At 37.9% G+C, this 72,089-nt stretch overlaps 2 pseudogenes; one reads left to right on the forward strand and one right to left on the reverse strand.

The window, feature by feature from the left end:
* The first annotated feature begins 1,724 nt into the window (after positions 1-1,724).
* LOC122334851 lies at positions 1,725-28,402 on the forward strand (annotated as a pseudogene).
* Positions 28,403-41,981: 13,579 nt separating this feature from the next.
* On the reverse strand, positions 41,982-70,560 carry LOC122334854 (annotated as a pseudogene).
* Positions 70,561-72,089: the final 1,529 nt, after the last annotated feature.

Raw genomic sequence — 72,089 nt, forward strand, 5'->3', positions numbered from 1 at the left:
CTACTACTAGCAATAATAATATTAATAAAAATAATTGTTTAATTAATTACAATAAAATCAAATAATATAATATTTTTATTATACATGTATTATTATTATTATTATTATTTGTTGTTATACATGTTTTAAAATGTTCAACGTGTAAAGAGGAGCACAGTAATGTAATAATGTAAAACGACAAAGTAGTATTAGTGTTATTTTTTCGAAAATAAATCAAGCAAATAAATGTTGATAATGACTTTCTATAACGCTAACTTCTTTCTGATGAAAAAAATGCCGTGTTTATTTCAATGGATGATTTGTCAGCGATGTTGATAGATAAATAGACATGTTAAGTGACGCCTTCGCATTCACAGCCAGCTTTATTATTTTCGGTCTGTCCCATCGCTTGTGACAGAAATTGGCATGTATTCTCACAAACTCATTGCGTGCATCACCTCGAGAATCATTCTCTACTTCCGAATATAACTGAGTGACGATATTATTTAAACTTTGTAAAATGCGTGCATTATTCTTTTCATGCGCGAAGGTTATTTGCATATGAGAACGGCGTGATCTCGACTTTGCTGTTTTTTCTTCTGTGTTATGTGAGCGACCGAAGTTTTTCCATCCTTCATTTTGCAGCGTTAACTGCGCCGTGGTCGCGACTTGTTGTTGCCAGTGTTTCTCTGAGCCTCTGTCCATTTGCTCGTCGATCGAGAAGATGCTTGAGTCGACTGACTGCTCGGCGGCACTCTGCTCAGGGCGGCGGTATCCGTCATCTGACTTAACGTCGCATTTAACGAGCTTAGTGTCTGAAAATGTTCTGTTCGAGCAACCATAAAAATATGCCTTGTTACTGGCTGCTTCTTTCGTGAGGCAGAATATTGAGGATACGAGTTGTCAAACTATCGTTGCTTTCACCGTCACTATTACTGTTTAAACAACATTGATCAGAAAACTTTTGAAACAGCACGACCATCCTTTGAACTCTTTCAAATAGGTTTTGGCATCATATATTTATATCTGTTTTTTTGCTTCATTGCGTCCGCTGTTTCACGATGATGCCGGTGAAACGCTGCTGATCCGGTGAATCTGTCAACGAACGTAGGCTGAACAGCTGAAACGAGTAGCCTGCGAATGCTTTCGCCGCTGATCTTTAATGCGGCGCATTAGGCGAAGACTATTTTTTCTTTTTCTTTTTTGAGTGCGTGTCGCTTTCGGTTCAAAAATATCATTTTGTTTGCTCTTTATTGAAACGTAATCAAATGTAAGCGCTGGAAATTCCCCATTATAAAGCAGTGATTGAGGCAATGTTCGTTTCAACTAATCTGTTTGCAAAAAGCGTGCAAACAACTGTATTTTCTGGCTGCCCAACCATGTAACACAAGCTTCCGAAAAACTGCTCTTCTGGCATCGTTCAGTGTGCTTGTTTTTGCTCGGCTTACTCACAACGAAGGCGTGCTCGGTGAAACGCGAAATGATAATTTAGCACTATATGCGGCGTTATGTTCTTGATTATGCTTTTAACGTGTTCTGTTTTGAACATGCATGATTTGCGAAGATATGAATTGAAGGCGAGCAGTGCATGTAAACCTACGTTGTGTATGAAATACCGCTTATTTTAAGGACATAACTGTCGATATTTACAAGATTTTTAGCTCAATCCTTGCAGAAACCGCTGTCATGCAAACTCGCAATCGAGATGATATTGATAAACATTTAGCGACGCTTTAGATGCAGTAATGACCAACTTCGTGACGGTGTTTAAGCGCGGGGCCAAGATTGCTGCTTTTTGTCAGGCATTCGAACAACGGTATCGGCGCTATCCCCATCGTGTCTTCATCATCCGTCTCGATTTTGGCCTGACGGTGATGTAACGCTTTCGAACACTGCTGTGATTCAACTAAAGGGCCAGAAGTGAGGTTCGGAGTGTTTACACGTTCCTCACCTGGCAAACTTCTTACGCAGAACACGAACACCAGGTGCGTTGTGAATGAATCAAGTTCTTTGTCGACCCTGGGCATTGTGTTGGCAATCGGAAATTTGACGATCGGTTATGTATTTGTGAAGTTTACGTCGGTGTTGGTGTGTCAGAAGACTATGGGTTGTTTATGCTATGGTATGCTCACAGATACGAATAAATTAAACGTGTTGAACCAGATTTTTAAAACATTTATTTGTGACTTTTCCCTAGAAAAATCATGATTTAACAAGCGCGAAATTTAATCTAAGTGACTAATGGCTGAAATCTTAATTCATGACTCTGTATTTAGCGTGTTGTGAAAATGAGCTGTGTTAAACGTGAGCACAATAACATGATCTATGAATATGGTGGTACAGCGGAGGCACAGGCGTAAATAGATCAGCAAACAAATGCAAACTATCATTCTTCTGTTTATGCTCGTTGGAAATTGTTGTCGTAATAGTCATTATACTGCAATGTTTGAATGAGTGAGCTAACGTGTTTACGTAGCACCTCGTGTTTTCTGAAGCGGTCACTTCAACTATCTAAACTCACCTGTGTTAATAAAAGCACAAGAAATAATGCTTGCTTAAAAACCATAAAGCTTACGAACAAAGAATGAATATCTTACTACTATGTTGAAGTTATTTTCATTTTTGCATATTCACACGGTGATACAACAACAAGAAAGCGTGCAATCCATCTGCGGGTGACCAATTATGTGCTTTGATCTTCAGTCATACACCGGGAAGTATCATGAGCATGAAAACACAAGCTGTGTTAACAACAAGTAAATAGTCTTTGACTCGTGTGAAACCATGCCGAAACTACAATGACACTTTTGCAATCCCTTCTGGGCTTTTAGGCTGTTGGCTTGTGAGGTAGAACAAGCTGATCTAACGGATAACTTTAATGTAATCACAACATGCTATTATTGCAAAATAAATACATGACCAAGCAACAAAAAAAATAATAATAATAATAATAATACACAACTGATAACGAAAATAACAAGCTGCTATTACTGTTAAAGCTTTTGACTGTGGCGTGCGGCTATGCCTGTCGTGCTATTCTGCAGCGCCACAATGATTCGATAAACACTAATCACTTCAGCAATTGTAAAAAGTAATGAAAAACGGTTTAACTGACAATCTTGTGTTTTAATATCATTCTGAAATAATGTGTTTTGTTTAACAAGCGACGGTGTAACTTATCAACATTTCTTAATTATCATCTGAACTTTATAATACTTCTGAACATCTTATAAATTATTAACGATTATAAACACTTTGCCGAAATTATAAATAAATAAAAAAATATATATAATAAATTCTAAAATCCAAACAGTTGTCATTAAACTTTCATCGCGCTCTATTTGAATGTTTGCTCTGTTTGAACTCAAATAACCATCAACTATATTTCGCGTTCTCCAAATGAAATTCTGCTGTGCACATGCTGAAGTATCATATTTAATATTTATGAAAGCTACAGTGAGTGCGATAACAAGAGATTCGCTGCAGCTGCATGTGCTGGCGCATAGTCAGCTGTTATGAAATGCTGGATGTTGTTTCTACTTTATTGAGCTTCAAGATAACGATGGCGATCTTTCTGCCTGAAAAAGCTCTTCTGGAGTCTCGCGACAAAGTGATATGTCGTGTGCCGATTCAACACATTTTAAGTAAAGTTCCAATGAACAAATACTCGGTTCCGCTTACAAGCGCCCAATTTGAACGGTAATTTGAAATGTTGAGATGAATGAGTTATTGACTCAAACATTTTTGACGATATATGTTAGCTTGCTGTACAAATATTGATAATATTAGAGCAATGCTAACAACTGCAAATAAAAAGTATTGCGCTAATTGACAGATTTTACTGGTACTAATTCTGCCCTTTGGGGTACCGTCCGACAAAAGTAGTTGGTATGACTTCAACTAACTAAATAACGCCCATTTATTAATAAACCGTAAATTCGCTAATAATGGCCTGCAATTTCACTGTGATCTATCGGCACGCTAAAGCCGCAGTCTGCGTAATGACCTTAGTCTTTCGAGAAAGAAGAAGAAACGGCATTAATAATAATTCGCTGATAGTGTTTTCTCACTATACAACAGACGAATATCGCTCTCACGTCAGGCGATGCGTTCTCATGTTGATGAAAATGTTTATTGATTTTATTTAAATATTTAAACAATGTTGTGTGAATATGTTTGTATGTCTGTGAACAAACAACAATTTTAGTATTTGTCATATTGATTTATTTTACAAGCTTGGGTTACACTGTTAAAAGAATGTTGCTTTCTAAACCATTAGCGGCGTTCGATTAGTGTGAGTTTGTTGAATTTGATAACTGTTACTTTGATATTTTGACTACTTTCAGTTTTTGTGCCAGTCAAAAAACAGACGTCAACTGCTTCACTACGGAATTTCATCACTTATCAGCGTTGGTATTCTCTCCCAGATGATAAAGAACTTCGGTTGGCTGACTGTAACGCTCATTTTCTGTGTTGTGATCTCAGTAGTTTGTTGTTATGCTCACATTCTTAACGAAGACTATTGCAGACAATTTGTCTGCCGACTGTTCTTCGCACGAATGACTTTATTTGTTAATGTGATGATTAGTAATATGCGTCCTTCATTATGAACATTGCTTTGTTTCATTCCTGCTGCGACTAAAAAGGTCGTCATCGAACCCTGCGCGCTGTAAATGAATACCGCAGGCACAGGAGTAATAAATACTGAGGTGTGGGCTCAGTTGATATCAAGCTGCGTGAACAGAAGCGACCGCAGCGGTATTGTTATCTGTGATCCCCGGTAATTTCGTTTGTCGAAGGCTCTGCATTTATGTGATCTTGAAGATGAAGCTGCTCGACACGGCACCTGCTGGCTCTTGGAAAATGTGTGGCTTTATCAAAACCTTTCGATTTTTCACTGCGATGCGAAGCTTTCAAAATGAATGTCGTATGGACTCTCGACCTACATGATAACCTGAACACGGAGATATGAGCCGTATGGCGAGCGCGTGCTAAAACCGCAGCAATGAGCGAAGAATTAAACACGATTCTCACTGTCGCTAAGCTTCATGTCAAGGGCGACGCATTCGTTTGACCGCTCGCCTGTCTGATTTCAACTCGGTACTGCCTGTTTTACATTGACCAGATAGACTGAAAAACTAAGAAGTCCTTTTCTTTGATTGGCACTGTGTAATACATTTAAAAAATGGCGTTGAACTGTGCTGCAATGGCGTCGGCTTTGTTGGCGGAGAAAACTGATGAACATGCTGTTAAACATTAGTGTGCCGAAGTCGCTGCCCATTCCCATTCGGTATTCAGTTTTAGCCTGCACTGTGTCTGTATTCTAAAACCAAAGTTGCACTAGGTATCAAAATGTCGTTGATTATTTATAGAAGTTACAATATATATTGCAAAGTAAATAAACATTATTATATAGCATAAATGTAAAATAATAATAATAATAACAAATAAAGTTATAATAACAATTACAACTCATGCTATTTTGTTCTCTAACTTTAGAATTAAATTTAACAAACAAATTAGTGGAAATATATATATATATATATATATATATGTATGTATATATATATAACATATATATGTATATATGTATATATATATTTATATATTTATATATTTATTTATTTTTAGTATATACCAATCTAAAAATAAATTATTTAAATAGAAATAAACTTGAGCTTATGTAACCTCTCTCATTTGAAGTGTTTTTTTAGGATTAATGTTATAATTGCATTAATTACATTACATGTTAACAAGCTGCTTTGGAACATACATACAGTGGCATATTTCAGGCGCTTAAAAGAAAATAGTAATGACTCATTAACACTTATTTTTAATAAAATGACAACTAGAGCTTTAACCAGAGTAGTGTGGCCAGAGTAAAAATCATTTTTCTTTTTAACGGCAGCAGTTTATGTATAATGATTAAATAACTGCATTTGAATTGCTATTTTTGTGAACTACAAAAAAGACAGTTTTATGTCAGCAATCAGTAGTAAACTCTCTCTAGCAGCCTGCAGCATTTTGTAATAGGAGGTTCTTTTTGATTAAAGAATGTGCCTATTAACATCTGCTACACCAAGCCACCCTCGAAGTAAATAATAATTTCTGCAATTGTTTTTAATAATAATAATCCAAATGATGAAAATAGACAGGCTGATATCTTTTCCTACAGTCCCTAGTTTAATATAATTTCTAGATTTTTTTTTTTTGATTTCTTGAATCACAAAATAATAAAAAAAAAAAAAGGTGAGCCATCCTAATTGAGATTCTAATTAAAACGATCATGAAAATACAGTTTAAAAAAATAAATAAATACAAAATAAAATATTTCTCCTTTATTGGCTTTTAGTATAGTGAGACACTTGTTAGATGCTGGTAGTGAATCCAGATAATTTTTTTTTTTTTTTTTTTATATATTTGCTTAGCTGCAGCTTAACTACTTTACATTACAAGTAGCTTGTTGGCTGAGGTTTCCTTAAAAGCTGACCTGGTAAGGGAAATCCATCCTGAAATTCATCATTCTCCTCTATCTTTTGGTGATTTTGTTATGCCTTGTACTGTGGCTCAGCAACTTACTAGAACACTCTTAGTTTATTTAAGGTTACTCCACCCCAAGATTGTGTCATTAATCACCATAAAGATTCAGAAAAGTATGAAAGACATCTGCCATCAGTGGCTCAACAGTAATTTATGCATTAACAATTGGGTACAGTAGTTGCCAGCTTTCATTTTGGATAGCGTAAACTTCTTTGTGTCAGCTGAAATTCAAATACATAGAGTCTTTTGTACAAATCAAACATAAATATGCATACAAAGACATACTTTTCTGTCAGTGGGGCATCATAAGCCTCCTGGTTTTTCATCAAGAATATCTTAAATTGTGTTAAATTTTGGAACGGACACAGAAAGGTGAATAATACCTTTTTGTGTGTGATAGAGTAACTCTTTAACATTTTGCTATTTCATTTAGGATGTTTTTATGTATATATTTATGTACGTTTTTAGACATGTTTTCACTGAACTTTTTAACAAGCGTACTACTTCTCTTATCTTTTAAGAATGATAGGGCCCAGTGTCCTGCTGATGTTGTTCCAGAGCCTCAGAATATGCCTCTTGAAATAGCTGATGTGCCTTCTGTCCAGGCTAAAGAGCTGCACACTGCTGCAGGAGTCCTCCCCAGACCGGCGCTCTTCTCCACGCTTCTGCCGGGCGACCTCTGGGTCTCCCTTTCAGATAAAGCTGCGTGCTTCAGCTTTCAAGTGTATGGGACTTAGCATTGGAGACAAAGTTATCATAGCGGTCAAAAGGTACTGCATAGGTTTAATGAGCAAGCATATTTTATTTATATTTTTATTTGTATTGCGATACAACTGTAGCTTGCCTTATCTAAACCTAATCGCCATTCTTTTCTACCAATTGGTCTCAATGCAATTTTTTTATGAAAACAATAATAATATTAACATCATTTTAACATGCATGTCAGTGTATTAAGTTTGTTGAGCTTAAGCGATTTTAACAGGGGTGTACTTATTTTAATATACACTTCTGAATAAATCTTAAGACCACGGGAAACTTTACAAGATTTTATGTTTCAGCTGGTGGATTGTAATTCAGTTTGTAACAATGCTTAAAATTGCCAAAAGAAGAAACAGGACCAAGAGACAAAAAAATAAAAAACTTAATTTAAACTCAAATAGGCTGTTCCATAAGCTGATCAAAAGTTTAAGTTTTTTTTATGTCATTGTTCTTCAGGCAGTAACGATGTCATGATTTCCCTGATGGCAAAAACAAAAAGTAGTCTTTTAGTGTGGCAGGATTGTTGAGCCCCACTCACAACATCCGATCACTGCCAAATAAGATTCTGAGAGTTATGGGACCTAAAAATCACCTGCTCTGCGCGGAGAATCTGACAGACTGTCCGGAAGACACAGGCTGATCCTCAACCCAAATTAAGGCTCCTTACAGATGCTGACTGCGGCTCAATAACAAGTAAGACGGTATCTGTGAAACAAGGATTCCTCTCTCCTACTAGTGACGCAAACCTGCCCGCTTGTAATTTGTAAGATAGCACCAAACATGAGACATTAAAAGGTGGAAGAAAATGTTATTCTCTAATGAGAAACATTTAGCAGTCCTAATGCCTTCCAACGTTACTGGCATGTTAAAGAGATCCCATTGAAGATGTTTTCTACATTGCACAGTGGAGGAGACTCCATCATGATCTGGTGTGCTTTTTTCCTTCAGTGGGATAATGGATCTTCATGTTGTGCAGGGCGTCAAACAGTGGGTGAAGTATGTGGACATATTGCAGGTGCATCCCTCTAGACTGAGGACCTTGTCTGAGCCGGTAATGACTGGGTCTTTCAACAGGACGACAGGATGACAGTGCAGCATTGCCTGAAGAAAATGACATGAAAGCCACATTTTTGTGCAGATTTGAACTTTTAAGTTATGCTCTTGAATCTATGCTCTTGAACTTTTGATCAGCTGATGAACAGCCTGTTTGAGTTTAAATACAGTTTTTAATAAATTGCCTATTTACTATTTTTTGTCTCTTGGCCCTGCTTCTTCTTTGGCATTTTGAAGCAGTACCATAACCTGGATTACGATCCACCAGCATGAAATATAAATACTTGTAATGTTTCCTCTGGTCATAAGATTTTGTTCAGTAGTTTGTAATCTTATATTTTTATTATATAATGCTTTTTCTGTAGCATATGTGTCTTAATATTTTGAGGGACCCCTTGTGTGTGTGTGTCTAGCAATGAAAAGTCATTGTGGGGCCATTTTATGTGTGTGGGCAATAATTTATTTACATGTCTTAAAACCATGATCAGCAAGGTATTTGATTTGCTTTAAATGCAGTGATTATGCAAATGTGTTAGGTCAGTGCAAACTAAATTTAAAGATTCACATTGGCAGCAAATTTGTATAAAATGTATATCTGCTTTGAAAATCAAAGGACATGTGTGTGCTTGTTGGTCCTCACCTCAAATATAAAGATGGCTTACAGATGCTGGGAGTTCCAAGCGTAACAGGTTTGCTGTGATTGATATTGATTGAGCAATTGAGAAATCAAATTTCATAGAAACAGGTGCACCCCCACACAATGTTCTGCAAAAATGAGAGTTGTCGGAAAGAAATGACTTCATGCACTGCTCCCAGCCAAGAACTAAAATGTCATTGAATGGTATCCTGAAGCTGCTACGCAATCAAATCTGTCCACCATTCTGTATAACCGCTCTGCGATTCACTACAGCTAAAAGGCAGCCGCATTGCAAGCTGCAGTCCATTGTGACATCATCAGTAATGGACAGAGAGATTTAGCCGGGCTCTCAAATCCATTTGCAGAGGGTACAGAAAATAGTAGGTCAGAAAACTGAAAGAAGAGTAAAGAGACTAAAGGGCTTGCTCATCTGTATTGTCATCACTGAGAACGAATTCTTTTACATTTTTCTTTTTTCTTTCTTTTTTTGGCTGACTCGCCCGCTCTACCTACACACCAAATTATCCATTAATGAAATCCCTCCGCCACATTGGGACTAAAGTGAGCAGAGTGCCTAGAATCTGCAGATTGGCTAATCAAAACCCCATTATCTTCAGGGATCCTTGGCGCCCCTGGCTTTCTTTGATCCCCATTTTACATTTAACGTTATTTTTATCCAAGCTCATTTGCCTGTTTATGAATGTCGTAGCGCATAAGAAAACAAGGTCGGCTCTCCGGCGATCGGTCGAACGGGCCTAAATACGCGCCGCTGTGTGCGAATCGTGCTTGTTTGTTTCTGGAATAAAGAAGTAATCACTTTTCATTGCCCTCCAGATACGGAGCAAGATAAAGAGAGCGTGAAACAGGTCTATTGAACATGTATTATCGCCTCGCAGCCCACGCGGCCAGAAAACTATTCTCACACTGTCCCCACAGAGCCTCCCCTCCGTTTGTTAAAGTGTTTCAGCAGGATGCTCCTGTGGTCCCGTGATTGAATGCATTAGGGAAAGTGTAAATCTTAGTTTACTCTCTGGCTGTCGCTTGTTTTGCAAGGCTGGGATTCTGCGGTTCCAAGGCAGTACTGAGTTTGCTGGGGGTCTTTGGGCTGGGTGGAGCTTTACCAACCAGTGGGCAAGAATGATGGATCAGTAGCTGGCGTTCAGTACTTCACCTGCCGATTAAACACGGTAAGAGTAACTTACCAACTGGAAACTTTTTTCGCATAATGATACTTGCAAAAGTTATGTTTTTCGGACACTTTTTCGAAATAGGCTCATTCTCCAACTCCCCAGAGTTAATGAGTCGAGTTTTACCGTTTTGGAATCAATTCAGCCCGATCACCGAATCTGGCGAAAGCACTTTTAGCATAACTTAGCACAGATCGCTGAATCCAATTAGACCAGTGATATTAATCTTGTTAAACATATGTAATATGTATAGTTGGTGATGTCTGTTTTTGAACAAAATTCATTTCTCTCCGCCCTTTCCAGGAATATTCGCCTTCCCTTTAAAGTTAGCAAACCATCGGAACGCCGGAAAAGCAGTCCCGCCAGCCCACTGCTCCTGTCCCCACCCAAGACGGATTGATTTGGCTCGGGTCACGCCAAGGTCAACACAGGTACATTTCTCATTGACCCGGTTGTTTAATGATCCCTTACATCTCACAAACCCAATATCAGGAGCATCCCAGCGGCCACCACGGACTCAAAGCTAATTTCCATCCCAGAGGACCTGCTTGATAAATAAACTTTACACAAGTGTGAACTGCAATAGTGGTGATAAAGCAGTTGGCATTACCACTTTATTATGTCCCTTTGGGGTTGTAGGGACTATAAAAAGCTGTGTGAGCACTGAGGAATCATTGAGGGAGTTAATGTCACTTGTAAGCAAGCATTACAGCCTTCACCCCAGGGCCCATTTATACAGATGTGACACCCCACCGATGTGTGTAGTGAATCACACTAACATGCATAAACTCTGCTTTTGCATCACGTATACAAATGAAAGAGGACAAATGACTCATTTAAAGTCTTCCTGTATTATCATCACGTGACAGAAAAACCCCAGAGGATTTCATACAAGGGAGGTTGATGTAACATACTTACTGAAAATGTAAGATACACAATATTGTATTTCTTTTGTTGAACTAATTTTGATAAAAGCAATATTAAACTTGCAGTCTTTCTTTTGATCAATGCTTATGTATCAATATCAACTTGGCTAATATGTCATGCCGATTTTCAGTATAACGCCTCTTGCTGATATGATACTATTTGAATGCGCTTTTATTGGTTTCATATCATATTCTAGCCTATACTTTATTTTAGAGGATAACATTTTAAAGGAGAAGGCACTGAATATAATATAGCAAACTAGCCTACTTCCGCCTTTAGAGCGAGCTGATGAAAAACAATAAATATAGTCAGTGCTTTTTTGTTTGGGGAACGCAGTTTTGTAAAATGCTTATACCAAAATATTTAGACAACAGACTTTGCTCATTCATTTCAGAATGACCATAACAACATATAGTTGCTGTATGAAGCAGAGATCGTTCAAGTTATCCTGTCTCATAGCGCAAAAGTCACATTAATGTTTTCATTGCACATTTCCCTTTTATCTTAGTTCATGCACATTTTTCTGATTAGATAAAAGCTGATCCTGCTCAAATATGCGCATAAGGTTTTGATGCATTTTTAGAATTTATATGCATCTTAAGCGTTTCCATTCCTTTTTTTTTTTTTTTTTTTTTTTTTTTTTTTTACAATACATTAGTTAAATACATTAGTGAATAACTACATAAACAAACAAACACATAGACACATACAATTTTGTACATTCAAAGAAAAATTGGAAAAAAAAAGACTGATAATCATATCACCCACACACAGCTCTAAGGGCATCGTTTTTAAGTACAGTATACGCAAACACCTTAAATATCCTGTAACCTGCTGAGACTCTCATTTCTCATAATACCCGCCTCCAGAAGAGAGGTAGCGTACCCACACAGACTTCCATTAGTGCACTAATGCTGATATACAGCAGTTTCTCTCATCACCTCTGTTACACTAGAGACGTTGCCTTGCTCTTTCTGTGTGGCGAGTGTTGACTTGACTTGACCAGGTTGATGTAACATTGTTGATCTGTTTGCCTATTATATCAGAGACAAGCATTTCTACTGTGTCTTCCTCTAGGAGCACAGGTATTGTCCACTCAGACAGCTAAATGCAGACATATGGATCTCAATAGCTTTGTGTGGCAATAGCACTTTTATGAAGAGCCCTTAAGGCATTGTAATACGACAAATGTTTGTTCTTCTTCCCCTCTTATGTTTTATCATCCCGATTTGTGTGTGTGCGTGTCTGCAGTTACATCCTGAAAAGTGTAACTCTTTATTAACTGTTTATAAATAAGTAATAAAGTTATTCTTGTTGACTAGTTTAAACTGTACACCACAATTAAATTTACACACTGGGTTTGATAAAATGATAAATGATAAAAACATTATTATATTATATTTAGGCATAAGATTTTAAATAATTATGCCTAAACAGTTAACCATGTAAATAATAATAATAATAATTTGTAATAATGACACCTGTCAGTGATGTTATCTCCCAATAGAAACACCTCCTCCTACTATAGTCGCCTCCTCACATTGTTCGACAGCTTTCTGTAAAGACATAGGAAATGATAACGTAAAAAGGAATCACGATTCCATTTAAGTTGTGGCAGCTTACATGCATAACGCAGAGAAAGTGAAAAAGCAAATGTGGTAATTAATATCGCAATTTAAATATGACTCATATCTAGTAAGACATGGGAGCACAGTTGCAAATGGACTTGGCTTTTTCATTTGAACTGAGTCACTGTGCAATCTCAAAAGCAGAAATGCATACGGTAATTCAAGATTTGCATTCGGATTATCGCACAATTTACGCTACCACAATTTGCAATTCCTTTTGAAAAAGTCCAGTATATCCTTCCATATCATAGATATGAACCTGAGAGAATTATCACATCTTTCAGAGAAGCACAATTATATTTTATCGACAGCTTTGTTATGCCCACCCATTGTTCCTAAACCTTTAGTCACGTTCTTCTCTGCACTTTGATTGGGTGGGGTTGAGTCACACTGGGCACATTAAGCCTAATATGAACATACTAGAAAGGCGACAGAAAGCGCGCTCAGAGGGTACTTTGTGAGTCACTCATGGACAGACTCCAAATGTGACGCACATTTTAAACACACAATTAGAAGAATGCCACTCGCTGGCTGCACCTCCAACACGCTCACAAAACCATATCCAAGCAACACGTCGTCTTTTAAAATGACACTTTAACGATGTCACCATCCTCTCGGCCACCACAGAAGAAACGACAACTGCATGCTGTCCTCTAATCAGTGCCTTTTCAAGGTGTTTCTTTTCACTTCTATCCTGAGGCGATTTGAATAGTGGACTGTGGTGGATTTCCATGTTCCCGCTGATTGATTGTCCAATGAAGCCAAACTTAATGAGCAGTTCTCACATCAGGCTGAACAGACTGGCAGTAATTTGTCATGAAAAGAACGGAGGAGAAGTGGTGTGTTTGTTATCACTGTAACCCTTTGCATTAAATCTTAATATTTTTTTATTATGTGGTTGTATAACCGTCTTAATTTCACTTTTGATGTAAACTGTTGATATTTAGTGGAAGATCATTTTTCAAGAAAATAATAACAATAAAAAGTTCATATTAAAAAGATCTCCAAAAGTCCAACTATATGCAAACTGAGAGAACTTTTTATATTTGATGGCCATTTTGTTTTGTTGATTTCAGCATGATAAAAGGATATTTCTTTGAGCAATGCGTTCCATAAAAACAGATGATGAGTCTAGCGCAGCGTTTAATGCTTTTTGCTTTAGGGTGGGCCATAAATGTTTTGGCTGCATAAGAATGAATTCGTAAGATTTTAATGTGCATGTTGTGCTTTCATTTTTGGGGCGTCTTTAAAACACTCCACGATATACCCCATTTGAATTGAGTAGAACCAGATTTCACGGACACTTTTATAATTCATTTCCATTTTGCTACTTGGCATTCTTTAGTGTTTATTATGTTCAGCAAAGCACAATGCACAATTTTTTCAAGCTTTATATCCTAAGGATGCTGAAATTGTTTCTCTTCAAGATTCACAAAGGCAAAGTTAATTAAAACTTTAAAGTGAAAATCTCTTTTTCTTTACTATGTAGCAGATGTATTTGATAGAGAAAATGTTGATGTCTGTATAATGTCTGTATAAGAAACTAAAAAGTTGGTTCCCAAAAAACCTCATACTTTATTATTGTATAATTACAGTTTATTAATTTAATATTAGAATACTTCATTTTCATAATCACTCTACAGCTCCTCATAACAGTATTACCCTGTTTTCTTTTTTTCTCTTTATTTCTGTCTCTCAAATATCTGGATCTTTTATACATTGGTTTGTTTAAAGTATATCATATTTAATTGTACAATTACTTGGTGTTTACCCCAATGACCAACCTGTTTAATTTATTAAACATTTGCTTTATATTTTATCAGACTTTTGTTCTAGTAAAGTATAACATGAACTGTTTCACTGTTTGTCTTTTTTTCATGATATTTATTCCAGCGTTAATATTGAACTGGTTAGTCTTAATAATGTTTGTAAAGGTCAGGGATGACACGATCTTGGTTGTTTTGGTGTGCTCACTGTGCATATATTAGCATTTTGAGGGGTCCTTGGGGACTGCGTGTTGAAACACTCCAATAGATGCTGATTCTTTGTGTGGGCCTCGTGTACAGAACTAATGATTCTGATGCTTTTGTTTTTGTGATTTAGAACATGATGCACATTCCCTGTTTTACATGATTTATATGATGCTGAGAAACTGGCGTCCAAACTCCAGAAGTCTTTGAAAAAGACTGATTGTATGAAATGTAATTCCACACAGGATTGCATCATAAACAATGTCGTATTGAGGTGATGGGAGGTTGGGGGGGTGCAGATACGTTGCACCCAGTGATGTTGTTTCAACTTGAAATTACTTGTTACCCGCTGCCTAAACATTTTTAGTTTAGACAACAGTTGTCATTTAAATTAACATCATTTAACGTAACTTGCCTCAAATAAAAAGTGCATTAAATTTGTTTGTTTTTTTATTTTTGTCCCTTCATAATATTCAGATTGAACCATTGATGGAGTATTCTGATGATGTTTTCATACTTTCCTGACCTTGAAAGTGCAATTTACTTGGCAGTCAATGGAACAGTCACAAGTCTCCCAGTTTCCATCTGAAATATCATCTGAAATTGTGTTCTGAAGAATTATTACCTTAAGCCAATTCAAAATTAATGCTCTCTTTGTAGAGACAATATCTTTATCAAGCACTTTTCTGATTAACAACTTTGCTGACAGTTTTCCTTTAAGGATAGCCATGTTAAAAACCGCAAAAGAGATACTTTTCAAAAACTCATACGACCTGCTCTTTAAAGGAGATTGTATTTTGATGTTATGTTATATAATGGAAATAAGTCTGTCTTCAACTCTACCTTTTAGAAGTGTGCTTTTCATTTCATTTTGAAGCTATGTCTCTAGCTTCAAGTACAGTTAAAAGAAGATGTCCTTGGATTTTAATTCATTCTACATACCACTGCCACCTCTTAAACGAGGGTGGGCTAATACATTGGTCTGAGATAACATTTTTGGACTTTGTATTTTAACAGACTGTGTTTGGGGGCATTAACGTCCGTTCCAAAAGTCTTGGCTCTCGCTTATCAATTAGCCTCTAAACTCACTGCATTAATGAACTCTTTAGCCCATGAAGGTCTGTGAATATGATGGCTTAATGAGAGCCCTCATTCCAAACTGCTTTCCAAGGGCTGGAAGGTTAAAGCTGCTTCTCTTGTGTGGCCTATTTCTTGGTCCTTTAAGTGCGGTAGATAAAGTTTTTAGGTCTTGTTAGATGTCTGCGGTACTCTGCCAAGACTTGGGCACTTTTCCATGCTTCCACAAGATTAAAATTTGGCTGGAACTCAGGCAGGCTTCAAAGACTCCATATGAAAGGCCTGAAATGCTAAAATAATTAAATAAAGCGATTTTTGCATTTCATTTAGTGTCTATTGGTAAATTAGTTTTTATTAGTTTTAAAGCAACAACTTTGAACAAACCGCTTACTCTGTGTATACAACTTTACATTTTACCACCTGAGACTTGCATTAGAAGAGGGTACTGAGCCATACCTAGGAATCAGTAGAATGTAATTGACAATTTTATTTTATTGAATTACATTTTTTTACAGTTCAACATGAATGTCAAATGCCTAGTTCACAGAATTGCAGACTTTATATACCATGTTCTTTTTAGCTGCATGTGCATCTGTAATATAAACACATGAAAACCAACAAGGTAATCGATAGCGTTACCCAAAATTCTGTGAAGTAACTTTGTATTAGTATGGCCGCTCTTCCAGTAATCTGTAGTAAGTAAAAATAGAAATGTTATTTTCTGTTATTTTTCCAGGGCGTTTGAAGTTTTGTCATTCACCCAAAATAAATAGTTTGAAATTCACTCAGTCTGAAGTCAGCTGGGAAGCAGATTGTTTAGCAGCATTCTCATAACATGTCACGTGACCTTTAGATGTTGGCAAGCCTCAATTGCTATGTTGGATACTTGCGACTGTTCAGTTTTAACATTTATTTTTTCAGTGCAAGGACAGATTTTTGTGCTGCTCATATTCGTTGAGGTTTTTCACCTGGTTTATCATGCTAATTATTTAGTATGATAATCACTGGTTAATTATTTAATTGGTTTGACCACTTAGTGACATTATAGAGCTTAGCTGAATTAATTTTAGCGCTAATCCATGTAATGCTTCTCCTGCAATTACCGATTGCAGCGTTATGAACCTTTAACACTTGGCTCATCAAGCGACATTCACACTGACAGCTATTTGCAGTGACAAAGTGACCTGAAGTCAGTAATTTTCAGCGAGAGTTGGCAGTATTACGTGACATGAGTGGCGTGCGACCAATGTCGATGTGTTAAAGTTTAACTTTATGCAAATGAGTAACACAACATGGCGAATACTACAATAGAAGTGATATCCCTTGAGTGAGATATTATACAGGCAAAGAAGGAGGAGAGGTTAATGGTAACTGGGAGTAATTTGTCTGTTCCATATGGTAATGTGGGGCAAAAAAGATGTGTAGGAAAAAACTAATGTAAAATTGTATTCATCAAATCGTGATGCATTTTTTTTCTGGAGTTACTGTAGATTCGGTGGCACCACCAAGAAATGTTTACTTCAAGAGAAGATTTATATATAGTTATATAGTTCCGTTCTATCTGTCTGTACAGGTCTTCTTTCACGCAGTTGTTCTACCTCCTCGTCCTCTTTGGACTCCAGACAAGCATCCAGACGACCACCGCGGCCACTCCCACGTCAAAGACCACCGCTGAGGCCATGGCAGGAAAGGACCCCTCCTAGCACCAGATCTGCTCCCCTCCCACCTGTTCCCTCAACGCAACACCATACTCTGGTATCTCCCTCGATTCAAAGTCTAGTTTTTGCTGTCTACAGTAAACAGGATTTTGTATTTGTATTTTAAATAATAATGTCCAATAACATTAACACAAAATGAACCCTGAGGAGGGATTAGATTCTTAACACGGTCTTGCGTCACCCACAGAGACTAATCCCACAGCAAATATGTGAACATAATTGAGTTGATTATCCAAAAAAACTACTTAATAATGCATTATCCCTTTGCTGACTCATGCTCTGCTGTGCGCCATTCACAGCACTTACAGATAGGAATGCATCGATCAGGATCGGTATCAGGTCATTTTCTGTGGATCAGGTATCGATCAGACGCAGACGGATCCAGATCCGAGCATCGCTCGTGACACTAACTATTCCGTGATATCATCGAGCCCCAAGAAAGGCAAAATAAACATTATAAAGCCCCATAAAATGCTTGTGCACTACATTTCAAGTGTTTTGAAGCTGTTCAGTGTGAGGTGCAGATGAATATTTTGTCATTATATTCAAGTTCTGCTAAACTCTTCTCTCAGCTGCGGCTGTCTGTCATCAATCACTTTTATCTACAGCGCTTTTAACAATACAGATTGTGTCAAACCACTAAACAGCATCAAATAGGAAAATAGACTGATAGTAATGTATAAGTCATCCTCCATTCAGCACTCAAACTGCGCGCCATGCTCAGTTCAAAACAGTTAAACTCTCCTAAAGAGCACTCAATAAAGAGATTTAAAGCTGTCAAGAGAAATGCTCAATATAGCATCGCGCAGATTTATACACCACGCATCAACATCTCTTCCTCTTTAAAGTTTTCTATGCGGACTCGGAGGGCTGCGCAGCCTGCCCGCTGTGACTCCATGTTGTTTCAAGCACATCGTTCTGCACACGGGATCTTGCATAAGCGTTTTGTGCTGGTCTGTATTGAAGCCTTTCAGATTAGGATACTTTTCTGCGCAATGAAAGATTATTAATAGTCTTCCTTGTTTGGCTTTATCTACCACACTTAGCTGCCTTCATTACTGTGCTATACATTTAAAAGAAATGTCTTGAGAACCATAAGAAGGTTTAACGTTCTTTAAAGTTGTTCCCTGCTTGCATTTCTAAAAAAAAAAATATGTGTAGCTACAGTAGCCTCTTACTGGGGAAAATCCTTGATAATTTTCTTGATAAATCTGGGGTAACAGCACTCTCTCAGATTTAAAAAACTACTAATAATTATTATTATTAATTTAAATGTATTTATTTACTTAATTTAAACTTTTAAACTTTCTAAGTGTTTGTAACCTTTTCCAAGTAACCTTCCTACATATTTGGTCATTTGACACATGAAATTGATGATACATTTATCATTTTAGTGTATGATATATAAGATACATTATCCGTTGCAGCTTCACTTACATTCTCTTGCATTTTGAATGTAATATGTTTAACCTTTTAGATGGATATTAATAGTAGAAGGATCATCCATATAGTGGTAATTTATTAGGATAATTGGATGGCGATTCTACAGTGTAAGAGATCATGATTTTACCAAAAAAAGTGTCTGATTTAGCATAAAGTGAAGAGATAATGAAACTTTTTTACACCGATTACATCCTTTCATCAGGATTGCTCGCAGCAGGACCCCTTCAGCCAGCAGCACAGCGCAAGAGAGTCTAGAGGTGCATTTGGGGAGCGTGTATTGGTGGTGGGACAAAGGACAGGAGTTGTCCGATGACACGGCAAGACCAGTTTTGCTCCAGGTACGACACTATTGCCTTCTAATAACCTCCTGCAGTGTACGATATCTCTGGAAAGTGCATTACAGGTCAGGGTTAATTGCACATTTAGAGAAATTCGATGGCTTGTCTTTTTGCCAATGTGCTTGAATTGCTCTCCGTTATGTACCCTCTGAATGAATTAAAGCCATATTTCAGCAGCAGCATAAATGTTTCAAAAGACGTCTAATATTACACAATGGAGAGAAAACATTTTATAAATGAGTAAAAGGCCAGCCACTCAGATTCGCTAACGCACACTTTACCTGTCAGTCTGCTGGGATTTTATATTTGCTACGCTGCTAAGTCTTTAAGTTGAATGCAGCAGTTTTTCAAACGTATACCACATAAAGGTTATTCACTTAATGGGGCTGGGGTTCAGGTGAACTCCAGCAGTTCTTGAGCATTATGTGAAGTTATTTGCTGTATTTACTGCCGTATAAAGTACACTAGATGTTTTGGAGGATTTTAGGGACACTTACTTGTTTTCCAGGCCTCTTTGTTTGGGCCAGATTATCCAGATGAATGCTTGGGGTGTATTATTGTAAATAGTATGAAATAAATAAGTAATAAAAACTCAATATTAGAACAAAAAAACGCATTATATTGCACAATATTTATTTTTAGCTTGACTGTTTTGGATCAAAGAAATACAGCCTTGATGAGCTCCTTAATAAAACAAAACAAAAAACGACGCCATATAAAATCAATTTTTTGTGAAGATTATTGAGTCAGGAGTTATTTGAAATATTCAAGATGTTTCAGTGTTTGGCTGAGAACAAACATGGGTTCACACAGATTGGTATACAGAAAAAACTCGATTTAATATTGTTTATGATTGATTGTGGATGAACCATAGTCAAGAATCCGGTCGCAGAGTTGTGCTTCAGTGGTACATTATCACTTTATGGCCACTGTGGAATGAAACGCAGCATTGGTTTTAATACTTGAAGCTAGGCAAACAGCTCAATATGCTGTTTATTCTTCCTGGGACGTTAAATTTTCATAGTTGATTTGTATTGTATTGAATAAGCCACTGTGCCATTGTGCACATGAGCTGACCCATAACCGTATTAACTACTGGGGCTTGTGTTATTTTATTTTTATCAAATTTATCCACAAAGTTAAATACATTTGATTTAATAACATGCGATTGAGTAATTGTGACTGAATGCTGCTGGTGTGTGGTTTGGGAAACTAGATTAGCTGAACTATTGGCATAAAAGCTTAAACACGCTTGTTCCTGTACGCTAATTAATGACCGCTGAGTGCTGTTGAACTCGGCTCTGAGGTTTGTGCAGAGAGCACTTTCATGTATCAGGCAGCTCAGCCATTTCATCAAATCAAAAGCTGAACAACAGATTTCCAGGGAGCTCTGGGATCATTTATTTTGGCAGGTATTATATTGGCTAGATGCGGACACAGGAGGGACAGTGTATAATAAAATACATTATATCCATGATACAAATATTTTTAAATTTTGTTAATGCAATTGTTTACAGTACTAGTTGTAAAAAAAAAAAAAAAAAAAATATACACATTATTAAACTGCTAGATTATGAGACCATACCATATAGTGTTACCTTTTAGTAATGTTTTAATCAATACTCAAATAAAAATATTACTGAATATAGAAATAATAATTTAAAATGGTTAATCTCAGTTAAGGCTTAAAATAATAATTAGAATATTTTTAATGAAAGATTCTTTATTTCTAATAAATAGCTAATATTCTTCTAATATGCATGCTTATAAGCATAAAGCATAAAGAGACCTAAAATAAAGTGTAATAAAGTTTTTTCTTTATAAATTTTCCTTCAAATTATTATTTTTTTTTGTCATATTTGGAGGCTGTGTAGATCTTGGAAATGCCCTGCTTTACATTTGAAGACCAGTATCATTACCATATTGTATTATCACAAATCAATTACATTTCAGACATGCAATACCGCAAGCACTTCCGTCCCCTTCTAACACCATCACGCTTCTATAATGAAACACATGTAGTGCATGTTGTGAAGCTCAACAGCTTTTTTTTAAACCGAGTTCTGGTTTGCCAAGGGTCGATAGTCACTTATGAAGGCTTTGGACTTGTTGAATGAGCCTACTGAACAGTGGATTTGCTCATTTGCTCTAAGCAAGTAGTTATCTTAAAGTTTGCTGCTAGAGAAGAACTGGATTTAAGTGCCCTCATTTGGAAGTAAAGATTCAACCAGACAGTAATGACTTGCCATTTATGTTTTTTTAGAAAAAGAACATGGATCTTATCTGCCTTATTCGTGGAGTTTTATTGATGGGGTACTGAAAGCCCTAAGGTGAAATCCATCTTCCTCTCAATGTGCCCTTTTCATCTACCTTTCAGATACATTCATAGAATAACGCCTCACCCTGCGCTCTGTGCCTTGCTTACTAAAAAGCAACTGTTTGTTTGTCCTTGCATTACAAAGCATTACAAAGCTTTTTGGAAGGAATAACTGGATTTACTCAAATCGCAGGATTTGGTATTCGTTTTGTTTAGGCTAGAGCTGTACTGAGAGATGACAGATTGGAGATTGTTTACCCAAGCTCAGGTCGGCGAGAAAATCGCTACATTTCTCAAAATGCGTCTGCTTGTACAATGTGTGTTTGTGTCCCTGACAGGATTTTGGTTGGGGATTGAGTTGGACAAGCCGAGCGGAAAGAATGACGGATCAGTTGGAGGAGTACGATACTTCAGCTGTCCCCGAAACACGGAGTCTTCGCCCACCCTCACGAGTTCAGAGGCAAGTGTGCCGTGGAGAATTTGGCGGCCGTAATAGCATCTTAAGAGTCTTAATTCTGGTGTCTTGCTGACTTTTACTATGATTATTTCTAGCCGACTGTGTCTTTGATTGTTGGATGGACATTTTGACCTTTCTGTACAGAAGCATTAATAAGATTGTGCATCGACATTTGCAAGTCATTTCTGCATGAGGGACGAACGGCCCCTACAGAAAATAACTGCCCTGCCCTTGTCCTCGGAAGACATTTAAAATGAGATCCCAAGATGGGATCTCTGATAAAATAACTGGACATTTTGGGCATAATAAACTTTTTTAGACAAATAACATATCAGCACTATATAAATTAGCTGTGCCATTTTTTTATTTTATAATATACTTACTGTTATATAATATTATATTATATATTCTAAACTATTCAAAGTAATTTCTGTGAAGGTGGACCATAGTTTATATTTGACTTTTTTTATAAATTTGACGGGAGGATATTGGAAAAGGAATTACCTTCCTTTTACTTTCTTTTTGATTAAAATCAAGCCTCTTTTTCTTACTCAATTTACTTTTCTTCAGTCAGTCTTCTATTATGGCTCTAATCCTTCCCATCATCAGCTGTCTGCCCTCCATTTGTCCCTCTGTACCTTTTACGGTTTTATTCCCTGGTGGTTATTCAACAAATGATCAATGTTCATATCTTCTCCATCTGTCATGAATCATATATTCTTAATTCAGAACCATTCACCTATGCCATACTCCTCTCTTTCTTTCTCACTGCATTTCTGTAAAGCGACTGACTGACTGATAAGCATATTGTTCTAGAAGTTTTTTTTTTTTTTTTTTCTCGTTCAGACTTCTTAATTAACCCTCGGGGCAGCCACAGCTGAACCAAGAAAGATTACTTTTTTTTTTTTTTTTTTTTTTTTTTTTTTTTTTTTTTGTTAGAAGTCAAACTGAAATCAAAATAGACCCTATTTACTTACGAAATGCATGCCTCTGGTCTTAAAGCAATTTTCTGACCAAAAATGAACATTCTCTCATCATTTACTCACTCCAGTGCCATCCAAGATGTATATGGCTTTTATCTGTGGAAAGAAGGGAACTGTATTTTTAGTAAAAGAATCCATCTCCACAATAAAGTGTATGGGAACCTCTAAAAGTGACTGTTGGTGTGGATGCTAATATAGTTTTAGTTATATTAATTCTCTATATCATTAGTCAATAATAGTTAAGTTTATTATAAGCATAGACTGTATTTATTTCACCTGCTCTTTAATTATTCAAGCTTTTTAAAGTTGGTGGATTCTAATTGGCTTTCAACTCTTTTATTATTTATCAGAGAAAAAAAAAAAAAAGTTCTGAAAGTGATTTAAGTGATATCAATTCCCTGCACTATTATAGTCACAGTTGTGGTATGGATATAATTAGAAATTAGAATGATTATTACAACGCCATTTTAGTTTTTGTCAATGGGCCTTTAATGTGCATCATTCATCATTGCATGTTCTTCTAAAGTAAAACTTCCTTTTCAGCTTGCATCATCTTGTATGTGGAGCGGAGAACATATTGTTAACCAATAAACGGTAGTTATTGTAATGTTATTGTAGTTTTAGGCTGCTGTTGTTGGTCTTATGTATTGTCTCTGTTCATGTTAGTCAACAAAGATTACAGGAATAATAGCAAATGACAATACTTTTACAAAGAAGTATGACTATTAAGATACAGCCCCTAAAAATGCTTTGTTTATAGTAAGTGATGGTAGTATTAATTTGAATCTGGCTGTAAAATGGCAGACATTCGCTTTTGTTGAAATTTGAAATTGTCATACTTTTAAATTGTGAACATACTGGAGTAGTTCTCCGTGCTTAAGTAGACCTAAAGGCTCCACATCCTCTTGAAAAAAGCCTCCTCGCTGGGTACCTTCAGCCAAGTCAGTGTGCGGTGCCGGCGGTTTTTCAGGAGAGGAACAGTCCTCAACAATTACAGCAAACTAGTATTTAAGTCTGGCGACGTTCTGGTACGGAACAATCATGTTTCACGATCCAGTCAGTTCCTAATAGACTATTTCACTCTGAAGTGCATCACATTATGAAAGTAAAATGGGTTTCGAGTGCCATTTTACGTGTACTTCAGAGATTTTACCCGTCCATTGGAGAATCTTTCTTCTGCTTTTTTTTCCGTCCTAACGTATATATGTTTGCGATTTTGTTCCTGCTACGTATTTACATGTCAAATTGTTTATGACAATTTTGACAAGCATTTGTCAAAATAAACCCATGTGACTGTCACTATTTTGAAGCGATAAATTTGTTGTTTGACAGCTAACGGAGTATACGCAAGGGTAAAATAATGCATCTTGACAGTTTTCTGGCAGAGCGTCAGTTGTAAAAGTGCAGTGGAAGAAGTAATACTGAACATTCGCTTTGTTTTAACTAGCAGGATTCATGGCTCAGTGGACTGTCTGTCAGAGCTGTCCTCGTCTCGGATGAACTATTCCTTCACAGGTGAGCCATTCTGTTGTCTGCTGTCTGATTCCCTCTTCTCCGTCAAAGCTTTTAAGACTGGAGACAGTTTAGGCATTCCTTTTTCATATAAAACTGTGGGTTTTTAGATATTTGGTCACTTTCCAGCGGATGTTTTTGTGTTTGCTTTAATAAGGAATCCGACGCACTCTCAGTACTTCCTCAGCTATTGCCACACAGAGGGAACCAAGCCGCAAAAGCCAAGCAAGCAGGTGAGAATAATGTGCGAGTTGTGATTATAATTATGATTTCATTTTTATCAATGGTTTTTGAGATAATCGACAACACCAGCTAGGGATAGTCAGGTCTTATTAGACCATCATTTAAAGAAGCCCATATCTCAAGTATCCTGGTCAATTTTTTAAATACATTGCAAATTAAATGGAACTAAAATGTTATTTTAACTTATAATTAACTAATATACAATAATTAACTAATATAAAATAAGCAGAAATGTACATTCATTAGCATTAATTAATGATGACCAAAATAAATTTTTACCAAAACCAAAATTACATTTTTCGTATTAAAGTTTATTTAATCAACAAGCAATCGATTGGATTAATCAACTCCCAAATAAAACATTGTTTGTTTTTTTTACAGTGACACCTATTAGCTGTTTAGTAGCATGTATATTACTAGAATATTAGAATATTAGCCATTTATTAGTGCAAATTAAGCACAAATAAAATAATAAATTAAAATACAAAATGGTAATTGTTACACTCCATTTAACAACTTACTCCGAATTATGATATAAACTTATAATTGCACAAAAAGTTTAAATTGTAAGATAAACATGCAATATTTTTTTCTGCCAATTATGCCTTTTCTCAGAATTATCAGAGTTATTTAAAAAAGAATGAATAAAAAATTTGAAATATGAATAAATAAAAAAAAGTCAATTGCAATTAAGTCAGAACCTTTGAAACTTTATTTATTCAGTGGTGAAACAAGTTTCCATCGTTTTTGCACCAATTTGTTGTTGAAATATAAACTTATGACCACAGGTGTAAAATACTTAAGTAATTTTACTTGATTACTGTACTTAAGTATAATTTTGGGGACTTTCTTTTGCAATAAAAACCTACATTTATTTTCACTTGATTACATTTCTGAAGAAAAAAACACTTTTCACTTCTTATAATTTTAAAATAAGTAAATAAAAATATAAAACAAATAAAATAAAAATGTAATATACTTTTCCTATGCACATTAAATATGGTTAATGTAAGCTCAAATGTGCATGCATTATGTGAGAACCAGTAAACGTTGTAGCTTGCATCAGATAAAAGTCTAGGTCCAACAGTTCAGTATCAAATCTGAGGAAGCATACTGAGGTAACAAAGTCGTGTTTTCCCCTTAAAAGATTATTCATTATTATTTCTATTTTGATAGACCCATAAGCTGTGTGATATATTGACTGCACAAGATTGAATGCAAATAAAATCAGTGATGAATATTTAAATATAATATTTTTGTGGATAAGTTGTATTAACTATCTATTAATTAGTTATCCTTTTTTTTTTTTTTTTTTTTACTTTTACTCAAGTATGTTTTTGGCCAGATACTTGTACTTTTAATTGAGTAGGATTTTTACTGAGTATCTTTACTTTCACTTGAGTAAAAGTTTTGAGTACTTTTACACACCTCTGATAATGGCTGTCATAAAACTATTTTTATAACATTCATTTAAACAAAATCAATTTTAAGTAAAAATATAATACATTTACATGGTTAGCTGACTATGAGCTATAGATTGGCTTTCTTGAGAAGGTTTAAGGTTATGCGACAATGTTAACAAGCTGTTTTATTGACATCTTTCTTATTCATGAAGTTGTTTATAAGGCATTATGCATTATAATGCCTTAAAATACACTTAGAATGTATTTTGAAAACAGGCTTCATAGAAAGTGTTACCAAAATTTCAAGTGGCAGAATTTTGGTGCATCAGTAATATTAATTAGATTCTTGTATCCAGTTCTCAGATTCTCTTTGTCTTCTGTTGTCGTCTCTTAGGAACCGTTCCAGTAATTTGCGGCGACGCTGGAGCACAGTCAGCGCTGGCTGGGGTACATCAAGGGCAAACAGCAGCGCTGGCCCTGGGCCTAACCGGGTGGGTGGCACCACCAGTTCCTCTGGCTCAGATGGCACTGTCAAACTCCACCTGGGCATGCAGGTCTTGCTAATTAGTGCCAATGAGATGGGCACCATCCGCTACATTGGCACAACTGACTTTGCCCCTGGCCTCTGGCTGGGCCTCGAGCTGCGAAACCCGAAAGGAAAAAACGATGGTTCTGTGGGCAGCCGACGCTACTTCAGCTGTCGCCCTGGCCACGGGGTTCTGGTGCGACCCAGCAGGGTCACGTACCGCGGTATCAACGGGGCCAAGCTGGTGGATGAAAGCAGCTGAGAACGCCACACGCCGAATCATGGGCTTCCCATCTCTCCATCCATCTGGCTTTCGCTTCATTTCATTGCCGTGGATTTGTTTTGACATTTCTGCCAACCTGAGGAGACATTTTCTTTCTAACTGCACTAAGACTCATACGTTCACAGCTGATAAACTGTTTACTCCATTTTCGAAACGAACTAAATGTAAAGTGAGGGAGAAAATAGTCCAATTTCATTTCTTCTGAGGTTTTAATTTTAGCCGGAGGTTCGAATTCAGATGCTTCTGATTAAGTAAACCGCAGTCTCTGAGCACTTTAATAAACATGGGTGAAGACAATGACTTGAATGGCAGGATTTAAGAAGTTGAGACGATTTAATAACTTCAGTAACTGTGACTGTATCAGCTTCTCAAATCCCCTCAGACGTTCTCTCAACAGAATAAAGCATCGCTTAGTGTTTGTCTAGTCCTGTCAGAAGGTGCGAATCCCTTCAGAACATGGCACTTATACATTCGGAAACTTGTAATCTTTCATATCGATGCGAGACCAGTTGCGATTAAATATAAGCACTTTAATATTATCATAATCCAAGATCTAATCAGCTCAGAGAATAAAAACTTGATTGTACTTGATAGTTCCACAGATGATGTAGCAGTTGTTGCTGCTGACAGACTTAATCAGGTTTTTTGTTTTGCCTGCTCTTGACTGAAAGATCCCTAATAGAAACTGGAGTCAGTTTTACGAAGTCATTTAAAGATGATACACAGACCAAACAATGAGGGCTAAATCAGGAACTGAAAATATCTACCATTATTTTCAGTTTAAACTCAGTTTAAATATCAGAGCGTGTTTGTGGATATGTTTTTGTTTTGTACGATTTGGTCTGTAATAACCGTTAAGTGACATTATAATGAACCAATTAGTATTTTTCATATATACAGGCATTTCTACATAGTTATATTAGATAATAAAAAAAGTTATTAATGAGAATAGATTGGCATAATTTCTCAAATGCAACTGTTCTTATTTTATTTAACCCATTTAATGTTGAATACCTTTTCCAAATTCTAGGATGAGTATGCATTCGAAATTACGGATGTACATCATTTTGCACTAATGAGAAAATTATGAAAAGAATGTTTATGACATTGACTAGGTATCAGAAAATCCTAAAAAGAAATACATGAGGGTAAGAAATGGCAAAGAAAACCAATAAAAGAAAAAGGAATATAAAATGAGATAATTTCCAATGGAAGTTGGAGACTTATTGCACATTTCAGCCTGTTTCCACAGGGATGTTTTGTACTGTCTGTACATTATCTGCTTAGTGCTGGTTGTATATTTTGTGTGGATTTAAATGTAGTATTTTAGTATTAATTTAAATCTGAATTATCAAATGTAATGCACAAAGAATGTTTGTCAGATTTGTCCATTTCAATTACAATAAAAGTTACAATATTTTAGTTTTTTTACTTTTACTTCTTTTTCTTCGCCCATAAAGGGTTTCGTTCATACTACACACATTTCTATGAACTATTTGTCGTATAAAGTTTGTCGCTCATTCAATGTAAAACCTACTCACTATTTGATTTTGGCCAAAAAAGTGTGAGCTTTAATGTATCGAGTCAGTTCCCATTAAGTTTAATGCGATGATCTGCTCCATTTTTGACATGTTCAAACTAAATATATAATCAATTAGAGAAAATAAATTAGATGCAGTTTGTTGATTTATGAGTCAGCATGTTCGATTTAAAGATCCTCTTTCTGCACTTACATAATTAACACAATCTATTATTTATTGACATTTATTTTGCAGCAACTTTAATTATACATAAATTCGTACTGCACTTAATAACTACTTAATCGAGTAGAAGGTCAACTCTCCCCCTTTACATAAGGTTTACATCTTATTCAGGACAAGAACCATTCACTAACCCTTGCATGATGTAATAAGTTTCAAGCAACAAGCAGTTTACACGGAAACGGCATGACGATCACAACCCATCAGAAAGCACGCTTTTGGACCAATGAGATTTCACAATTGGCTGTGCTGGTCACCATTATGCTGCAGAAATAAAATAAAAAAAAAAACTAGGCTTTTGTCAAACGTATAATTGCTTGACATGGTTGGTTAAGAAAACATTAGGATTTTGTTGTGAAGTATCACATTGTGACTACGGAACCATCTGCTCCATGTTTACTCAATATCGTAAATAAAAATGGCTCAGTCCATTGCGCTGTCATATTTATGGAAACAGCTTGAGATGATTTGTGACATACTGAATTAGTATCCATTCGAAAATGTGTGGACTCTAGCCACGAAAGGCCCCACATGGTCAACGTGAAAGCTTAGGTATGCCATGATTTTCACATTGGCTTAAATATTTTTAATAGGCCTAATTTATGAGAGAGACACATTCCCAAGACATTAGACAGAGTGGATCAATGGATTCCTGCTGTTTGTGCCAGATTCTGATCCTGCCATCTGCATGTCAAAGCAGAAATTAAGATTCATCAGACCATTCGTCAATGTTCAATTATTCAATGTGGCGGTTCTGTGGAACCCCGTGACCTTGACTGACTTGAGAAAACGCTATCACAATGTCCTGCTGCTCAAGCCCATCAGCTTTAAAGGTTTGACATACTGCGCAGTCAGAGATGACCTTCTTCACCTCGGTGTTGTAAAGAGTGTTATTTTGTTTATTTGTGATCTTTCTACTGTATCAGATTGAACAGACAAGGTCATTCTCAACAAAGGCAAATCTTATAGTGCAATGAAAATGCCACTGGCTGGGCTTCTTGTGCAATTCTGTGCAAGGTTGACTTTGTCTACAGAATGCATGAAAACGACAATATTAGTATAGTATCTAATCACATTTAATAAACATGGAAAATCATATAATTCAATAAAGAAAATGGTGAGCTAAAAGAATAGGCCTTTTAAAGAATATGATACATTCACCAATTGCAACTCTCTCTCTGTGTGTCTTTCACTTTTAAACAAATCTTGAAACACTATTTTGCTCATTTTGCTTAGAAAATGTAGCAAAAGGTAAATAAATAAACATGTCTCCTGTTCACCACTAGTTTACACATCCATGAGGATGACCACTTTTGAAAATCCCACGAATGTGAAAGCGGTCCATTAGGTTGATGTTTGCATTTATTGGGCATACTTTTACAATCACAGGCATTTGTTAGATTGACAGCTCATGCATTGACATCAGAAAAATAATAGAGGAATATATAGATTTTACATTTTTATGCCATAGCCATTTATATTGCTTATTTTCTAACACTTAACCAGCATATTCATTTTTGTGCTTGCTATTATTGGAATACAGCTATTTTCACCACCATGTCCAGCTCGTTAACTTGGGTGTCCTCGAGAATTCCCAATTTCCCCATTTATAAATATTACTTTGCTCATTCATGTGCTTGGAAGCTGTAGGCTAAATAACATACTTCTGCCTCATCAGTCTTAGTAAGTCAAAATCAGATTATGTCTTAGATGTTAGACATCGTCAAACACCATACACATATATTGTTCCTGTTTCACATTTTGAAGTTATCCATGGAGTGCTCTGTGCATTCTGCATCTTGTGAACAATGATGAATGGATTTTGTCAGCTTTGTATACCGAGAAGGTAAATCGTCACTGCTCCACATGGAGCGTGTTTTGTATTTTGTAAAAATGTATGGCACTTTTGAAATGCAGACTGTCACACGGTAAAACAAGCACAGAACATGTTGGCATATGGCGACGTTTTAATTGATATATAAAATCTCATTAAATGCTAAATGTCTTTAATAGTATTTTGTGAAATATTTGACAATTTAAGTTGTAAACATGTTTAGAAAGCATAAAATACAGAAAGCTATTAGCTTTTTCATAATTCATAATCAAGTAAAAACAGATGCATTTCATCTCAAACTTTTTTTTCTCATTTAATGGTCAGCAGGCAGAAAGGATGGAAAATCTTGGAAGTTCTTGGTCTGAAAAATTAAAAAATATATAATTACTATTTATTATTTTTTTTAATGGACAGCATGGACAACAATCTTGTCTTATCTTCAGATGACACCACCTCTAAGGTAGAATAGGGCAGTAAGCTTTACCAACTCTGTCCAATCCTAATGAAAATAGTTTATTAGCATTAGCATGCCCTGTAGAGTTTAGCACTTCTTATTGTTTGAGTATTGCAGTTTTTTTTCAATGTATTCTGTTCTTGCAGCTAGCTGTTCTGAATTATGGTGATTGGTGATATTTTATATGTTAATGACATTAATTAGGAGTCGTTTACAAGGCAAAGAGTTGAAACCATTTAATCAAATTGATCACAATAATAATAATCAAACAAACTCATATTCAAGAGATGATCACATTTAGGATGGCTTCTACTCAACATTTTATGAATGAGGCCCCAGCTCTCCAGGGCTGCATCCCAAATCTAAGACAGCTGAATTGCTGCCTTCTGTGGCAATGACATTGCAGGTGATTTTGCACAAGGGAACCGCACAAAACTCAGACAATAATTTCAGACAGACTTCTGAGGTAGGTTAAGGATTAATCATCTATAATAAGATAGAATGAGATTTGGTGAAACAACAAAAATATTTATTGTAATACTAATGCTAATTTCTTGTTAGAAATAACATCCAAAAGATGCTGTACGTAGGATTGACACAGAGTGGTTGAACTAGGTATTGTAGTCAAATTCAAAATATTCAAACAGTTTTTTTTTTCTCTGTGTTACTCTGTGTTTTCCGCCAACTGGCAACCCAGGGTTCCGAAACACGATTGGGTAAACTGGCAGTGGGCGGGATTCACAAAGCAAAAACCAAGTCCTGAGTTCTGGGCTGGGAGAATAATTGACTGTAGTATTGTTTTTCAGATAAACAAGTATCTTAACTTAATATTTTTTTAAAATATTATCATATTTTTATGCTGTAGTAGAGTCAAAGTCCTACAAACAGCACCTTAAACTCACCACCACATGCGACTTTCAGATGCCGTCTTTATTTTTAAGATGAGATGTCACAAAATGGAACACACAGGATTGTGGGATATCAAAGGAAGCAAAGGATACATCTATGCTGTCAACAAAATTGATCAGAAGAAGGTATCTCATGAGGTATGAAGTGAAGCTAACTTTGGATTCAGACATGCCTTGATGCCTTTCTACCTTGGAATGCTGCATCTACCTCAGAGCATTTTTCAGCATTTGGATGCAGCCCAGGAAAGAGTTTGGACACCCCTACATTACACCATATGGAGCATATCATATCCATATCCTTTCAGAGTGAACACAAACTTAGTCAGGAGGTTGGACTGTCTTGCCCCCGGAAAGCCAATGTTGTGCAGAGTTTCAAAGTTCTAATGTGCCCAATATTTATGAAGACAGTGATTTACTGGTTCAGATGTGTTTAATTAGAATTGGAGTTAAACTCTGTAGCACACTGACACTCCAAGAACATAAAAATGCGTGGGTGAAATTTTAACATTTCAGAATCATGTTTAAACACTTAGGGCCAGATTTACTAAAAAGAACAAATTAGCAATAGACTGTAAGTTATAAGCGACAATGGGAGTGGAAAGTGCAGTGGGTGATCTACTGACAATGTGCAAATTAAAGAACACAGATGCAGCCAAATCATTTACATAATGGCCCATGCAATCTACCAAGAGCAGCACAAATTAGCAACTTCCAGGTTGCATGATTTATTTAAATACTCTCCTACTATAAATTTTGCATCTGAAAGGAAAACTCTTGCAAATGCATATGCAATAGGTCAGCCACAAAATAACCCTGTCCATGATTTTTTATAATTAATTTTTTAACTGTGTTACTTTAATAAATCCTGACAGTACTTTTTTATGCCAAGAGAGGGTGTAAATCTGGTGTTCAGCAAAATAACCAGGTTAATTTGGATGTGGTTTGGAAAGGGAATAATCTTTCCATTCGTTCTTCAAACCACTTGTCCCGTGTAGAGTTTGTAGGGATGCTGAAGCCTATCCCGAACAAGGTACGAAAAATTCTAGGCCAGTTCATCGCGGGGTTAACACACATGCACGCTCACATTTAAACTGAGGATCCTTTTTGCTATGAGGCAAAAGTGCTCCAGATTGAAACAATGCCTTACTGTGGAAAGTGAATAATGCATAGATAAAACCTTAAAGACAATGTTCAAACTTTAAACATATAAGCCCTATTCAGATGGGCTTACTTTTGCAAGGCTAGATGAAATAATGGAATTTTACCAAAGGTTGTCCGTAAAAAAAGAAAAGACACATAACAGCTCAAACCAGCATGAACATATCTAGGGCAGAATACCTATTAACAGCAGCATGTATTTCTTGACTTCATGTATTTTAAAGAATTAATTTATTTCAATAGGCTTGTTTGAAATGTGCCTTGTCTCGCCTGAAATGTAGACAAGAGTAGGTGGCTGCAGTCAGGGCAGGAGTGAAAAAAGCGCAGTCAATACGGACAGTTTTATCTAGCCGTTACATTATCAGAGGTAAAAACTGTAAATTATTGAACTAATGTTTGTTTTAATGGTATCCCATGGCAAAAAGAAAAGAGAAAAAAACCTGAAGTAGCCTATAATAACACTTTTCGAACAAATTAAAGCTGTAAGCATGAAAGGTTCATGGGTGTAGGCCAAATGACTTTAGAAAAAAATTGACATTAAACAGTTGTGTCTATCTCAGTGCACTGCTGTTTTTTTCCCCTCATAGTCACTATTTTCACATAATTAAGTATTCTCTAATCCAACATTTCTTTATTAGGGTAAAAAAGATAACTTGTTTTCAGTCGACAGATTAAAGAAGGTAGAGGCACCCAAAAAGAAGGAGAACCTGCAGCTTCACCACTGACAGATGAAGATGGTGAAGTACTGGAAAAAAAAAAGAAAGCTTCTTCTGCTTCTGTATTTCTAGGAAATAAAGATGGCCAAATAACTTGTGAGTTATCTGTGGTTATACATCTAATACTACCCTTACGTCTTTTTATTCCATGGTAATCAGTTTAATTTTCAGAAGGTGTGATGATGGAGATGCTTGTCATCAGTGCGTCCAACCACACTAAAATCCTGAGGAAAGTTCTGATTACTTCCAGAGGTCGCAGCAGTCAGGTTAGTCTCATTTAAAGTGATTGCTACACCACTGTCATACCATCACATGACCCTCCTATATTATGGACAATCAGAAAAAGCGTGAAAGAGAAGCACACTTTCCTTAAAATCTGCATACAGTGCGCTCATCAGTGTCCCCTGCATCATTTAAAATGGTACGCCAAATAAATATGCATGTATATGGAAAAAACATTTTTAAAATAAAATAATAAAATAACACAAGGTAGCCTATTCAGTCTTGTTTCTGTGAAGTAACGAAAAACAAATTTAAGTGTATTTTTCTCTTATTTATTAACTATTCTTGTTTCCATTTGCATTAAGATAATTTTTCTTATGGCAAAAAAAAAAATTAACACACAAAATCCCAGAGGAAGCAAGACTAAATTCTACAATTTTTCATCTATAAAAAAACCCATCTTAACTTAATTTTTAAATTAAAAAAAAAAAAATTCTCAGCAAGAAGAGCGTTTTTGCAGTGTGCATGAATGAATAAACTATTTAAGCAATGTTTATGCTGTAAAACAGGGGAGGAGACTGAAAGAAACCCTGGGTTTAGTAAAGAAAACCTGCATCTGGACATCCAGACACCTCGCGACGTACATCTCCATAACAATGTGCATGATACAAATCAGTTTAGTGCTTCCTTTTTCGGTTATTGTCTTTTGTCTGCAAAAGAGCGCCTTGAAAAAGGCTTTTTAGTAAATCGACAACAAGCTCTGGTGTAGGCGACGGTGACTGCAGCTGTCATGTTCTTTTCATTGAATTTTATTTTCGTAAATCCCAGAATAAAGGGGCAAGTTGGGGGAAGTGCTGGGCACGTAGCAGGACCCAGAGGGCGGTCTGTCATTGAACATTAAACCTCGATTGGCTGATGAATCTGTCAATCAGCAAAAGCGAAACAATAGGTATTGACAGGTGTGTTCGACTTGAAGTGGCGCTGCAGTGAACGATATACTTTGATACATCAGTGTACTTTGATGGCAGACTTTTTTGTGGTTGGGGAGGCCAATGAGGTGTCCTGTGTCATTTTGACATCTTAGAGGCGCCACTGCATACCTAAATCCCTTTCCAGAGATATGACATACTGTGAATATGATTGTGTGCATTTTTTAAGTATATGATTTTCTAATTTGTCTGCTCCCTGAGAGCTACTGTCCTGCAGAGCTCAGCTTCCACCCCAATCAAACACACCTGAACCAGCTAATCAAGGTGTTCAGGGTTAGGCTACTTGATAATTAGATTACTTGATAAATTGGAGTATGTTTGGAACGGAAGCCTAGAGGATGGCAGCTCTCCAGGAGTGGGGTTTCAGATTCCTGTTTAGTACATAAAAATAATAAATATACATAAAATAATAAAAATGCATTAAAAATGGCAAAAAAATGTTGTGCACCATAAAATCACTATCTCCGTTGGAAATGGAGGTGTACAAGAGGTAAAAACGATACAAATACTGTTAGTTTTTAAACACAAACCACTTGTAGTGTCTTAGGCCACCAATGTATTGTTATGATGGGATATGGTTTAATTTTTTTGTTCTGTGCATAAGTTCCTTATACCAACAATTACATGACTGACAGACTACAACGATTTGACTTAAAAATCAAAAAATGGATCTACTGAAGAAAAAAGATACCTACACCTTAAATCACCTTTTTTTATCATATTCGACGTGTCAGTGAATTATTTATTGATCCATCACAAATGTATCACAATTTTTTTTTAAATTATGCTTTATTTTGTCACTATGATGTATGGATGTAGAAAAAGCATATTGTTTAGGGGTTATTGTTTGTAGGTGTAATGTTTAACAGTTACTTTGGGAAATGATAACTTCTAAAATGAATGAAACAGCCTAGCTTTTATTATAACGTCTCGGTTACGTATAAACCTCGTTCCCTGAAGAAGGAACGGAGACGTCACGTCGGATGACCCGACGAATTGGGATCTCGCCGAGAGACCAATCTACTTCGAGTGTATCTAAACAAGCCAATTGAAGATTGGCATGCGCTAATCGCATCCAGCTGCCGCTGATCACAGCGCGTGTATAAATAAGCAGCGGGTGCAGCGATATTCAGGTTTTCACTGAGGAGCCGAGCTAGTGACCCGGCCCCTTCAGCAGAGGTGCAGCACCGTGGCGGACGGGCGTGACGCCTCTCCGTTCCTTCTTCAGAGAACGAGGGTTACATACGTAACCGAGACGTTCCCTTTCAGTCGGTCACTCCGAGTCACGCCGGATGACCGACGAATTGGGATCCCTACCAAAGCGCCATGGGCGCTGCCTCTTCCAGTGCCCTGTGCGAGCCCACAAGCCCCCTCAGTCTATCGGCGTAGGCCGGGCTCAACCACAAGAAGCCAGCTACTTTTGTAACACTACCCATTCGTGAGACTGGAACACTGGGAAACGCCCCACGTTCTAGTGAACAGGGGGCGTCGGAAGTCCAGCCTTCCCGTAGGAGGTCTCGGAACGAATACGCATATGGACAGTATTTCAGTTTGCATATGGAAAATTGGAGGTGATTGAACCCTCTTAGACGGGCAGAAAGGTCTGCCGGGAAACACGGGCTCTAAGGCTATGCCGTGGAAATACACACATAAAGTCCTCTTGGGGTACTTTACATGGCTCCCAGCCCTCACCGGTTCTCACGGATTCATCGAGAGGGCCTGGCGCGGATGCTCCGCAACATCTGGCTGCCGAGGGAATGGAGGAGCTCGACAGGGTCTACTGTATGGACGCTCTGGAGCGGTTAACAAGCCGACCCAAACCGGGCCTCTCAGTGCTTCTACCAGTTTGAGGTGAGAACACAGGAGGATACCGGTTCCACACGTAGGCTATAGAATCTAGCAATCGTGTTGGGGTCGCCCAGCCCGCAGCTCTACAATCTGTCAGCGAGGTGCCACGAGCCACCGCCCAGGACGATGCAACACTTGCTGAGTGTGCCCGCAACCTGAAGGGGGCAGGGCATACCCTGTGCTTGGTATGCTAGGGTAATGGCGTCCACTATCCAGTGAGCCATCCTCTGCTTGGAGGCGGCTCCCCTTCTGCCGGCCTCTGTGACAAACGAGAGCTGGACTGAGGTCCTGAAGCTTTGTGTCCGGTCAACGTAGCATCGGAGTGCTCGGACGGGACAAGCAACGTCAGGGCTGGGTCTGCCTCCTCCAGGGCAGCGCTTGAAGGTTCACCACCTGGTCTCTGAAGGGGGTAGTGGGAACCTTGGGCACGAGCCGGGCCGTGGCCTCAGTGGTACCTGGGAATCGCGAGCCCAAACTGTAGGCACGAATCGCCGACCGAAAAAGCCTGCAGGTCCCCTACCCTCTTGATGGAGGCCAATGCGAGCAGGAGCAATGTCTTCATAGATAAAAGAACTTTAGCACAACTGCTGGCAAGGGTTCAGCGGAGCCTACTGCAGTGCTGTCAGCACTACAGACAGGTCCCAAGAGGGTACTGTTGGGAGCCGTGGAGGATTCAACCTCCTGGCTTCCCTCAGGAACCTGATAATCCGGCCATGCTTACCCACAGACCTCCCATCTATGGGGTCATGATTTGCAGCGATTGCAGCCACGTGAGACTTTAAGGGTGGAGGAGACAGCCTTCGCTCCAACCCTTGCTGCAAGAAGATAAGCACGACTGATAGGGCAATTCCGGGGTCTTCACCCTGAGAAGAACACCACTCGACCTAACAGGCTCTACTTCAAGGCATAGGCCTGTCTCGTGGACGGCACTCTAGCCGAAGAAATGGTGTCGACTACCTCTTGAGGTAGGTCACCTAGAGCCTCCGCATCCCATCCAGGGACCAGACATGGAGTTTCCAGAGGTCTAGACGCGGGTGCCAAGGGGTGCCCCATCTCTGAGTCAGAAGATCCTTCCTCAGAGGGATCGGCCAAGGAGGGGCTGTCGCGAGGAGCACAAGTTCTGGGAACCAAGTCTTCACCAGTAGGGTGCTACTAGCAAGACCTGCTCCTAGTCCTCCCTGACCTTGCACAGTGTCTGTGCAAGAAGGCTCACTGGGAAATACATACTTGCAAAGGCCCGCAGCCAGCTGTGTGCCAGTGGGCAATGGGAAGTCTCTGGAGAGGCAAACAGGTCTACCTGAGTGGCTCGGAAACGTTCCCAATCAGCTGAACCGCCCGGGATGGAGTCTCCATTCTCCGGGTAGTGCAGCTTCGCGACAGCAGCTCGTCGGCTGCCTGGTTGCACACTCCTGGAATGTGAATGGCGAGGCGACCTCTCAGAACTTCCGACTCCATAGGAGGAGGAGGTGGTGGGCTAGTTGCGACATACGACGGGAGCGTGAGACCACCTTGTTGGTTGATGTGCACGCAACGGTCAGTATGTTGTCTGTGCAGACTAGTACATGCTGGCCTCGAAGGCAGTTCTCGAGACTGCCTAGGGCGAGATGTACTGCCAGCAACTTTAGGCAGTTGATGTGCCATTGCAGTTGAGGGCCCGTCCAAACCCCTGACACTGCATGCCCGTTGTACGTGGCCCCTCAGCCGGTGGTGGAGGCATCCGTGAAACCACAGCATACCTGGAGACCTTCTCCAGGGGCACTCCGGCCGAAGGCGAGAGGTCTGACCACGGGGTGAAGGTTTGGCGGCAGGCCGGTGTTATTTGAACCCGGTGAGTGCCACTTTGCCACGCCCACCTCGGGACTCGATCGTGTAGCCAATGTTGAAGCGGTCTCATATGGATTAGTCCCAGCGGCATCACTGTGGCCGCGGCTGCCATATGCCCCAGGAGCCTCTGAAAATATTTCAGTGGGACCGCCATCCTGCTCTTGAACATATTGAAGCAGTTCAACACCGAATGGCACGCTCCTCTGTGAGGTGTGCCATCTGATCGATCGAATCCAGCTCCATCCCAAGAAAAGAGATCCTCTGCGTTGGACAGAGTTTGCTCTTCTCCTGGTTGACCTGAAACCCCAACTGGCTGAGGTGCTGTAGCACCAGATCCCTGTGTTCGCACAACTGAGCCCGGGACTGAGCCAGTCATCCAGTTGGTTGAGAATGCGAACGCCTTACTCTCTCAGTGGAGCAAGGGCTGCTTCCGCGACTTGCATGAAGGCGCGTGGCGACAGGAGAGAGCCGAAGGGTAGGACTTGTACTGATATGCTCGACCTTGACGCCAACCTCAGGAATGGCCTGTGGCATGGAAGAATCGACACACGCAAAGTACGTGTCCTTCAGGTCGATCGCTGCAACCAATCCTGGGGACGGGGCGCACTGAAATAGGCGTTTCTGTGTCAACATCCTGAACGGGAGTGCTCGATTCAGGACTCACAGATCCAAGATTGGTCATAACCCACCGCCTTTCTTGGGCACTATGAAGTATGGGCTGTAAGCCCCGACCTCATATCGGCTGGAGGAAGCGGCTTTATCGTGCCTTCACTAGAAGGACAGCAATCTCCGCCCACAAGACAGGGGCACACGCATTGTTCACTGACATATAGCGGATCCCACTGAACTTGGGGGCGCGGATGAACTGAATCATATAGCCGAAGTCGAAAGGGTTCGCAGGAGCCACCGGGATAGCCTGGGAAGATTCAACCAGGCATCCAGAGACCGAACTAGCGGCTCGAGCGGAACCACCGACGTGCAGGCGATGGGGCAGCGAGGGGGAGTGCAGGGACCCGGCTCGGGCGTCTCGTGGCCGGTCCGAAGCGGGGTCTGAGTGTGTGCAACTCTTACCTGCATCCCCGCAGAAGTGAGGCGGGTAGGCTGTTGGTTCGTCCGCCCAGTCTTCCCACTGCTGCATATTAGCCCAAGGAGAGCGTGAGTGGCGCGGAACTGGCCCGCTCAACTCCTCGCTCTCCCTGGGGACCCAGAGACAGAGGAAACCGCCCTTGTCGAGGTTTTAGGTAGCGGCAACATTCTCTGCCCGGCAGAGCAGCTCCCTCCATCCCCGGATCTGAGGGCCTCTTGCACCTGCGCTTTCCTCCAGGTTTGGCAGGAGCCTGGACAGGCTGGGTGGCTGCCCTGCTGCCAGCTCCACGGTGCTGCCTAGATGGGGCTGCTGCGTTGACTGCGGGAGCGGTGGCGGCAGCAGGGGCACCCTCGGCGACGAGCTGGCTGAGGTGGGCCGCCGGCGGCTGGGTGAAGGCAGCAGCTGCACGCCGAGGCAGGATGTTTCTTACCTCAGTCTGCTTCTGGGCAGCGGAGAACTGCTGGGCAAAGTTCTCCACTGCGTCGCCGGTGGCGGTCTGGGACATGGGGGCATTCAAGGAGCGTGTCTTGTCTACCTCGCGCATGTCGACCAGACACAGCCACAGATGGCGTTTCTGGACCACCGTAGTGGCCATCGCACAACCCAGAGACCGCGTTGTGACCTTCGTCGCTCGTGGCGCGAGGTCCATCACGATACAGAGTTCTTTCAGAACTTCCAGGTCATGACCACCCCTGTGCAGATCCTTCAGTGCCTTGGCCTGATGAACCTGCAACAACGCCAAAGCGTGTACTGCAGGCGCAGCTTGTCCACAGGCCGCACAAGGCACTGCCGTTCAGAGCCGGCCAGTACCTGCAGGCCGGGGGAGGGGAGCACAGGATCACCGCACTAAGCGGAAAGCGGCATTGGGACACAGCTGCATCCCAACTGACCGCTCCACTGGGGGGGCGATCACCGTAACTCCCTGGCTGTGCCACTGTCAAGGGTGGTGAAGGAGGAGGAGCCACTGGGGCAGTTTCTGGCAGTGAAAGGTGCTTTCCACATCCCAGTAAGCTCCTCATGCACTTCCGGGAAGAAAGGTACCAGGGTGGGGCCCTGAGAACCAGCGCAAGCCACCCTTAAATACCAATCGTCCAGCCTCGAGGCCCGGGGAAGCAGTGGAGGTTTCCACTTGATCCCGATCACCTCGACGGCCTGGGCAAGCATAGCCACCATTTCTAGATCTGTATCCAGTACATTCAACGCCTGGTAGCGCAGAGCAACCGGATCTTCACTTCCAGAAATGTCTGGCTCACCTTCCGATGCAGCGATTGACTTCTGATCATCAGGGGAGCCCAAGAGGGTACAGCTGATACCCCACGTGAGGGTCCAGACTGCCCCTTTGCAGCTCCACTGGTTGCAGAGTTTAAGCTTTGTGTCACAACGAAATGGAGCCCACCTGTCTGCAGCCAGAATGAGAACCAAGTCGAGCAAACACAAGCTCCGCCTCCTTTTTCAAGGCGACAGAGCCCGCCCATCACTCCGAGATGACCATCTCCCGCGAGGAAATGATTCATCCACAACCGCCACCTCAGCGTGCTAAGCCCAGGCACACGAGGCAACGATTGTGACCATCACCTAACACCAGGTAACAACCGCATCCAGAAACACACGGGTGCACGTAGTCTGAAGCAAGACCCACGCTGTCTTCCAAGACGCGTCGAGTTTGCCAGGCGTAACGTCGTCTTTAAAAAGACGCACCCGCGAATGCTCTTTAGTGCTGCGGCAACAGGGGATAGCGTTTTGCACACAAACAGGGGGTAGTGCAGCCTGATTGTGGCAATCCACTCGACGCAGGAAAACGACCTCCGCTGAAACGCCGTACTCCAACACTCGTAGATCGTCTTTGGAGCGGAACAGTCACGCTCGGCTCGAAGCGAAAAGCTGAATATGCGCTGCACCCGCTGCTTATTTATACACGCGCTGTGATCAGCGGCAGCTGGATGCGATTAGCGCATGCCAATCTTCAATTGGCTTGTTTAGATACACTCGAAGTAGATTGGTCTCTCGAAGCGAGATCCCAATTCGTCGGTCATCCGACGTGACTCGGAGTGACCGACTGAAAGGGAACTAGTATTTGAATATTTGTCATATTTCACATTATTAGACTAATTATTAGAATCAAAACCATGTTCCAGCTTGTCATCATTATCTCCTGTGAGACATGATGCTTCTGCTTATTTTAATACAGAGCAATGCCAAACTTATTAAATAGTAATTTATTAATTTCTCAGATCTCATCATTGAATGTCAAATTACAGAGATTAACAGATACATGATACAATAAGGTTTTACAACATTTTTACAAGTGTGGTCACTTTGTAATTGCGAAGCGAAATAAAAATAAAGTAAAAAGAACCAAATAAAATAAATTAAAATAGCAATAAAAATCCCATTTTTTTGTCTTCATGCAATAACACTCAGATTTATGAATCTCCCATAAACCGTATCAGATATCTTCAAACCTATATCTTTATGTTTTTTTTGTTAAAGTCAAGAAATATTTATCCCTCAAAAAGTAGCATTTTACATTGAAATATACCATTTATGGTAAACTGTAGTATCAATGCTAACAAAGTGTCTATGACATTGTAAATTATGATATCATAAAGTCAAGAGGGATATAAATGAGTCAAATATTTGAAACATATTTCAGTTATTCTGTGATGATATTAATATAGAACTTTATATGAAGGTTAAAAATAAAGATAAAATTATCATTTAAAATAACATAATAAAAATAAAGATAAAACAATTTTTTTTCCACAATGAGACCACTATTTAACAAAAAAATAGTGTAAAAAATTGCCACAAGATATTCCTTTGTAAAACCCTCACTATTAAAGACACTACAGCAGTTCTTTCTGATAGTATAAAAAGACCATCCAACATTTGCTTCGAAATAGCAGCTTGATAAAACTGAACAGTAAGCAATATGACTAAAACAATGAATGTTTAAGACATTAAAGTGACAAAACAGTATGTGAAAAATTAATTTTCCTCATCAGTAAGCTTAAAGGAAAAAGTCCTTCAATTAAAAAAACAGGACTTGAGATTATGATACATAGTTAATGATATTCTGCTCAAACAGGTGTAAGGCTCTTATGTACACAAAGTAAATGCCAAATCGAAAACTAATGGAATGATGCCTATTAAAATAAAATTTTGAAATGTGTTCTTATACAGCCAAGTTTCATACAACACAAAGCCCTTTCACACGACTCGTCAACATTCCCTAATGCATTGAACTCTCTAAGTCTATACAGCATCAGACTGGTCTTGTGTTGTGTGCAAGGCAGACTTTTTACTGATGCTGAGTGTTAAAACAATTTTAAAGCCACTTTCTGCTGGCATTTCAAAATGCAGTTCATGGTTAGCGAACAATTTCCAAGATGTATCATTATGTGGGTGGTTTAGGCGTACTAGGAATAAGCCAAAGGCTGTTCCAAGCTTAAAAGAGCATCTTTTGATGTTCTGTTATGCTAAAGCTCCAACAAAACTTCACTAGCTAAGCAGCTTTACCAGAAATACCCTGCTGGTTAATAACCTTCACCGGCTAAGGTGTGCTGGTGAACCTCTTGGCTATGTTGGCTTTGTTGATCCAAAACGGCATCAAACTTGGAAATTCACACTAGCTTAATATCTCAACAAGGTTGAGGGAATTTTTTTTTTCTTTGAAAAGTTTTTGTAATATATTAAAGCAACTGTCGGTCATGAAAATTTCATATTTTCATTTTGGGAGTCCCGAACAACAGGTTGACAATTCATGGCAAGGTAAAAAAAACGTATAATATAATATTCTTATAATATGCATTTAGTTTTACCGTATTTGTTTGGTTGATTTCATGTAGAGTAGAGTTTGTGAACTTTCAACACTCCAAAAGTGGCACCTAGAGGCAAAAAAACCATTTGCATTTTCATTTAGACCAACGTGAAAAGACCAACAAATAGGCAGGCAATATGTTAATGTTTCATTTTGACATCAAAACAAAACAACTTAGGACTCGTTTGAACAATTACTCCTTTCAATGATTCAGAGTCGACTCTGAGACAAAAACTTTATATCCAGTAAACTTTCAGATTTGAAACTTTGCAGGATGATTTCATTCAGCTGTGTTACACCCTACATGAAAGGTAATTAAAAAAAAATTAAATAAATAATCCATAATAGTGGCACCTTAAATTAATAAATTTAGTTTTAATGCATTTTTTTTACAGATTAAATCACTATCACAAGTCCTGTGAAAGAGCCTTCATTTGCTGACGAGTATGCTACATGTTTCAATTCCAACACCATTGCAACAGGTAGTCTGATCACCAAAGGCCATAAACACTCATGAGTTTCACACACACAAGCCATTAGAGTATTCTGTTATTCATGTTGTTTGGTGATAGATGAAAACTGCTGCGTTTAAAAGCCAACCAAGTCCAAGAATGAACAAATGATACATAATGAATGGGGGCAGTTTGCTTTCTGAAGCACACCCATTAATAATTTACATGACCTCCAAATAATAAATTAACAAATGAATAAATAAACAAGCAGGCAAGCAAACATCAACAAACCCGTTTTATTTTTTTCTCCCCCGTTATGGAAAAATATCACTGATATAATATAGTCTTTTTTTACAGAATTAGTCCTTGTGAGGGCTTAATCAGTTTATTTTAGTCTCTCAATTGTGGCGTTCAGAATCTCAGCAGTGTTGTTACTTTATTCAAATGACAATTGCTCTCTTTTAGTGAAACTTAGTTTCTCTGAGTTTCCAGCAGAGAACCTTTCTAGTCCAAGTCTCATGGCTGAAAAGCACAAAGATAAAGCACAAAGGGGCTTGGCAAAGGTGGACATAAATGGACAGCACAGTGTTTTGCAGAGTGGGCACTGATAGAGAACGTGCACAGTTACAGCACAGTGGCGTTGTGCCCTTCCATTTTCGGGAGTCTGGAGTCCTGCACTGTACCCATGGTGACCAGAAGCGGGCGACTGTCCTCAGGGCCGCTGGCCCTAGCCAAAGTTATGGGCCTCTGTTGGCCAGGATGAGGTGGGGGAGGCTGGGGCCCTGGCATGGGCTCCATGGGCAGGCCCTGCTCCTGGTAGCCATATCCGATGTTCCCACATGGGAAACGGCGTAGTCTGTAGAGTGGAACCGGTGCTAGGCTGGCGAATCCAGAAGTAAAGGGGTTGGGGCAGGTGGGGAGGAGGGGGCAAAGCGGTCGACACAGACCTTGTTGTTGCTGCTGCTGCTGCTGCTGCTGTTGTTGTTGGCGCTGGAGCTGCTGTTGGTACTGCTGCTGTTTGTGCTGTTGCTGTAGGCCCAGAGCTTCAGCTACTGTCACAGTCCGGCCCGCTTGTTCCTGCCCTTCACCTGGGATTCGTGGGCCGCTTGTCTGCCTTTGTGCCTGGGCCTGCTGTCTTTTCTGCTGCTGCTGTAGAAACCAAGAGCCGTAGGTTGGGTTCCAGAGATTGGTGGGCTTCCCGTTACGGCTCTCCTTCTCTGACTGGACGGCCTGCATGAAGCCCAAATTCACATGGCCTCCATCTTGGGTGGTCAAGGGAGTTGCAGAGGAAGGTTTGGCAGCTGGTATGGGTGCAGTGACTACTGCGGGTTGATGGTGGTGATGGGGGTGAGGTTGAGGTTGGGGAGCGGGTGGGAGTTTGCTTTCAGAGGAGTGGCTGGCCATGAGAACAGCCTCCCCATCTCTCTTAGGCTGATCGGAGTGGGTGGCAGATGAAGCCTCCTCTGTTCCCTGAGGGGTTACAAGCAAGGAGGGGGCCGATGGGTCGTCGGGACGCATGGGTACCCTCTCCTCTTCCTCAGGGATGGGGCCGTACTCGACAGGCAAAGGCACATTCACCACATCTGGATCCTAGGGGAATTTGAAAATCTGAGTAGTCAAACTTCTCAATACACTTTTTTAAAAAAGATTTTTAATAAATGTTAATAAAATAAGATAATAATAAATCCTAACATAATAATTAATCAAAGATAGCATTGTACCTTATTAGAAATACTATTTTTTTAAATTAAATTAAATTAAATTGAATTAAATTAAATTAAAACAAATTCCATTTAATCAAATCAAATGTAATTAAATTAAATTAAAATGAATAAAGAATATTACATAGTGGCATTGATTGTATAATATGCTCAACTCTGTTCTGCATACTTTACCAATTTCCTTCTGCACAGTGTACAGAATGCATATTACAATACTGAAATTCAAAAATGCTGCTCCTAACAAACCTATAACATGATTTTAAGATGTAGTACCTGCAGACAATAGTCAATCCTCTCCAGAATAGTTGAGAAGTTTGGTCTGTCTTCTGGCTGATGCTGCCAACTCTGTGTCATTATCCGGTACCTATTTTTATAAACAAAATATATATTTTCATTACATGATAGAACAATTTAATACAATTTAAAGATTAAAAACTAAAAACTCTTCAATATGGTCCCCAGATGAGCTTAGTAACTTAAACCAAAACTTAAACCAAAACAAAAAGTTAGATTAATATTATTTTTAAAGACAGAAATCATACAGCAATGGAAAGGATAATGATGACTGAAAAATCGAGAATCAAAATTCATATTCATTAGATAACAACCGATTCTTGACATTTAAGTGTATGTTATAAAGAAGTGCTGCATAAATATCTTGCATATTCGAATTTAAGAGTCAACTCACACTGGCCCGGGGCAGTTCTTAGGTGGGTCCATCCGGCCTCCATTAGTAACAAACTCCAACACCTCTTGGTTACTGCGGCTGGGGTATGGCATATAGCCAAGTGAAAAGATCTCCCAGAGCAGAACACCAAATGACCTGAAAAACAAGTCAAAAAGACAGAAAATGAAGAGTAGAGAGGTGAAAGCATAATAATTATGGAAAGAACAATATCAGAGGGTGAGAAACAGTGGGGTTGCAATAGCATAAGACAGAACTTGAAGCAAATGAATCTTTTAATTATGTAATTATATTACAACGCTCACCATGTATCTGTTTTTGAGGTAAAGATTCCCTCCATAAAGGCCTCGGGAGGCATCCATTTGACTGGCAGCATAGCTCGGCCTCCTTTCCTGTAATAGCTAGCTCTATGGAAAAACACATGCCCAGACAAAAGAAGAGACATTGTTATGAATGCCCACAGTAGACAGCAGCAGAGTGACTTATTAACTCCAGTCACAGATCAGAGAGTGAAAAAGCACTGGAAAATGAAAGGAGCAAAAATTATGTAAAGACGCAATTGAGAAACTTAGTCCATGTGTGACTTACGTAAGAATGGAAAAATTGCCATTTTTTTGGTAGGTGATTTATATCCGCGTCTTCTTAAGCCTTGACTTCATCCTTGGTAACTAAATTAGTCACTAAATGAAAACTGCGTGCATGTGGCTTGGCTTTGTGTTAAAAAAGTAAAAGCATTATAAAATAATAACAACTTGTTTAAAATGGGAGTCTATTGCTTGAATAATCTAATAGTTTTTTTTCCCCTCCAGGTTGAAATTAAGAGACAAGTTTACTTAAGTGGATTATGGAAAGTGACTGACCTTGTTCATCTGAGATGCACAACTTAATGTTTTACTTATGATATAAAAAATGCAGATGTTTTAGACAAGCAAAGTAAAATAACTAAATGTTGAATTTAGACCCAGTCGCTGGATCTGTCTGTCTTGGGTCATAAACTGGATCAAGAGGAAATTAGGGTTATGGTAAATGAAAAGTGACTGATCTAGTTCACTGGAGATGCCAAATCATCTCAGTCATCTATCGAAAATGATGTCATTTGAAACCAGAGTCATTGAAGCAGTGATTCATTTGGATATTTTTCAAAATATCTTTTTCAGTATATAAAATATGTAGATCTTCTGGACCAGCTAAGTAACTTATCTAAATGCTGTGTCAACATCCATGTCATGGGTCCTTACCTAAACATTAAACTCTCAGTTCATTAAACATGCCTTATTTAATTTGTTGTTGAACTCTATGTTATAATGGTTTAATTATACATGAAAGTGTTATGGACAAGTTACATCGATGTCCTGAGATATTTCAAATTAATCAAGACAGTTGTTTTCCTATCATATTCGTAAAGTGAATATGGTATAACAAAAGTTATAAATAGTCAGAAAGCAATAGAAGACTGAATGTAGCCACTAAATTCAAGTAGGACATTTCTAAAACATATCGTTGTTGGTTATGGAGCAATATTCCTATTAATCAGATTTTAGGGTTAAACTTGGGACATTATGGAATTGTGATATTAGAGGTAAAAAAACTGAACTAAAAACATATGTGGATCTGGAAACATATAAGATATATTGAACTTTAGATGCAATTGCAGATGCAAATTTTAGTCAAACTTTCCTATGCAGAGCGCAATCATTACTTGAGTATCATCAGCTCTGTGCTTTTAATGCTATATGCAAGATACTACATTTGCATGCAAGTGTCATGTAAAAGTACAATAGTAGCAGTACCAACATTACATTCACATTTACATTATTCATTTGGTAGATCCTCTTACGTGTCCCAAAGCAACACACATTGTATTCAAGGAGAATAAATTAAAAATTACATAAGTAGATACATCCTGTCTGCTACTTTTTGTGAGCTAAATTTTTCATGAAGCAAGTCCTAATCTAAACCATACCATGGAAATAACTTTTAAATCGATGCAAAACTGTTATAAAACAGTAATTATTTACTTATTACCGTATACTTATTATAGCACACCCAAAAATTACATTTCATGATTATTTCTTTACTATTATTTTTTTTTTTTATTTAAGGATGTTGCAACTTTCTTACTGAATGCCGTATCTGAATGTCATATTCTTCACATTTCTCATAGTGTGATCACTGTGAGTCTAAAACTATTTTCGTCATCCAGAGCTGATGTTATCAAGATCTAGTTCCAATATCTGACCCTCTGCTGACAACAGGGAAAAATAAATAAAGTGAGAGAGAAAGAAAAAAAGAGACAAATAGGTCTTGTTTTTTGCCTTCAGCTATCCTGAGGTTGCTAAAGCAATATTCCTGGGTGTGTGTTATGCTGAGCATTTATCACAAAAGAAAAAACGAGAGACTGGAGCTGAAAATATATACTGGCCACTATCTCCTAAACAAAAGCATTTGCACTTTTTGTCAAAATCCTGATGATCCTGGGTTTATCGAACTCTAAGCTCTATATACACTAGTTTGTGGCTTACTGGGGTTGTGGCAGCGAGGCCTGTTTTACCTCCCTCAGGAAAACACACCTCACAAACCAACATTACACTCATGTTTCCACCAATCTCAGTCATGCGAACGGATTTCGCAAGCCAGGACTCAAGGGAAACCAACAATGGAACCCTTTGAAGTATGAAATCAAGAATATCACAGAAAACCTTTGTATCGCTACTGACTACATGGTCCCTGGTGTGATGGTTTGCTGCCACAGGCGAGGAGATGGAGAACAAAAGGCTTGAGTCAGGGTAAGCTAAGTTTGGGATTGTGAAGTTCATAAACTCAATTCAAGAGAAAAAAAAAAGGTAAATATCTTCTTCTGTGTTCACGTTTTGAATGTGAGCTGTGTGTATTGCTGCATCTTTCTAATTCTAAAGATCAACTGGCTGGACAAAATACTGTTTAGTGCAATATGAGTTATTAAGATTCAGTTCCAGAATTCCTGCTAAAAGTTATAGTTAATTTTGTTTTAAGATCAAGGTGTTTCAGGAAGTTTATAGGATGTTCCTGTTTAAAAAAACAGCATGACAGGACAGGCTACATATAGGTAATTTAACATTTAATATTCAACAAGTAAACTCTATATTAATTTAATGCTCTCATAGTCATTGCAAAATAATGAATTATGCATAAAAACAGGAACGCTGCTCACAACAAATGTTTAGACTCCAACGGTAACTGTCAATTTTTTTTTTTTTGTTCAGTCGGTGTGCTGAATTTAAAACACAAGCTGTGTTTTGATGGCTATAGTGGTTTTATTTATTTATTTATTTAAAGCAAGATGCTTTAAAGAAGACCAGCAGCTTGTCAGAAAGTTTTAGCTTGCTAACATTCTAACAGTTTGCTGTTTGTCAGCACATTAAAACCCTCTCCAGGCATCATGCTAAAAAGATTAAAACTAAAAGAGAACTAGTCAGCTTCACTAATTGGTTGTTGGGAGACTAGTTGACCATCCTGACCTGTCCCTAGTGATAATGAAAAGCTGTCAAAAATCTGAAGTAACCTCTAAGAGTTAACTATGTCCATTAAAACTGACCACATCTAAGAATCCTCATCTCTCAGAAGTTGAGATGAAATATTCACTCAAACCTCCACTGTAATTTTTCCCATCCCCAACTGCTTTTTCATCACAGTTCTAAACTCCTGTCCTGTCTGCAGAGCTCAGCGGGAAAATGCAAGAAAAATCTGCATCAGCAATTAGAGCACACTTTACGGCAACTCTCCGGAGGGAGTAAAACAACGCACCATCTTTTCCCTTCAGATTTTCTCTGGCTAATAATACCCTTCTTTCACCAGCTAAGCAAGCCATTTTCAGACACACTTTTCAGTAGCGGTTAAGAGGCAGTCAAGCTCACAAATCCTTTCACTTCGTTGCACTGGTGCTACCATCTCATCTGATGGATAATGTCAAAGGTTCGTAATAGTGCCAAATTGAGTGATTGATTGATTTGTTGTCCAGTGCTGAGGCAAGTTAAGATTTTGTTGTTGTTAACCTAAAATGAACTTGACAGTCAAGGAAAAAGCATAATAGCTCCTCAGTGAACCTTCCAGGGGAAAAAGTCGCTAGAGTCTTCACAAATGATACATGCACATGTGAGTAAAGAGCAACAAAATGGGACAGTTACTGTGTGCTTGAACATGAATTTAATTTATCTTTGAGGAACCAGCGACACATTTACAACAACCAAAAATGGTGTGGAAAATGATTTTAGTTCACTTAATATATATTTTTAAGAGGTTTCTTCTTTGATTCTCAACAAAGATGCATTTATTTGAGAGAAAAAAATACTGTTGTAATTATTATTGCAATTAATACAATAATTTCTTATTTTAAATTATTTTTAAAATGATTTATTTCTGTGGGTAAAAGCTGGATTTTCAGCAGCCATTACTGCAGTCTTCAGTGTCACTGAAAAACTTTCAGAAATCTTTCTAATGCAGTATGCTGATTTATTATCAATGTTGAAAGCAGCCGTGCAGCGTTTGTTGTTTTTAACTTCTGAATTACAATGTATGTACTGTATAAAGATACTATAAGAGTGGCATGTTATATCTAACAGAGCCATGGTTTATTATAACCATGATAATTTTTTTGTATAAATAACAAGGACATAGCTATCTACCCTTTGAATTAGCTGAGCACTTATTAAATAAGTTTGCTTGGCTCTTGCCTTAAAATGAGAAATATGTCGGTAATAAAATCTTGCAAATGGGTTTTCAGAATGAGATATGCTTTCATCTTTTCTGAACTGAAATGCTGTGGAAGAAAAACACAGCCACTAAACAGTCTTTCGGATTTAATAGCCAATTGAATATTGAATATAAACACGGATGCAATATAGAACTGTCAAGGTTTTTTTTTCTGTCTGTCATTTCTAATTGATGCAGACTGGTGTTTGCATGTTTAATACATATTTTATTTTATTTATTTGTTTGTTTATCATTTTTATGTTACAGTAGGATAACTTTGAGGTGAATTAGGAGATCATAAGGCTTACCTGTAGATGTCTCTGGCCATGCCAAAATCACCAATCTTGGCCACCCTCCCGGACCTTTGCAGGTCAGAAGACAATTCCTGGCAGCGATATCTCTGTTAAGAATAACAAGTGAGTAGACAGACACATTTATATCAGATATTTGTCTGATTTTAATTAAAAGAATGACAAAACGATATTCAGTATCACAATATAGTCACAGTTGTGTTGTCTCTTGTAATATTTATTGTTGTTTCTCCCATGGATTTTCATCTTTTTTGTGAAATATATTAAAGAAATGCATTTAGATCACTCTCTCCTTGTTACCCACCAGGGCACATATTTTATATATTATGACATGTTTTATATTTTCAGTAACTTACACTTTGCCAGCTTAAATTTTTCAGCATTGTTCAGCAGCAGTGTTGTTTTCAGTCCTGTTACTGTAAATATCCTTGCAAATGCAAGTATACTAAATTGGTTAACTAACTAGTTAAAGCTCTGCTTTAATAAGTCTAGTCCTAAATGTCCATTGTGCGTGTCTAATTACTGGTGTCCATTATTCGCAACATTGTGAGATGCTGTCCACATGAATTAGAGCATGTAACATGAATGACACCCCATCAACATCGCTAGTAATGCACCAAAGATAGAATGCTCCAATTATAAACGATGAACATGTCAACTCTGCATATGTTTGAAAAAAAAAAAAAAAAAAAAACACGGTAAAGCACAAGCTTACAGTTAGTAAAGCACATTAGTTCCAGTGACCTTCAGAAGTCAACATCACACACTAATTAAAGTACTTTGTTTTGTCATGTTTCTTTGTTGCGTGTTGATATTATAGCAGTCTTGAACATTCATTTGTTGTTTCACCGTCTAATTTCTTATGACAATGCTAGAAGATAAAGATTCATAAACCTTCTCTCCATAAGTACAATTCCTTATCGGCTCACTCTCCTCCTGAGAGTGCGACACACTTTATGCTTTAAAAGATAAGATAAGTTCTAAATGGATTCAGAAGTCTAGGAGAATGTCGGTGAAGATGATGCAGAGCTATAGGTCTTTAAAGGATCCTAAGTTTTATCAAATAATGCAGTTTTGGCATTCATCAAAAACCTTCTGCATCGAAACCTGTTCCTTCTTGTCAACAAAATTTCAGCAATTCTCTTCAGGACTCTCTTTTACACAGGTGTGACCAGCAAATAACAAATTGGTCTCATTAATTGAGACACTAAGTATCATCTGTCCCCATTTTTACGAAATTGTGTTTGAGTTAAGAAACTGATGTTTCCTTCAGGCTGTAGATCTGCTGAATATAAAATATTGCTGTAACTTCATTATTTAATATGCTTCTAAGCTAGGCCGATTGGAAATACGTTGCACTCCCTACATTTGTGCAAAACCTAAAAAAAGTACTTATACATATGAACTGCTGCAGGTTCCAGTTGAAATGAACACTAGAGGCAGTAAAACTCACTAGAGGCAGTTTTTTTCCTTTTCACATAAAGTATGATTTGCAAATCCACAGTTTCAATTAATAAAGCTTTGCAATAAAGCCTTGCAAAGCCACAGTTTCAGTTCAACAAAACATCTAAAATATGCATAAAGTAAAAATTTACGCCAGGGTTATGTACTGAACTTGCGTTTAGCGCCACTCCATGAAACTTCCATGAAATAGGCAGTCAGGTATAGAATGACGATTCTGCTGAAGTGTATTTACAGGAACGTATTTCCAGTGAGCCTGGGTTGTATGCTTCAGCTTCGTTGAGTGTGTGCACCTAGTATTCCCTACATTTTGGGCACCACATTTCCCTGCAAGGATAGCATTACAAGTACATTATGACATTTTTGTTCCCAGCTTCTAAATCATGCAAAATTATGGTTTTTTTGGAAAATCTATATGCATAATGTTTTGTGTTGGGGTACACATAAAATATAGAAAACAAAGATGTGTGTAAGTGTTTAGTGAAGTTCAACAATGACAGCTCTCTGAAACGTTTAGCGTGATGATGAAAATGTCAATGCATTTGGTCTTAGATCTCAGAATAGATCTGCTACACTACTGCGGCTGAATTGTCACTGCTGTTGGTTATTGCTATAGTTGAAGATTATTGCTGCTGTTGCAAACAAGTACATGAACTTGCTACTCTCAGTTAACATGGCAATACTGTGGTGAGAGTATTTAATATATACACTGCTACACAAATAGCATTTCAAATAACCCGTAGAAGAAAAATTCAAGCCAAGATTTTTGTCTTGTTTCCAGCCACAATATCTAAAAATTCTTAAATAAAGAATGGGTTTCTAGACAAGCAAAAATTTCAAAATTAAGCAACGTTTTGCTGTGCGTGGAGGTGGAGCTTCGGAGAGTGCACTGCAGGGATCTCAAGTGAATGCAAGCCAGTCATATTAATTCAAGGCAGTAAGCTCATTTGCTGCATATGCGGCATATACAAATCAGTTTGTCCTTTAACTCTCTGAATATCACCAGTTACATTAACAACCCATAAGTACACACCTTCTAGAGTTTTATGATTGAACTACTTAATCAAGTCTTAACATCCTAATCACCAAACGTGTTACTCAATGCAAATACTTTAATTGATCACACTTATTTTTTTATTTATTTCGTTCTGTTTTGGTCTAATTATGCTGCAATGAAAGTCTAAAAAGTTGTGTATAGTTATAGTTCTGCATCTTGATCTGCAAGACTATTCTTGTTTCCCTTTGAAGGTCATGTCATGGAACTCATGTTTCCAATTACTCGCACTATTTGAAGGCATTTGGTGTTTGGTTGACAGCAATGGATTACACCTTTTATGCAAAAAAAAAAAAAGTAGAAAAAATCACAGAAAGGGCAAAATGATCAATCCCTCTGGGTTTTGACCAAAAAGTTGAAACTGAACACGAAGGCCCAGATACATTTTAACTCGGCTGTGTGAGGAACTTCAGTAGGAAACTGCAGATGGGTAAGTGTCTCGGCGTCCCTGTTCTATACCGGGATTGATGACCGGACTGCTCATGTAGCATAAATGAGCTCTAAGTGGACTCATTTTTCATGCCATTCTGGATGAGAGTGTCAAAAGGAAATAGAACTCCCACCGCAGGTATGAAAGGAAGCACAACTCCTGAACGGAGTCAGGAGCGCTGATTTTGTGCTGACTTCAGAAAAAAAGCAGATCATCCATCTGTTGTTAAATCGATCTGTGATGTGTGAAGGTGTGTTGGGTTGTCGGTAATTATACCTGTGGATGAACTGGTTCTCTTCTAAGTACTGGCATCCATGGGCGATGTCTCTGGCAATGTTGAGAAGATCTACCATGGTTAGACTTGAAGGATGCTCCTGGAAAGCATTACAAAAAGTCAGAATGCTGAGTATTCCTTGTCAAAATAATTGTTAACTTTAGCAAAATAATAAGTTTTAACATATTTCAATAATATATTTAGAGGAATTTACGTAAGTGCAAATATAATATGACATCTTTAGAGACAGGACTGCATATTTGCATTTAAATATACATTTATTATAGTTTAATAAATATTAAATGCCATTAGTTGAACTTAAGTCCTAGTGCTTTTTGATCCATGTATTTGTACTTTCATAATAAAATCTATAGTCCTTGAAATACCAATAAACATGCTATTGAATCTTCTTGTGCACTTTTTTAAGTTTGTTAAGTACCCCATTATGGATTTTTGAAAATAGCCTTTGTGTTTAACACAAATTTAAATGAACGAAAACATCCTGCAAAGTTTTAAATGTAAAAATGAACCGTATATAAAGTTATTGGTAACACTTCATTTTACGGTAACAACTATAAGTTGCTTATTACCATGTGTATTACTAGATTATTAGCCATTTATTAGAACATCAATAATAATCAATAGAGCATCAATAATCAATAAGAAATAATTGATGATGGGCTGTTGAATTATTAGAAAAATAATGCCTATCTGAGGAGACTAATCTCGAAAAAGTGTTTGGCTAATAGTGAAACTTTAAGTTAATTGTCTTTAGTAACACAGCCATTATTACCTCGCTTGTAAAAAGTCAAGCTGTTTTTAAGTTGATGGGTGAAGTACTCAGGGTAGTGCTAACAATATTAGTGTGTATGTTAATGTGTGTGCGTCTATAAAGGGAGAGAGTGCAGCAGACATCAGGCTATGTGCTTTCCATGCATAATAAAACAATTTTATGGCAAAAACCTGGATATCGTCTGTCCTTTTAGGTTGGGTTAGAAGGCTAAATCGTTTTCCCATCTAGTTATTGATATTACTATTGGAGCATTGTTATATGATATACGTTTATAGAGTTTTAAAATTAATTTATTGAAATCTGTGATATTCATTAATTCCTCCATTAACTAAGAAGGGTTAAATGGGTTATTGGTTATTAGGACTTAAATAACTGTGCCCCAAAGGCAATTCCTCTTTCTCACCTTTTTGGACTCAGCTCTCACGATTATATTTGTTGGGTACTGAGATATGTTGGACTCCGTGCCAGTTATTGAGTGAACTTCTACTCCACGCATGAATGGCTTTTGAGACCTCACTTTGTCCACCCAACAAAGATGTCTACTGTTAACTGTTCTCACAGCAGCAAGAACAAATTGCTAGTCAACCACTGGAATCCTTCTCACACAATGGACAGATGAACCCGAACTGTGTATTTGTTGGACATTCTCTCGAAGAAACTCTCAACTTCTTGTATACATGGATCTAATAAAAATTGTCAATTTATGGCATTTTGTGTCATTTTTATCTTTGTAAAAACGATTTTATTGATCTCTCTCTCTCTCTCTCTCTCTCTCTCTCTCTCTCTCTCTCTCTCTATATATATATATATATATATATATATATATATATATATATATATATATATATATATATATTTATATCGAAGTTACACAAAGGCAGGGTTTGGAAAAATTCATCGCAAAGTGAACCATTGAGCAAATAAGTTACAAATAAATGCATATTATGTGAAAATGAATGTTTTTAAATTTACATGCATGCAGACCTGTTGTTGGGGACTCCCAAAACAAAAAATGCGAAAACTTTTATAATTTGACATTATTACAGTATAAAGTAAACTGTACTTTTGGGCATTTATTTCATCGGAAACTATCTGCAAGCATAGTAATATACACAGAACAAAAACACAACCATCAAATAAATAATCTAAAGCAAATCACAAACTATTCATTCAATAAACTAATGAAAAACATAACTTAATGAGGTTTGCGCAATACAAGACACTGTGCACACTCTGTGACATGTGTGTTCTTACTAGTCTTGGTCTAGTTTCCCTCAGGAAGCTCTTGAGATCCCCTCCGGCCATCAATTCCAGCAGAATGAAGCGAGGCAGAGCTTGCAGACTCACCCCAATACACCGCACAATGTTTTGGTGACTAAACTTGCTGTCAGAGGAATAGAAAGAGAAATATGGTATTTTTGCTATTATGTGCTCATAAATTAGCCCATTGGAATGATGGATCTTGCATTTTTCATTGTTACCTGATTATGAGAGCTTCCATGAGAAAGTCTAGCTCATCCTGCTCAGAGCACACCTCAGGAATGAAGGTCTAATAAAAGAAGAGAATTTAATAATCGCATCTATGCATCATATATATATATATATGCAGATCTTACCTTTACAGCCACCTGCATTGGACTGGGCTCCCCTGGAATCCCAATGGCTAGTCCTTCATAGACCTCTCCAAATGCGCCATGACCTAAACCTCTACAAACAAAACATTAAGAGTATGCTTACTAATTTGGTCAACAATATCACTCCATTCACATACTGCATTTAGGAAGTTTCAGACTTCACTTATTAGGAGATTATTAAGACCCATGACGGTCAAACAGCATGCTAGCACATGAAACTTCTGCAGCCTAACTGAACTATAAGGAATTATTGATGCTCCCAACCTGGTGAGGAGATGTTACGCGTGGCACCTCCTTTAGATCGTTGATGGAGGCGGTCTTTCCACCAAAGCAGTAGTTGGGATTGTAGTCGGTCATTATGGTAGAAGCTCTCAGTTTGCTCAGCTTACAGTCGGGACTCTGTAGCTCAAGTTGAATAGACTGGAGCTCGGTGTGTTTACGTCTGTACACTGGACAACAATCAGCACAGTGTGATATATTTTTTCCAGTTTGCTACATAACTATTAGCATAATGGGATTGTTGCCATTGTCAAATACATTCAGATTGTATTCATCTGAAATAAACCATCAAACTGCAATAACTAGTGTTATAATGTTTTGTTTGAGCACCTTTTGGAAAAGCTAAATTGGACTTGAATCAGGTTTAACATAAAATCGGTTTTAAAAAGCTATTTTGTCTATCATTTTAATCATTTTTGTTAACTACAACAACCTTAGTGGTGACATTTTCTTGCAAATTTGTGGATGCCATGAGAAAACACTGGACACTTCAAAACAGTTTTCACGAACAGGCATGTTAGTCCAAGTTTGGTGGGCTTGACCCACACAGTAAACACATCGGTGCAGCATGTGGAAGTGATTTATTCATAAAGTGGTAATCGACAAGGCTTGTCAGAGCTCAGTTAACAGCCCATTTATCACACATCTACTCTATTTATCACTCAGAGACTGCTACTACAGTGTAGGTGGACAGATGATGTGTTCGATGCCATGACTCTGTGTGTGTGTGTGTGTGTCTCAAGCGTAAGACATGAATCCTCATTTTGAATTCTGAAAGCTTGTGTGGCATGTGTGCAGCTGAATGATTATACTGTTTCTTTAAAAGTGCATTCAAATGGGTTTTCTTCCAAAAAAAGCAAAATAACAAAAACAAAACATATAAATATACAAAACGTATATATAATTTTAATAAATTTGACATTTTGCTACAGTGGCATCGAGATGAAGCTACAGCCACACTTATAGGTGTCCATGTACTGCCTAAGACCATAGTCATATTGGCCAGTAAAAGTGCAGGTTTATCCGCTCTGTTTCTAATACCCAAAAAAGTAACAAAAACATTCCCCAAATGACTTGGCTCAAGTATTGTGTTTTGTTTAATCTCTGAGACTCCATGAAACTACGCTTATAAAAGGATTTGACAAGGTCTACTTACTGATCATAACGCCAGAGACGGCCAACAGCAAGGCGGCGATGAGTGCAGAAGTCCCCACTGACAGACCCACTGGCAGATGAGGCGGCTGGGTGGGCAACACTGCTACACAAACACACAGCAACAAATATACACAAACAAATTAGAGCAGAAATTAGTAATAAATTATTCAGAAATTAGAGCTTTTCACATTTAAAATAGGTAAATCCTATGGTCCATTGTTAATAATTGTTAAGCACCAAAAAATAAAAAAACAAAGTGTGTTCATGTCAGGCATCAAATCTACTGAAACCAAAGAAGTTTCATTAAAGGTTTTGGATAAGAATTTTGTCTTAAAACATATTCACAGATAAACCAGTTTTATGCTTTGTGGAATACTTTAGGAGAAAAATTTAGGAGTTCTAAATGTAGTACTGACACGCCCATTATTTATAAGATTTTCTACTAAATAGAAGACTCTAACCTACTGAGCAGAAAGTTGAAAAGTTTTTATCTGATGCAATTTAATTCTTATTTTTCTCACTTATTTCTTAAAAACCTGTCAAAGTGTTTACACTTTTGGAGCTTTTAGAGCTTGAAGTGTTGATATTAGCATATAATTAGCATGAACCCATGGGCACCAGCTCACTTATTAACTAAACACTTGTGAAGTTGAAAACAGTGCTGGAGAACACAGGGAATTTCAATCGATTTGCATATATGAGCAGATGTGTAAAACATTCTGAATTAATGGAGCTAAAAAGAGGTGTGTAACAGTGGAAGTGTTTTTATCTCTTTCTCTTTTTGGCAAGCAGAGCTACAGCTGACAGTTATGACCTCTGCCAGAGAGACTGTAAATGACAGAGAATTGAACTTGGCTTTACGGAGGTAAGTGCCACTCTTGAGAAAGAACTTTGTCATTGTGAGAACACTCTTCCCAGACATTCATTTTACCATTTTATGAGATAGCCGCTCATCTAATGGTGGTGAAGTGTGTTATGAATGAACTAACCAGTTGAGTTGATGCAGGACACTCCATCTGGGGCCAGCGAGAGCTCTTCATCACAGTAGCACACCGTGCCCTCAGAGGTCTCGTGGCAATCTCCTGACTCACAGTGACTGCAGTTCTGCACTGGGTTGATAATAACTTCACCGTCGCCTTCCATCCCTGGAAATGACATTACCATACTTATGGGATGGTGAAGCACAGTAGGAAAGCTTGAGGCATATAATCAGAGGATTGTTTCGCTTGTCACAACAGGGGGTAAGTTTTTGGCCCTTAAGCAGGCACCATAATCCAGGTGGTTCCAGGGGATTGACCTATAATATGGATCCTGCACTTTTCTGTTTAGAACTCATTGATCTAAGGTTTTGAAAAACATTTAATCAACTCAAAATCTGAGGATAAGCTTAGATCAGTGAGGCTTACGATCAATAGCATCCAAAATGAAATACAAAACATGCCTAATTGAAAGAAAATAAGGATTCAATCAATATTTGGAAACACTGTAACAAGAGTCATTTTTGTACGCCAGTCATAGAAACAACACAAGTGTTAAAAAAAAGCCTGCGTAAGTAAAAAAGTCAGTAAGTTTAGTGCAGCATAATGACATTAACTAACATTTCCTGTGACCCAAAAAAAAAAATTCTGCCCAGGTCGAAATGAACAGAAAACAACATGAGGTTAAGGTTGTCATATCAATAAGAGTCTAAGTCTCACTGTGAACAGGTTTTTATTGCTGGGTCTACAGCTTCTGAATCATGCCATTAATATGTAGAATTTCTTATTTGTTCACCAGTGAATGCTTTGGGGAAATAGTTTATAGTTCTGCGACTTTTACATCATAATTTCATAGTACACAGTATACTTTCATAGTACATCAAACTGTTTTATCTTCCTTATAATTTGATTGCCTCAAGAAGGAAAATTGCCCTATTATTACACAAGACTCAAGCTAAAGATAAAACTTCTTGATGATCCAATCCTATTTCAAAGTAGAAGTTCCTTTTCATCACTCCCAGTCCTGGAAGCATAAGCACCTTCTCTAAGGCAAATTGCTGCCTGAGAGGAACTGTAAGAAAACCGTGTTTGTGTCACCTTCAACTTTAGGTACAAACTTTGACTAACTAACAGTATACCACCAATAGCCCTCTATCATCCAGACATCTGTTTTCCAAGATGCTTGCTATTGGCACTTTAATATTTCACTGCAAATTAAATTAAATGTCCCTATTAAACTTTCCACAAAAATGTGAAATTGATTCTTGCAATTAATTTAAGACCTTAATTTGACTGCTAAAGAGGTGTTGGCCCCTGTTGTCTTGACTGCATCCTAATTCGTGTGCTTCTGCTATGTTCTAAAAGTACTTTATCTACCTCATTAGTGCAGAAAAAACATGTCACTGAGTACACTGGTAGACAGTATGGCGTATTTAAATGTCACCACATATAAGTATGAATGCTAGCAGCAAATTCAATGTATTGCCTTTAATTCAATAATAGTTAACCGTTCATATTTTTAAAAACTAAAGTTTGGCTCAATGTTTTTTTGTTATTCTTTTCAACTGAAAATAACCCTCTTCTTTAGGGATTAGGAGATTGTGTGCAATGCCAGCACAAAAGCATACAAGGCGTGCTTTGAAAATGAAATACAAACAGTAACCTATACCATCTGGCCCTTTTTGGCTTATCATTATTAATGTACTATGAGTTAAAACATAACTTCATGATCTTAATCTTAGTTGATCTTAGTTACAATCCATATATGTCTATGAGGAGCTTTGCAAGTTTATGTCAACTTATTCTACTAACCTAAACCTACCTTAACAGTCTAATTTGAGAAACAGTAGACATGTAGCTGCAAATTGTTGAGAAGTTGACATGTAGTTACAGTTACTTACAGTTAGTAGAATGTATAAAGTGTAACCGAAATGTAATGCACCAAACTTATGCAAGTGAATGGAAGCTATAAAATTCATGAAATACATAATATAGGACATAGTATAAATGCATAGTGTATAGTGCATCATTTGGGACACAACTAAAGAATGTTGTATTACCTTTGAGTGGCTCCAGGTACATTTCCCCATCAAGACTTATGAGCGATGTTCCATCATCTCCATCCTTTCTTGGATCATTATCGTGCCAGGCACTGCCCCCTATGGTCATGGGGTTGAGAAACAGTAATAAAATGAAACAAAACTAAAAAAGTGAAGATATATAAAATAAACAAGGTTAAAACCTAACCTCTGTATCCTCCAGCTCCTCCACCAGCTATGCAGGCCCCTCCACCACCTCCAAAACCTCCTCGGGTTTTCCAACCCATGGCTTGACAGGGATCTCCACCTGACCTCCTAGAATGAGTGGTCTCCGCCTTGAGGAACAGGGGCAGTGTCATTCCAGCCTCCACCACCGCCTGAAATCCACAGAGCCAGACAGATCATGAAAATGACACTAAAAGACACTCGTGCTCCATTTCAGTTTCTCTCTGTGGCTAACTGGTTTCACACCAGGTGACAATATAACTTTTTATATATATATATATATATATATATATATATATATATATATATATATATATATATATATATATATATATATATATATATATATATATATATATATATATATATATATATATAACCATGCTCAAACAGATCTATGAATGCAGAGTGGTACAACAATTTCTCCAGAGAAAATAGACTCTCTATGAACATCCCTGTTCTTCTAAAGCAGGTCAGTGCTGTTGCTTAGCATGAAAATGTTAAAATAAAAATGTGGCAAATTATTTCAGGCGTCAAAGCTGTCCCATTTTGCTAACTCTCTAATGGTTTCTTAGCAGCACATGCTTTGTTGGAGAGAAAAAAAACGCTCAGACCATTTTAAATACAGAAGATTTTTAGAGACAAAAAAAGAAAAAAAAGATTGATGTATTTGCCATTGATCATTGCTAATGACTGCTAAGGTGTTCTGGGTGTTTTTTAAGTTGATTGCTAGGTCTTGCAGTGACTTTATACTTATTACATTTCTGTACATTTCCTAATGGGAATGATTAAAAAAACATAGTGAAAAGCATTAGAAATTCTAGGAATTAAGAAAGGTTTTGTGTAGTATATAGAGCAAAATGGGGGAGCTGGCCTTTAAAAAGAGTGCCACCGATAGAAGCCATAATGAATGATTGTCAGGAAACAACCAGAACACCCAGAGAATTGATGCATAGACACAGATGTGGCTTCAATTTTTAGACTTAGCAGAGCACACTATTATTACTGTTGTTACCACCTTCCTATATGTGTATCAAGAATATCAAAAATCCAATATTCTAATACTAATTTTCTGCCTCAGTCTTATTCAGGCACTGCTATAAGAAATTTGAAGGCACCACCTCAAAAATCATAATCAATCTCAGACTGGATAAAGGACTATTTTGAAGCCTAGCAGAAAAGAAAATTATCATGGCCATGTCCACGTAGGATAAAAGCCTGGGGGAGCAGCATTTTTTTTCATATCAATCAAACTTTCTATTCTGGTAAACAAAAGCATGGTTCCAACATCTACATGAAGTAAAAAATAAATAAAATAAGAATCTCTGCTCTGCTTTGCTGCTACTGTGAGCTCCTGTTTGCCCGAAGCAGTAATACACACTAGTTCAGTATTGCTAAAAGTTTTCTAATTGATTTACAATACAGGAAATCTACTGGGGTTACCTGCAGCACCAGATTTTCCATTGCGGCCAGGAATGCTGGGATCCCTGTCCAACACTTCCTCTAGGGTTTCCGATTGGCTGCTGTAGCCACGGCCTCCACCTCCAGCAGCAATGAGTAGTGGAATGTGAACTCCATTTACCACCTTTAATCAACAGAAACAGGAAGTGTGAGACTATGTTTGTGTAAAACTTGAAAGGCTGTTTCAGAGTGTTGCTATGCTAAGATTTTAGAATGGTTTTTGCTCTGCTCAAGTGATTGCTTACTGGTCCATCCCAATCTGTATATATGGAAGCATACTTCCTATTTTTGTAGGAACACCATGCATAAAAAAATGTATGCATAAAAATGACATGACATACATATTGGCAGTAAATTGCAATTATATTAGACAATATATATATATATATATATATATATATATATATATATATATATATATATATATATATATATATATATATATATTTATTTATTTATTTATTTTATAGTGTCACCTTGAAAACATAAGTGCCACCTCCTCCTCCACCACCTCCTCCCTTGAGTTGGGTCCTGTTGATGGATGGTCCTTGCTGTTCCTTGCAGATCCGGGCCATTGTAGGCACCATCTAATAATAATAATAATAATAATAATAATAATAATAATAATAATAATAATAATAATAAATAATTAAAGATTATAAAATATATAATCATATGCAATACTTTCACATTTTTAGAAACGATAGCATGGGATGTTTTGGTAGAAAGGAACACTCACATTTGGGCAAGCGTCCTCTCCTTTCTGTCCCACCAGAATATAAAGCAGCTCATCCTTCTGTAACAGGAAGTCTCCAGTCATGTACACCCCATGTGACTTGTGAACCGCCTGGACACTGCGTCCTCCAGCTGCTCCATACGCCGTGATCCTAAACCCAAGACAAGTAAGTAAGCAGTCATTTAGCAGCTGCTTTCATCAAAAGTGACTTATGGTGCACTTATTACAGGGACAATTCTCCGTGAGTGACCAGGGGTTAAGTGCTTTGCTCAAGTTCACAATGGCGATGGTTCTTCACACACTGCTTACGGGGATCAAACCGACAATCTTCTAATTACAATCCCTGACTTTTAGAAACTACACCACCATTGTACCAGGGATGGCATGAATGCTCTGTTCCTAAACCTAGCAGGCTACCCTGCATTATACTGTCTACAGCAGCCTCCTAACTGAGATGGAACATCATAAGTGGATGAAACACAACTTTTAGTAATGATCTCCACTACTGCAGTTCCAGCTGATTTTGATATTAGCATGTTGCTAAGCAATCAATGCTTTACTGTATTCCTTTAAAATTACACAGCACGTTAATATTATGAGAAACAGTCCATTTTAATTACTTCACTTTTCAGAAAATAAGTCAGACATAACTGTAATTTGCTAAATTTGTGAAAAACACAGATAAGTTGCACTGTCAGAAAAAGAGAAAAAAAACTTTCCTATATAGGCTGTCATTCTAAACAACAAGTGTTTCTCACGATTACTGCATCAGCCATATTGGATGGATTATTTGAGCTGAACTGATTTATTTATTTATTTACTCCACAGGAGCTACTTACAATGCCATCTCAGTATACGGCCAAATGAGATATTCCAGCAGACAGCATAATATTACCTTCTGAAACAGCATTTGCATCAGGAGCATGTCTTAAAATGTCGTCTAGATAGGCAGCTCACTTTGAACAGAGCTGGAAAAAAAACACAGAGCTGTTTTCTTTACAGACTTTGCTAAGTGAATGTCATTATCAGTCTGGATGCTACTGAAGCAGTGCAGCTGATGAAATGTGTTTTCCCATTCCTCCTGCTCCACGGACAACAATTACCTGAATGACCTGGCGGGCTTGATAACAGGCAGCAATTGTGCCGAAGAAGAATGTTTTCCCATTTCATGGTTGAAAAACTAACTACTAAATTCCTAGAGGCTCAACAGTATGACATTTTAGCTTGGGGTGGTCAGGACATAATGTGTGTGTATGTGTGTACCTGTATTTCCTTGTCTCTGGAACCCTCCACATCTGGATGCCCTTGAATGGTCCCTTAGTGCCTACAGTGACATTGACATTGGTGTTGCGGTATGAGTTACTGCACTGGAGTCGGCGTAGGGCCGTCTTGTCCTGTTGCTCCACAGGTATGGAACATCCACTTGACAGCTGAAAACACACACAAATGTCACAGCAAATGTATTAGCTTTGTAAAATAAAAATACTTCTTGTTCGGAGAAGAAAAAAAAAATCAACACTATAACTTGGACAAAACAAGTGTGACGAAAATAGAAAGAGATGCTATGTGATGTGTTTGGCGGGCTGGGCTGTTCAAAAAAAGCCACAGACAATTTATGATTTCTCTCTTCTTAGCTGGAAACCTGTAGAATGTCTTTCACAGACCTGAAAACAGCACTGCATGAAAAGTTCATTCATTGCTAAATGTCAAATGCACTTATTCATGAGAGGAATGAGGTTCATTTGAGTTCACTTCGCTAATACTGACAACATTCTGATAAGATATATAGTAGGCTCACATCCAATAGATTCTAAAGGTTAAAGTGTATTACAGGTATGTTGCACCACATATCATTTTTTCTTTTCTGAGATCTTTATCAGCTCAGTAGCTATACAGACTGAAGAGCTGACTTACGTCATCTTCATGTGCCATTTATTATCTTTATTTGTGGTGTCCTATAACAGTGCTTAGATTAACACAAATATGGCATTTGGATCTTTTAAGTTGGGTTACTTGGGCGTTCAGTGAGGGACCGGTTTCATTAAAGATATTGTAATTGGTGTTTGAAATTGAATCTTTCGGGTTTAAATTAAGGTAGCAAATCACGGTTGAATTTTCATCTATTCACTATCAGCGTTAAGTGCAAACTTTTTATTTGTATTATATTTAGTTTCTTTTTTGTCAATTTGTCACGTTAACACACATCAGAGACATGTTAATTGCAGTTAAAATTGGATGGGAGTGGAAAGTTCTATTATTGATCTACTGGCAATGTGTAAATTAAATAACACAGATGCAGCCGGCTCATTTATTTAATGACCAGTGCAATTTACTAGGAACAGTGCAAATTAGCGTTGGGCTGCAAACAAGCAGAGACAATGATAATCAGGTGCAGGGTAATCTACTAACAACACAAGTGTATAATAGGTTAAGACCCGTAAATCACCTTGCATGATGCATTTCAATACTCTCCTCTTTGAAAATTTCAGGTCTGAAACGGAAACTCCAACAAATATATGTGCAATAAGTCACAAAAATAAGGATTTTCATTACAAATTGTGTACTTTTTGTGCTGGTGCAGACTAGTTCTAAATTTATATCAAATAACAAAATTACAAACAAGTAATTTTACATGTTGAGTCAACACATCAAAATGAGGTATTTTAACACTGTATTTTAAGGTGTACTGAATGTACTTACTATTATAATTGCAATAAATTAAGCATAATTACATGCAAGCTAAAACCAAATCCTAACCATAACCATATAGTAAGCACACGTAGTAAATTAATATCACTCAGTATTTAAATGTATAATTACACTGTAACAATGGCACATTAAAATAAAGTGATATGTGATAACAATTGATTTAAATAACTTTTATTCAATTAATGTATGTCTTATATATATATATATATATATATACATGATTTGAAGATTTGAAGTATAGACTTGAAGTGCACATTCAATGCTTTTTTTCACCTATCTGTCACAAGGGTAGATTGGGGGCTGGAACTAATCGAATAGCAACCAATCCAGTTTTGAAATGAATCACCAGAGCTGACTGAGACCAAGGTGAGAAATACAAAGTCTCTAAGTTATAAAAACATCCCTGGAAAAAATAGACCTCTTTTCATGCAGTGATGTTGTTCTAGTCTGCAAATAAAACATCCAAATAAAAGTTTATTTGCTTGCCAGGAACCTACAGAGATCTGTAATTAGATCTGAAGATAAAGGAAGGTTTGCGTTGTAAGAGAGGTTTGTGGCAGACAAATATCACCAATTATGGTCTTATACAGCTTCCTTTTATTAGAGTTCTTGAAGGTTTGATTGGTGGAAATGGCTGAGTCATCGGAAGCTGAGGCGGCGCTCAGTGCATCATGAGGTTAGCGGCCCGTCTCTCTTTTTCTCATCAGAAGAAGCAATCACGCAGACAAAGTCAGAGAAGTAATCAAGGAGACAAAGGCCGAGGGAGCTGATCTGACAGAAGAACATGCTCCCTCTCTCCTCAGCACTTCAAGATTTGAGTCAGCGTAAGGCATACTCCCACATTCAACTGGGCTTTACTGCCCAGTGAGATGCCTGGTGGTGCAAGGGAGAAATCAATAGTGGAAGACGTGAGGAGGGCAGGAACAGAGAAGAGAAGGTAAAATTAGAGATAGAAAGAGGGTGAGTGGAGGCAGGGCACAAAATATCAATAGTTGCACAATTTATCAAACGCATCAAAACATTTTTAAAGTTTTATCAATTATACATGACTGAATCAAGGGAAGACTGGTGTGCAGCTTGATTTCCCTTTGAGTTTAAAGAAAACAACTGCTGAAAATAGAACTTCTGAAAGCTTTACACGAGTGTGCCTGGAAGAAAGTGTTCGTGTTTAATTATTAATTGTCTTGAGCAGTTGTGGTTTTGAACAGCTCAGAAATTATAGGTTAAAACTAGGAGGTATGACCAAAATACTTTTAATAAAGCACTAATTTAAACGCAGGGATGACTTCATATTGGTTCTGTACTAATTACACACAACTAACAATGTCTCTTTTTAGGTTCTTTTCTCTCTCTCTCTCTCTCTATTTTTTACTACAGCGTAAAAACATTGCAAAATTTTCATCTGTTTATACGTTGAGACTCAAACACTTCAGAGATTAAATTATTATATACCTTATATAAAAAGAAAACAGTCTTTTGTGCAATGCAAATTTGATTCAAATTGCATGCAGATTCTAAATCCAAAAAATTTCAAGTAATAAATAGATAAATTGCAAAAAAGTAAATTAAATTAAATTAACATCGATGGGCATGACATCTATCCTAAGTTGTAATGACTCATATACTCACTATCACATGCAATGGTTTACAGGGCTGAAAATTGTAAAGTCTGCGCAAAAAGGAGGTGTATATAGAAAGAAGTGAAACAATTAATTTCATAGAACATTCAGTACCAGATAGTTATCCTTTTGACTTTTCAGACACTGCAGAGACGGTGGAAGGTGTTTTTTTGACCATTCACAGCTGAACTACACCACAGAATGGCCTGTGTGAGTGAGTCTTGATAATGAGTCTTAATGAATAGCAGATTAGCTGCTCATTCAGATTTATTAAGGCTGAAATGGCGTGGGAGGCATTTCACAAACACTCAAGCTCACCATATTGATAAATGGCTATGCTACAATGAGCATGAACATAAAAGGAACACCTGTATATGCTATGAGCAAGCAGATCAGTCTTCCCACTGTTGATGGCATTTGGTAGGACATTTTCAAAGGTCATGCGCTAGATGGCTGATTTTATAAACGATTTATGCATGTTCACTAGAAATCATTCTAATATGAAGCAATGTTATACAATACAGGCTTCATGAGCAATTCTAACAATTCGAAAGCATTAATGTGAAATACTCTATAGTATTTTGACAAAATATGTTTTAGGCCAGTTTACAGAATGGATCTTGTATTTGTCACAATTAAGAGTCTGGAGGAATGAGAGCTGTTTTTGAGAGAAGCAGATATGAGACATTTATTTTTCTATAATATATGTGAACAGGACCAGGCAAAGATGCAATCCTTTATCATCAATATCACTTCACCTCCACAATTTAGTACAGATTATGACATTACTTATGTTCTGGGGCGATTAGTATGTTTCCCTGGTTTTAATAGCCACATACTGGCTCAGATGTGCACCAAAATCTTTAGTGTGAAAGCACACTTAGATATTATTCACCTTTCAACAGTGTCTGAATGGAAGACAATGGTGCAGCAATAGTCCAGTAGATGGCACACTTTCTTTTTTTCTGCAGTGCGCTTCCATGACAGAGAGAGAGAGGAAGAGAGACAGTATCTCGAGCCCTGTTCATAAGCATTCATCTTTTATATCCATTAGAAGTCCAACATATTTGGTGTACTCAAGCATTTTCAACAATTTCAATGTGCTCAGAAGGAATTACGTGGTCTGACTTTGAATTAGGTGCTCTGATGTTTGCAGCGCATAACTCATAACTTGCTGTAGAAAACAAAGATCTTTACAGAGTCTTTATAAAGCATGGTGCTAATATTGTTGGAGCTGGGAGAGTTGATTAGATATGGCATCTGTTTTATCAAAATATGCATTGGCTATCATGTGAGAAACAATTTGTGTGTTTCAATTAGCATTACACCTCCAAAAAACACTTGGTTGACACTTGGTTTTTATATTTTGGATGTGTTTTCTATTTTTATTTTGCTTTGTATGTTGACATAACTGCTGCTTAACAGTACACAGTAGTGATCATATCACGGTAGTGTGATCATATCTGCTGCACACAGTAGTGATCATATCATTAGAGAAATTATCTAGTTAGTCATGGTTTTCCCCCAAAACCGTAGTAGCATGGTTGTGTTTAAACCACACAGGACCCTCGTTAATGACATTGCATGCAGGTGGAGGAGCATTAACTTCTGCTGTTTAATCAATTTGATAATTCAATTTAAATGTCCAATTATTGCAGTGCATTTGCACAAACAACAAAACAGCATTTATTTTTTTTTTTATTATAATCACATTAAAATGCAGTATGTAATTGATGTACACTTCATTCTCCTATGGGGTTGCTGTGAGGTGCTGTTGTAACAAACATGGACTACTTCATTATTTTTATTCCACAGTTGTTTTAGTTTTATTTGATGCATTATATTTCAATCAGACAGATGCTTCTTGCCTTCAATATACCAGCATAATGACTAACCATTAAACAATGATCAGTGTTTGTTTTAGTGCTCATGCACTCTACAGTTTCAGTACAACAACACGAATAACTGTGTTCTGCACCAAACTTCAGACTTGTAATCACATTGGGCAAATTTCCAGACAGAACAAGCCAGATAAAAAGTTAGAAACAACTCAAAAAGACAAACAGCCTGGCAAGCATGAAAGAAAGTAGCTAAAACTCACATTCTGTAGACGCTCCAGGCCCTCCATAGAGTGCTGTAGTGGTCTTGATGTTCTCATTGCTCGGTGTGAACAGCACTTGTGTGCTTGTAGGAGCCACCGGAGAAATTCTCCATTGGCTGAAGATGAGAGAAAAGACACAACACATTGTTGTGGTCCAATACTCCTGCAGCAAGAGAAAACGTTGCAGGCATTGTTAGCCGCAGTTTCTGTAAGCCTATAGATAATAGCTGTATTTTGGCTCAATAAACATACTTTTTAGATAATACATATCACGACAATACCCATTCTCGAAGCTGGTAATGATATCCACATTCTTGTCTTGAACTGTTTGAATATACGAGAGACATGCAGTGAATAAATGGGTTTCAACTGCTTGCATATCTTTCAAATGTTAATGATATGCTAATAAGGTTGCTTGCTGATGATGTAGGAGTCTTTAAATGGGTGAACACTTGACCTCAAAATCTTGATATGCATTACTTAGACAGGAACATTCCATGTCACTTAGTGACTACTTAAAAATGCAGATCACAAATGGTCTATTATTTTATACTACAAATAAACATAACCTTTAGTGATAAATTACTAATACATCAAGCATTTATGGCTATCTGTCATTTTTACTTTCCGTTGGTAAAAGCTGTTACTGGGGTCATGTAATATCTAAGCTAGATGCCTTTGCATTTCATGAGATTTTTTTAAGATTTTTCTCTCTTTGACTGGAATTTGACATTTCCATCACCCCTCATGCGATTTTCATGGGGTAATATTTTATGGACTACTCAATGCTAAAACATAGAACAGTGAGCACTGGGGATCTGTATATTTTACACCAATTGCGTTGCATTCATTTCTTGATTTTGATTTGGTTGATATGTTGATTGCACGATCACGAGGTAGCACTTGGTTGGCAGCCTAACATTGGCAAGTCAAGTTTCTGCTTTTGGCCATTTCTAGGGAAGATATTTTATGTGTGAAGGTCAGAATATGTGAAGAAAGAAAAAAAGCGGAATAAACTATGATTCCTTTATTGTCAGGTAAGTGGGTAATGGGTAATTTTAAAGAATTCTTCAAAACCTTAGTGGGGGTAAAATATCTGACAGAAACAAATATTTAAGCATTTGTCTTCAAAGAGTTTCTAGACAGTTCTAGTTTAATTATAAAGTATGTAACACTTGTAATTCTTTGGACATAAACAAAACTAGACAACCACCACCAATGGTGTCAAGAGTTTAGTTCATATTTCTTAATTATTATGACAAGCCACATGAGCTTCCACATTGTTCCAATTGACAATTCCCTGTGAAGACAAATCATCCTAATCCCCCAAACGTAGCTGTTCAGACAATACTGGGACTCGGTGAAAAATGCTACCTCTCATCTCCATCCCTTAATCATCTCTTTAAAAATGCTCATCTACTCCCACGAAACTCCTGCACCACTCTGACTGGAGTTGGTATCATTCATCTCAATCTGGACTTCCTGTTGCAAGTGCTTTCCCATGAAGCACCATGTCGCAGGCTTATTATCTGTCGTCCCATTTCAGGAATCAAGAAGGAAGTTTATCTGATAAATTCCTATCTCTGAGACACCCTGCCTTGAGTCTCGTCACATCTGCTTTGTGTTTCGTCTTATGATGAACAGA

Source organism: Puntigrus tetrazona, unplaced genomic scaffold, assembly GCF_018831695.1.
Source record: "Puntigrus tetrazona isolate hp1 unplaced genomic scaffold, ASM1883169v1 S000000653, whole genome shotgun sequence".
NCBI lineage: Eukaryota > Metazoa > Chordata > Actinopteri > Cypriniformes > Cyprinidae > Puntigrus > Puntigrus tetrazona.